This window comes from Orcinus orca, chromosome 7 (assembly GCF_937001465.1).
Source record: "Orcinus orca chromosome 7, mOrcOrc1.1, whole genome shotgun sequence".
Classification (NCBI taxonomy): Eukaryota; Metazoa; Chordata; class Mammalia; order Artiodactyla; family Delphinidae; genus Orcinus; species Orcinus orca.
Window position 1 is genome coordinate 46,809,145 of NC_064565.1, and position 72,089 is coordinate 46,881,233.

At 37.5% G+C, this 72,089-nt stretch overlaps 1 protein-coding gene and 1 pseudogene across 1 annotated transcript; one reads left to right on the top strand and one right to left on the bottom strand.

The window, feature by feature from the left end:
* The first annotated feature begins 6,956 nt into the window (after positions 1 to 6,956).
* LOC117195448 (uncharacterized) lies at positions 6,957 to 7,163 on the top strand (annotated as a pseudogene).
* A 10,893-nt stretch (positions 7,164 to 18,056) lies between these two features.
* On the bottom strand, positions 18,057 to 47,747 carry CYTIP (cytohesin 1 interacting protein). Its single transcript, XM_004276791.3, has 8 exons — positions 47,509 to 47,747; positions 40,545 to 40,597; positions 40,277 to 40,331; positions 35,115 to 35,217; positions 34,808 to 34,901; positions 31,968 to 32,037; positions 23,921 to 23,987; positions 18,057 to 21,484 (listed from the first exon to the last, which is right to left on the bottom strand). Exons 1-8 carry the CDS (start codon positions 47,680 to 47,682, stop codon positions 21,024 to 21,026), a joined length of 1,077 nt encoding a protein of 358 aa, XP_004276839.1. The 5' UTR covers positions 47,683 to 47,747; the 3' UTR covers positions 18,057 to 21,023.
* Positions 47,748 to 72,089: the final 24,342 nt, after the last annotated feature.

A 72,089-nucleotide genomic window follows, 5' to 3' on the forward strand; every position in this document is an offset into this window, starting at 1 on the left:
ACCTGGAAGATAAAATACTGGAAATAACTACTGTGGAGCAGAATAAAGAAAAAAGAATGAAAAGAATTGAGGACAGTCTCAGAGACCTCTGAGATAACATTAAACACACCATCATTCAAATTATAGGAGTCCCAGGAGAAGAAGAGAAAAAGAAAGGGACTGAGAAAATATTTGAGAAGATTATAGTTGAAAACTTCTGTAATATGGGAAAGGAAATAGCCAATGAAGTCCAGGAAGCGCAGAGGGTCCCATACAGGATAAATCCAAGGAGAAATATGCCAAGACACATATTACTCAAATTATCAAAAATTAAATACAAAAAATTATTAAAAGCAGCAAGGGAAAAACAACAAATAACATAAAAGGGAATCCCCAAAAGGTTAATGGCTGATCTTTCAGCAGACACTCTGCAAGCCAGAAGGGACTGGCAAGACATATTTAAAGTTATGAAAGGGAAAAACCTACAACCAATATTACTCTACCCAGCAAAGATCTCACTCAGATTCGAGGGAGAAATTAAAAATTGACAGACAAGCAAAAGCTAAGAGAATACAGCACCACCAAACCAGCTTTACAACAAATGCTAAAGGAACTTCTCTAGGAAGGAAACATAAGAGAAGGAAAAGACCTACAATAACAAACCCAAAACAATTTAAAAAATGGTAATAGGAACATACATATCAATAATTACCTTAAATGTAAATGGATTAAATGCTCCAACCAAAAGACATAGACTGGCTGAATGGATACAAAAACAAGACCCATATATATTCTGTTTACAAGAGACCCACTTCAGACCTAGGGACACATACAGACTGAAAGTGAGGGGATGAAAAAAGATATTCCATGCAAATGGAAATCAAAAGAAAGCTGGAGTAGCCATTCTCATATCAGACAAAATAGACTTTAAAATAAAGATTATTACAAGAGACGAAGAAGGACACTACATAATGATCAAGGAATCGATCCAAGAAGAAGATATAACAATTGTGAATATTTATGCACCCAACATAGGAGCACCACAATACATAAGGCAAATGCTAACAGCCATAAAAGGGGAAATCGACAATAACACATTCATAGTAGAGGACTTTAACACCCCACTTTCACCAATGGACAGATCATCCAAAATGAAAATAAATAAGGAAACACAAGCTTTAAATGATACATTAAACAAGATGGACTTAATTGATATTTGTAGGACATTCCATCCAAAAACAACAGAATACACATTTTTCTCAAGTGCTCATGGAACATTCTCCAGGATAGATCGTATCTTGGGTCACAAAACAAGCCTTGGTAAATTTAAGAAAATTGAAATTGTATCAAGTATGTTTTCCGACCACAATGCTATGAGAGTAGATATCAATTACAGGAAAAGATCTATAAAAAATACAAACACATGGAGGCTAAACAATACACTACTTAATAACGAAGTCATCACTGAAGAAATCAAAGAGGAAATTAAAAAATACCTAGAAACAAATGACAATAGAGACATGACGACCCAAAACATATGGGATGCAGCAAAAACAGTTCTAAGAGGGAAGTTTATAGCAATAAAATCCTACCTTAAGAAACAGGAAACATCTTGAATAAACAACCTAACCTTGCACCTAAAGCAATTAGAGAAATAAGAACAAAAAAAACCCAAAGTTAGCAGAAGGAAAGAAATCATAAAAATCAGATCAGAAATAAATGAAAAAGAAGTAAACAATAGCAAAGATCAATAAAACTAAAAGCTGGTTCCTTGAGAAGATAAATAAAATTGATAAACCATTAGCCAGACTCATCAAGAAAAAAAGGGAGAAGACTCAAATCAATAGAATTAGAAATGAAAAAGGAGAAGTAACAACTGACCCTGCAGAGATAAAAAGGATCATGAGAGATTACTACAAGCAACTCTATGCCAATAAAATGGACAACCTGGAAGAAAGGGACAAATTCTCAGAAAAGCACGACCTTCCGAGACTGAATCAGGAAGAAATAGAAAATATAAACAGACCAATCACAAGCACTGAAATTGAACTGTGATTAAAAATCTTCCAACAAACAAAAGTGCAGGACACGATGAGTTCACAGGTGAATTCTATCAAACATTTAGAGTAGAGCTAACACCTAACTTTCTCAAACTTTTCCAAAATGTAGCAGAGGGAGGAACACAAACACATTCTATGAGGCCACCATCACCCTGTTGCCAAAACCAGACAAAGATGTAACAAAAAAAGAAAACTATAGGCTAATATCACTGATGAACATAGATGAAAAAATTCTCAACAAAATACTAGCAAACAGAATCCAGCAACACATTAAAAGGGTCATACACCATGATCAAGTGCGGTTTATCCCAGGAATACAAAGATTCTTCAATATATGCAAATCAGGCAATTGGATAAACCATATTAACAAATTGAAGGATAAAAACCATATGATAATCTCAATAGATGCAGGAAAAGCTTTTGAAAAAATTCAACACCCATTTGTGACAAAAACTCTCCAGAAAGCAGGAATAGAGGGAACTTACTTCAACATAATAAAGGCCATATATGACAAACCCACAGCCATTCTCAATGCTGAAAAACTGAAAACACTTCCACTAAGATCAGGAACAAAACAATGTTGCCCACTCTCACCGCTATTTTTCAACATAGTCTTGGAAGTCCTAGCCACAGCATTCAGAGAAGAAAAAGAAATAAAAGGAATCCAAATCAGAAAAGAAGAAGTAAAGCTGTCACTTTGCAGATGACATGATACTATACATAGAGAATCCTAAAGATGCTACCAGAAAACTACTAGAGTTAATCAATGAATGTGGTAAAGTAGCAGGATACAAAATTAATGCACAGAAATATCTTGCATTCCTATACACTAATGATGAAAAATCTGAAAGAGAAATTAAGGAAACACTCCCATTTACTATTGCAACAAAAAGAATAAAATACCTAGGAATAAACCTACCTAAGGAGACAAAAGACCTGTATGCAGGAAACTATAAGACACTGATGAAAGAAATTAAGCATGATACCAACTGATGGAGAGATATACCATGTTCTTGGATTGGAAGAGTCAACATTGTGAAAATGACTATACTACCCAAAGCAATCTACAGATTGAATGCAATCCCTATCCAACTACCACTGGCATTTTTCACAGAACTAGAACAAAAAATTTCACAATTTGTATGGAAACACAAAAGACCCCGAATAGCCAAAGCCATCTTGAGAAAGAAAAATGGAGCTGGAGGAATCAGGCTCCCTGACTTCAGACTCTACTATAAAGCTACAGTAATCAAGACACTATGGTACTGGCCCAAGAACAGAAATATAGATCAATGGAACAGGATAGAAAGCCCAGAGATAAACCCACGCACATATGGTCACCTTATCTTTGATAAAGGAGGCAAGAATATACAGTGGAGAAAAGACAGCCTCTTCAATTAGTAGTGCTGGGAAAAGTAGACAGCTACATGTAAAAGAATGAAATTAGAACAATCCCTAACACCATATACAAAAATAAACTCAAAATGGATTAAAGACCTAAATGTAAGGTCAGACACTATAAAACTCTTAGAGGAAAACATAGGCAGAACACTCTATGACATAAATCACAGCAAGATCCTTTTTGACCCATCTCCTAGAGAAATGGAAATAAAAACAAAAATAAACAAATGGGACCTAATGAAATTTAAAAGCTTTTGCACAGGAAATGAAACCATAAACAAGATGAAAGACAACCCTCAGAATGGGAGAAAACATTTGCAAATGAAGCAACTGACAGAGGATTAATCTCCAAAATCTATAAGCAGCTCATGCAACTCAATATCAAAAAAACAAACCACCCAATCCAAAAATGAGCAGAAGACCTAAACAGACATTTATTCAAAGAAGAAATGCAGATTGCCAACAAACACCTGAAATGATGCTCAACATAACTTATCATTAGAGAAATGCAAATCAAAGCTACAATGAGGAATCACCTCACAGCAGTCAGAATGGCCATCATCAAAACATCTACAAACAATAAATGCTGGAGAGGTTGTGGAGAAAAGGGAACACTCTTGCACTGTTGGTGGGAATGTAAATTGATACAGCCACTATGGAGGATGTAAATTGTAATGTAAATTGATACAGCCATATGGAGAACCGTATGGAGGTTCCTTAGAAAACTAAAAATAGAACTACCATATGACCCAGCAATCCCACTACTGGGCATATACCCTGAGAAAACCGTAATTCAAGAAGAGTCATGTACCACAGTGTTCACTGCAACACTATTTACAATAGCCAGGACATGGAAGCAACCTAAGTGTCCATTGACAGATGAATGGATAAAGAAGATTTGGCACACGTATACAATGGAATATTACTCAGCCATAAAAAGAAACGGAGTTGAGTTATTTGTAGTGAGGTGGATGGACCTAGAGTCTGTTATACAGAGTGAAGTAAGTCAGAAAGAGAAAAACAAATACCATACACTAACACATATATATATGGAATCTTAAAAAAAAAAAAAAATGTTCTGAAGAACCTAGAGGGCAGGACAGGAATAAAGACACAGATGTAGAGAATGGACTTGAGAACACGGGGAGGGGGAAGGGTAAGCTGGGATGAAGTGAGAGAGTGGCGTGGAGATATATACACTACTAAATATGAAACAGATAGCTAGTGGGAAGCAGCCACATAGCACAGGGAGATCAGCTAGGTGTTTTGTGACCACCTAGAGGGGTGGGATAGGGAGGGTGGCAGGGAGACACAAGAGAGAGGATATATGGGGATATATGTGTATGTATAGCTGATTCACTTTGTTATAAAGCAGAAACTAACACACCATTGTAAAGCAATTACACTCCAATAAAGATGTTTAAATAACTAAATAAAGATCCAAACACATGGAAAGCACGGAAAATGATACACCTGGCAAATCAGAACAACAATTAAAAATCCTGAAATATATATATTAATATTAGAAATATGGAATTTAATACAAAGTGTTATAGGGACAAAGACATCTCTACAAAGTGCTGAAAGTAGCCAGTCATCAGAAAGATATAATAATTCTAAATTTTTATACATCTAATAAAATAGTTTCAGAATACATAAAGCAAAATATCATTTAAACATGAGAAACTGACTAATCTAACCCGAAGTGGAAGACTTTCAAACACCTTTCTCATTGTCCATGCACAGAAAGGTGAATTATATATAATTCTACAGCCAGAAATTAGAGAATACACATCTGCTCCAATAAACGTGGAGCAAGAAAAACTTGATCATGTAAAAAGCTAAAGAAAATCTCCGCTCATGTTAAACACAATGCATGATGCAAACCATATTATTTGCATTATAATTAATTAAGAAATAAATAATGAAAAGTTAAATAAAGCATCCCATACATTTGGAAATATAAAACACAATTCTATATATCTCATTTATAAAATAAGTAATAATGCAAACTTAAAATATTTAGCACCAAACAACAATAAAATATACATATATCAAATATTTGTCAAAACCTGTGGCATGCATCCAAGCTAGTCATCAGAAAGAAATCTATAGCCTTCAATTATTACTTTAGAAAATACAAATCCATCATGAGAAATTAGAAATAGAACAGTAGACTAAATTTGAAGAAAGTAGTAGGAAGGAGAAAATTTTAAAAGAGCAAATGTTAATAAAATCAAAACCAAAAATACAATAAATTCAACAAAGGTAAAAGTTTATTTCTAAAGACTAATAAAATAGACAGTGCTCTGCCAAGATTGAAGAAGGAAAATGAAAAGAGACAAAAAATATTAGGATTTTTAAAAGGTAACATAACCAGAAAGTTAGTGGAGATTAAAAAGAAAATAAAATGATACTATGAAAAATATTATGCTAAAGTCTCTGAAAAGTTACACAAAATGAACAGAGTTCTAGAAATACATAAACTATTAAAATTGTCTCAAGAAGAAACAGAATTATCCTAAAATTAGTACAAAAATCAAATCAAAATTTTAAAGTTTTTCTGCAAAGTAGATAGTAGACCTAGGTGATTTTACAGGTGAGTTCTACCAAGCCTTCAAGGACCAGACCATGCCAACCTTTCAGAAACTCTCTGGGAGAATAGAAAAAGAGCAGACATTCCTCACTTCAACCCTAAAGCTAGTATTACCTTGATAGACCAACAGGCTACAATGAGGAAAATGGTTCAGTTAAGAGTCAGGACCATAACCAGTACTAGAAAGTTTTGGGTAATCTTAAACCTCAAATAGGATAAGGAGGATGGGGTGGGAGTGGAGTGACTGGATATCTGTAACTAACATAGACAAGGAAGAAGAAAATCAGGAAATCATTAGCATAAGCAAGGGACTCATTAAGATAGTTAAAATGCTAATTACAAGAAAACATTTCAAGGTAACATAATTAAATTTTAAAGGACTTTAGATATTAAAAAACTTGATTGTAAATTTTACAGAAATAAGAGGACTCTAATGAAATTTAAAACATCAAGTTGCTGAGCATTATATATGGTATAATTCAGTTTATATAAGTATATTAAACGTTTTTGGCTTTTTAGATATTAAAAAGTACAATTTAATATATAAATTATATATATATACATATATTTTAAACCACAATTTAATATATCAATGCCCAGACAAATGCCTATAAGAAAACTCACCAAAGTTTTGACAAAAATACCTCTGAGGAAGTGAAGAGGAGTTAACTGAACATTTTCAATTTGATTTAATAACAGCACAAAAATTGTTTTGTCACTGCCAGGCAACTATGCTCATGAACATTCTCATTTGAGTACTGTCAATGACCCATGCTTGATTCCTGCTAAGCACGTTCCCTGTTCTGGCACCCCGCGAGGGGAGTCTGCTCTTGTAAACCTGACATTTTCAAATTCTTTTTTGTTTCCAAAATAAACCCAAAGGGCACACATATTTCTGTTGCCTTTCTAAAATGACTGCCATCGCTTCTTGGCCTTTAGGCTAAGATCAAGTGTAGTATCTGTTCTTATTTTAAAATGACTGCCAAATTTTTGTCTGTCCCATGCTTAGTGATGCATACACAACATTTTTAAGTTTTTTGTTTTTAAGGCAGAAACATCAATAAATGTCTTCTGGACCATTTTGAATGTGAAATTCTTCCCCTTAAAATAGCAACAATCAAAAACCTCCAATTGCACAAAAGTAAAGCATGTGGATTTACAATCTCGAATTGTAAAATTAGCATAGATACTGCAAACATGATCATGTATTAAAATCCAAAGATTTTGCTAAAAGCAGTGAACGTCAACTCAGTATTTGCCTGGCTATATATCACTTGTAAGTTCAATGTATCTTTCTACCCGGAGTTGGTTCATGTGCCAACTCCGATGACAGAAAAAGGGAAGGAACTCATTATTACTGGCCTGCAAATTCTGTGACAGATTTTAAGTCTCTTAAGTATTTAAATACAATCTTTCAAAAGAAAGAAAGAAAAGGAAGCGGAAGCGAGGGAGGGAGGAAGGAAGGAAGGAAGGGAAGGAAGGAAAGAAGGAGGGACGGAAGGAAACAAAACCTGAAAAACAATTCACTGGAGCTGAGTAGCAGCTGGCTTCCTGGCCATAACCTCCTGAGTGCCCACCTTTCCCTGTTGTCCTGACACTGAGGCTGAGTGTCTGTTACAAAATGATCCGTCTTTCCCTGGCCCACACCACTCATTTATGCATTCTCTCTAATCTCTGTAGTCATAGAGACAGAAAAGTTTGTTCATTCAATACAATTAAAATACAGGATATGTAGGAGAGACAAGGAAAGATAAGGTCAGAGGGTTAGATTAACAGCAAGGAATTCTGGTCTGGGAAAATGGCTGAGGTATACAGCAGTGATATTTGAAGTTGTAACAGAAGATGAGGACCCCAAGGAAAAGAGTATAGAGAGGAGAGAACCTAAGGAATGGCTCCGTTTAAGTGGCTGAAAGAGGAATCAGAAAAGGAATAATCAAGAAGGCAGGAGCAGAGTATTTCATAAAGGAAAGAGTGTGATCACAGATATCAAATGTTACAAAGAGGTTGAGGAAAATAAAGTTTAATTTTAAAAAAAACATAACACTGTTCTTTAGAAGGCTGTCAATGACACTTTTCCAAGATTAGCTGTTAACAGAAGGAAAAAGATACAGCAACAGATGCAAGAAGAAATCAGTCAAGATGCATATATACAGATGTATACATATGCATGTGTGTATATATATATATATATACACACATATCACATATATATACACATATATTTAAGGCATATAAAATTACGACAAATTTCTCTAAGCCTGGAAGTGGAGACTGCAAGTTACCCTGAAGAATGATTTTGTTAATAAGGGAAGAATCACTAGAATGGCTCTTTAATTAGCTAGTTGTAACACAAGTAGCAACCTACCATCCCAGGTGTAAAAATAAAACAGGACCTTTCATCAGCAAACAATGGCTGTCCTTGGTATGTGAAGTTGGACACCATTGGAGGAGAATCAAGAAGCCAGAAAAGAAATACTGGTTCCTCTCTCTAGACTCTAAAATTAGCTACTTAAGACCTCTGATAAACTGAGATTGTCTTTAATGAGGTCCACTAACAGGAAAAGCTCACAAAGAGATTTCACCACAAGGGAAGGATCAGTCTCAACTGGTGGGTTTTGCTCCATATCTGAACCTTGCTAGGCATGCAAACAGGGGTTGCTCCATTTTGAAAATTAGACCACAGCTCCTTCCAATTCAGCCATCCCATTACGAAAGGGGTCTTGAAGACAACAAATGGAGCACGTGAATGAAAGCTAAAAGAACTGCCATCTTGGGAGCTCACATTCTTTTGGCTGCATTAAATACCAGATGACCTAGACTGGCTTCTTTCCAATACCAAGCTCTTGAAGGCTCAGGAGAAGGAATGGTGTCAGTGCCTTGAACTCTACAGGGCAGGATTTCGGTAACAACATTTTGTGACAGCAGCAGAACAGTAACGGAACCTGGGCCCACTAGTGGCATTTCAAATTCTCCATTTCTCTTTTCAGGAAGTTTGGAAGCACCACCAATTAAGGACCCTCGATTCTCAGGGAATTTAGGAAAGAAGGCAGAACAGGAACCATGAATGAAAATCTCCTCCTGCAAAGCTGAGCAGATTGTGGGCTCATGAAATTAAATATTGAAGAGATGTGATCTTCTTTTTACTTCATGTTGGAAAAGCAGGTCCAACTGGTTAAATTCAGAATAAGGAAAAATAGAAAACATTTCTAGGCCTAATGGAAGAAATCCGCGGGTAAGTAAAAAAGATGTGAGGGAAGGGAAAAACATGAATTCGCTTCAGTCAGTACCTTATCTCTGAAACAGGGGCAAAGGGAAAGAGAGACAGAAGTCAATGGGGGAAGGGAATTAAGGAAACTCCTTTCAGAAGACTTCCACTGCAGTGGAGTAAGGGTTAGTGTCACTCACTGAAAATGAGGGGTAATAGAGGCTGGAAAGGGTAAAGATTTCACACAGCCCTGATGGGAAATCAAACAGGAAATTCCTAGGAGGTAGCTTTTTTCTAAAGACACTTTTAATATTTTTTAGATTTCTCATAATTTTTTCTTATACTTCTCTCTTTATCACTCAATCTAGCCCTTTAACACGACCAGAGCTGGCAGAGAAATTGTAAGCTTCTTGTGTTTCTCAAAGTGTGGTTCCTTGGCTATCTGTATGAGAATCTCTTGGGGAGCTCGTTTAAAAGGAAGATTACTGGACCCCGCCCAGACCTATTTGACAGACTCTTTGGGATCTGGTGCCTGGGAATTTGCATCCTAACAAGTTTCTCAGGTGATTCTTACACAGCAAGCCAGCACTGGTCTGAAGATGCTGTTTCAGAACCACTATCTTAGCTCATGTCTAGTCCAGCAAGTCCTACGCATAACTGTTTACCCACATCCTGTTTTTAATCAGTGGCTCCGTCTACAGTTTTAAAACTAAATAAAAGTGTCACACACTGTGGTGAGGAAATGACAACCGTGCCTTCAAGTGCAGCTAGCTAGGATCAGACTCATACCCATGATCATCTTCTATGGTTTTGTTATTATTTTATATTTAAAAATAGTTTAAAAATCCACTTAGTTATTGATGGTCAAGAATGGTAGAATAACTATATTGAAGCAATGTTATAATAGTAAACTGCATTGTTCAGTCAATTAGATTTGAAGATATATCGACCTAGTTACTTAATTCTGAGCATTTGAGGACAAGACAATTACAGAATTTCACTCACCAAACAGTGCAAACACATTTCCTCTCTGGTTTAGCTGGTTCATTGGTATTTGGAGATTCAGGTAGGAAACGAGTGTGGCAAGAATGGAAGACGCTCTCTTCATTGGCCGTTGGGAAGGAAAGTGGGTACCATTCCACCTGCTCTGCTCTTCAGTCTGAGCACACACTTTCATCAATAATGAATTTGTGACCTGACCAGAAGGCTCTCAAGTCATAATCACCAAATTGGCACAGCTGTGAAGAAAAGGAAAGCTTACTTCAAATCCAAGTGATTTGCTTAGATTAAAAACTTTGTAATTTCCTTTGTCATATGTCTGCTTTAATGTTATAACCAGGTGAAGTTCTTTGCACTCCTCCCCCCGAAGGGTTTGTGAAAAATAATGATCACATTTCTAACTACAGTCTGAGTTAAGTGGCCCTTGTATAAGTTCTTAAATTACGTTACATTTCTTTACCTTAGAATTTATCATGGGGAATTCCCTGGCGGTCCAGTGGTTAGGACTTCGTAGTTCCACTGCAGGGGCCAAGGGTTCGATCCCTGGTTGGGGAGCTAAGATCCCGCATGCCGCACGGTGCAGTCAAAAAAAAAAAAAAAGGGGGCTTCCGTGGTGGTGCAGTGGTTGAGTCCGCCTGCCGATGCAGGGGACGTGGGTTCATGCCCCGGTCAGGGAAGATCCCACATGCCACGGAGTGACTGGGCCTGTGAGCCATGGCCACTGAGCCTGCACGTCCGGAGCCTGTGCTCCCCAATGGGAGAGGCCACAAGAGTGAGAGGCCCGCGTACCGCAAAAAAAAAAAAAAAAAAAAAAAGAATTTAGCATGCTATAATATCAATATGTGTCTTCTGACAGAACTCTACCTTTTGAGATAAGGGATTTTTAGTTGTTTTGACTTTCTAAGAGTTCCCATTAATTAGAATTAGCTCAAAAATGATTTGTTGACTTGGATGATTGTAGAAACAAGTAAAGATTGAATATATGTATTCTTTTACATACATATCTTCAAATCCTTGTCCCTTTAATAAATATTTTCCTTACCTAGTAACTGCAGAAATATAAGAAAGAAGGAAAAGCGTGCGCACCACCAATGGTAAGTTAAATTCTCCCCTAGGAAAGTACAAATGTTCATGTATCATTTTTTTGCCTTTAATTTTACAGACTTAAGTCGTTTCCAAAGTTACTTAGGTCCGCTTCTTTTCCTTCCACTTTCTTAAGGAGGTTGTTGCATACATTATTAATACAGTTAGATTGTCTTGTCACATTCTGCATTCTATTCTGGGATCCCCCAAACTCCTAAATTGGCTTTTATTAATTTGCATACATTGAGTCATTCTTTGTGCTGAAAGTTCTGTGGAAATTGACAAACACGTAGTGTCATGTATCCACAGTTACTGGTACAATATCACACAGAGTAGTTTGCCACTCTTGTCTTAGTCAGCTCAGGCTGCCATAACAAAATTCCACAGACCGGATAGCTTATATGATAAAAATTTGTTTTCTCATTATTCTGGATGCTAGTTCCAGATCCAGTCCAAGATCAAGTTCTGGGAGGGTTCAGGTTTTGGTTAGAGCTGTCTCCTTGGGTTGCAGATGGTTTCTTTGTCCTCAGATAGCTTCCCTACCCCCCAAGGTTCTGCTGGGCAGTCAGCCTCCAGAACTATGAGAAAATAAATATCTGTTGTTTCAGCCACACAATCTGTGGTAGTTTATTTCAGTAGCTCACGTAGACTAAGAGAACATTATAAAACTCATGAGTACCAGCAAGCCCTCGCTGCCCTCAAGAGCAACAGCAGGGACTCAGCCTGAAAGTCCGAGGGTGGGAGTGCCAGCAGGTGCCCCCAGAACGGGGCCCTGGGCCAAGAGGAGCTCACCTGATGGTGCAGCCCTGAGGTCACATGGCAGCCATTGGCCAGGGCCGCTCTGTCCCCTCCCCCTCCCCATCCTACTTGAATTTAACCAGGAAAAAATGTGATAGCACATGGGTAGCCTAGGCAGTGGGTAAATACTTCAGAAGTCCTCTTGCAGCAAATGTCTGTACATGTTGTGGTCATTTTCTATCTTATATGTTCTCGAATGTTTGTATTTCAATAAACCTCTACCTCTTCACACACACACACACACACACACACACACACACACAAACTCATGAGTGCTCCATCGATTCAACCCTCTCCACGTACACACACCCCCACCACCACCCGCAAACCCCTGCGAACCACTGATCTCTTTACTATTGCTATAGTATTGTCTCTCCCAGAATGTCCTATAAGTAGAACCATACAGTATGTAGCCCTTTCAGACTAGCTTCTTTCATTTATCAACATGCATTGAAGGTTCATCAAGTCTCTTCTTGGCTTAAGAGCTCATTTTTATAATAGTTGAATAACATTCCGTTGTTTGTTTATCCATTAACCTATTAAAGGACATTTTAGTTCCTTCCAATTTTTTTGTGATTGAGAATAAAGTTGCTACAAATATTTGTGTGTGGTTTTTTGTGTAGACATAAGTTTTCAAATCAATCAGGTAAATACAGGCATACCTGGGAGATATTGAAGGTTCAGTTCCAGACTACCGCAGTAAAGTGAATATCTCAATAAATAGAGTTACATGATTTTTTGGTTTCCCAGTGCATATAAAAGTTATACTTACAATATACTGTAGTCTATTGTGTGCAATAACATCATCTAAAAAAAAAAACCCCACCAATTTACACACCTGAATTTAAAAATACTTTATTGCTAAATAATGCTAACCATCATCTGTGTCTTCAGTGAGCTGTAATGTTTTTGCTGGTGGAGCATCTCGCCTTGATGTTGATGGCTGATGACTGATCAGGGTGGTGACTGCTGAAGGTAGAGGTGGCTGTGGAAATTTTTAAAAATAAGACCAAAAAAAGTTTGCCACATCGATTGACTCTTCCTTTCACGAATGATTTCTCTATAGCATGTAATGCTGTTTGATAACATTTTACCCACAGTAGAACTTCTTTTAAAATTGGGGTCAATCCTCTCAAACCCTGTTGCTGCTTTAGCAAATAAGTTTATGAAATATTCTAAATCCTTTGTGATCATTTCAACAGTCTTCACAGCATCATGACCAGGAGTAGCTTCCATCTCAAGAAACTATTTTCTTTGCTCACCCAAAAGAAGCATCTCCTCATCAATTAAAATTTTGTCACGAGATTGCAGCAGTTCAGTCACATCTTCAGGCTCCACTTCTACTTCTGGTTTTCTTGCTATTTCCACCACATCTGCAGTTATCTCCTCCACAGAAGTTTTGAGCCCCTCAAAGTCACCCACAGGGGTTGGAATTAACTTCTTCCAAACTCCTGTTAAACTCCTGTTTGGCCTCTTCCCATGAATCACAAATGTTGTTAATGGCATCTAGAATGATGGCTCTTTTCCTGAGTTTACTTTGCCCAGGTCCATTAGAGGAATCACTATTTATGGCAGCTACAGCCTTACAAAATGAATTTCTTAAATGATAAGACTTAGAAGTCAAAATTACTCCTTGATCCATGACGTTGTGTTAGCAGGCATGAAAATAGCATGAATTTCATTGTACATCTCCACCAGGGCTCTTAGGTGACGAGGCACATTGTCAATAAGTAGTAATATTTTGAAAGGAATGTTTTTTTCTGGGCAGTAGGTCTTAACAGTGAGTTTAAAATATTAAGTAAACCATGTTGTAAACAGATGTGCTGTCATGCAAGCTTTGTTGTTCCATTGATAGAGAACAGGCAGAGTAGTTTAACATAAGTCTGAAGGGCTCTAGGATTTTCAGAATGGTGAATGAGCTTTGACGTCAACTTAAAGTCAGTAGCTGCATTAACCCCTAACAAGAGAGTCAGCCTGTCCTTTGAAGATTTGAAGCCAGGCATTGACGTCTCATCTCTAGCTATGAAAGTCCTAGATGGCATCTTCTTCCAATAAAAGACTGTTGGTCTACATGGAAAATCTGTTGGTTAGTGTAATCACCTTCATTAATCATCTTAGCTAGATTTTCTGAATAACTCGCTGCAGCTTCTGCATCAGCACTTGCTACTTCACCTTGCACTTTGATGTTACAGTGACGGCTTCTTTCCTTAAACCTCATGAACCAACCTCTGTTAGCTTCAAACTTTTCCTCTATAACGTTCTTACCTCAGTCAGCCTCTATAGAATTGAAGAGAGTTAGGGCTTTTCTCCGGATAAGGCTTTGCCTTAAGGGAATGCTGTGGCTGTTTGATCTTCTATCCAGACCCCTCAAACTTTCTCCATATCAGCAATAAGGCCATTTCACTTTCTTATCCGTGTGTTCCCTGCAGTAGCACTTTTCACTTCTTCAAGATTTTTTCGTTTGCATTCACAACTTGGCTAACTATTTGGCACAAGAGACCTAACTTTTGACCTATCTCAAATTTCAGCATGCCCTACTCACTAAGCTGTATCATTTCTAGCTTTTGATCTAAAGTGAAAGATGTGTGACTGTTCTTTTTGCTTGAACACTTAGAGGCCATTGTAGAGTTATTAACTGGCCTAATTTTAATATTGTGTCTCAGAGAGGGGGAGAGATGGGGGAACACTTGGTTGGCGGAGCAGTCGGAACACACATGACATTTATCAATTAAGTTTGCCATCTTATATGGGCACAGCTTGTGGTGCCTCAAAACGACTACAATAGGAACATCAAAGATCACTGATCACAGATCACCATAACAAATATAATGATAATGAAAAAGTTTGAAATATTGCAAGAATTATCAAACTGTGACACAGAGACCCAAAATGAGCAAATGCAGTTGGGAAAATGGTGCTGATATTGCTTGCTTAATGTGGGGTTGCCTTCAATTTGTAAAAAAAAAAAAAAAAAAAAAGATGCTTCAATTTGTTAAAAAAAAAAAAGCAATATCTGTGAAGCATAATAAAATAAAGCACAATTAAACAAGGTATGCCTGTACCTAGAGGTGCAATTGCTAGATCATATGGTAAGGCTATGTTTAGCTTTGTAAAAAACTGTCAAACTGTCTTCCAAAGGGCTGTACTAGTTTGCATTCCCATCACCAATGAAGGAGCATTCCTGTTAACTCCACATCCTTGCCAGCAATTTGTATTGTTAGTTATCTGGATCTTAGTCATCCTAATAGCCATCTAGCAGTATCTTGTTACTACTTGGGATTTAATTTGTAAACCCCAAGTGACAAATGATATTGAACTCTTTTAATGCACTTATTTGCCACCTACATATTATCTTCGGAGATGTGTTCACATCTTTTGAACATGCTTTAATTGGGTTGTTTGTATTCTTATTTTTGAATTTTAAAAGTTCTTTTTATATTTTGGATGCAAGTTCTTTTTCAAATATGTGTTTTGCAAATATTTTCTCCCAGTCTATGGTTTTTCTTTTGATTCTCTTAACAGTATCTTTCCCAAAGCAGAAGTTTTTAATTTTAATAAAGTTCAATGTATCAACTTTTTCTTTCACAAATCATCCTTTTGGTGTATCTAAAAATTTTATCATGAAACCCAAGGACATCTAGAGGTTTTCCTTTGTTATTGTCCAGAACTTTTATACTTTTATGTTCTACATCTAGGTCTATGATTCATTTTGAGTTAATTTCATGAAATGTGTAAAGTCTTGCATATGGATGTCCAATTGTTCAAGAACCATTTTTGAAAATACTGTCCTTTCTCCATTTAACTGCATTTACTTCTTTGTCAAAGATCAGTGACTATATTTGTGCAGGTCTATTTCTGGGCGCTCAAATCTGTTTCATTGATCTATATGTCTATTCTTTTGCCAAAACCATGCTGTCTTAATTATTGTAGATTTATAGGAAATCTAGAAATTGGGTATTGTGATTCCTCCAACCTTCTTCTCCTCCCCTTCCTTCTTATACTTCTTATTCTTCAGTATTACATTGGCTATTCTAGGTTTTCTACTTTTCCATGTAAATTTTAGAATTAGTTTCTCAATGATTGCAAAATATTGATTGGAATTTCAATGAATCTATAGATTAAGTTAGGAAGAATTAATATCTTAACACTACTGAGTCTTCCAATCCATGTATACAGAATATCTATTTAGATTTTCTTGGATTTCTTTCATCAGAGTTTTAGTTTCCCACATATAAATTCTGTACATATTTTGTCAGGTTTATACCTAAGTGGTTCTTTTTTTTTTTTTTTTGGTACTATTGTAAACAGTATTGATTGTTGAATTTCAAATCTCAGTTGTTCATTTCTGGTATATAGGAAATCAGTTGACTTTTGTATAGTTATTTGTGTCCTGTGACCTTGCTATACTCACTTATTAGTTCTAGAATGTTTGTTGTTGTTGATTTGAGGGGATTTTCCACATTGACAACCATACCATCTGAAAACAAAGTCAGTTTCATGTCTTCCTTCCTAATTTGTATGCTTTTTTATTTCCTTTCCTTGTCTTAGTGAACTAAGTAGGACTTTCAGTACAGTGGTAAATAGAAGTGGTGAGAGGACATCCTTAGTTTGTAACTAATCTTAGAGAAAAGGCATCCAGTTTCTCACATTATGATATTAGCTGTAGCTTTTTTGTAGATATTCTTTATCAAGTTGTGAGACTTATCCTTTATTCCTAAGATATACATTTTTTATATTCTTTCAAACTGTTTTATTTTCTCAAGTTCTAATAATTCTGCTATTTGTGGAATCACCTGACATTTGCTCATGGCCGATCATTTCCTTTTGTGCTTTGTAGTTTTGATTATGAAAGTTTTGTTTTGTTTTTCTGTGGAATTCCTGTCGTCTGCTCACAAAGATGCACCCACATAGAAGTGATGAAGTCTAGCATGTCAATCACTGAATTCACTTAAATACATTCAGATTCCCTGAGCAGAATTTGGAAGCAAGTTACTGGTTCACTCTTTAATATTCTTTTAAAATCTTCTATCATTTCATGCACTTGGGGGACAAAGTTGGGCGGTCAATAATAGACCTGGATACAGTTTCCTACTCAGCTTATCGGCTAGTTATACAATCTTGGCCAGTTTCTTTAATTTCAAAAGTCGTTAATATTAACATTTCTCTCTATAAAAATTAAAAATGGTGACATTCACAATTTCTTTTTGCTCAAAGAAGTTTAGAGAAGACTCAATATCTGAAGTTATCAATCTGTGAACTCCTTGAATAGTGTTGTGAATAGATTCTAAGGTAGCCCCTGATCCCCACCTCCTGATGTTCATGCCTTTGTGTAAGCCCTGCTTTGTGAGTGTGGGTGGTTCCTGTGAATTGTGTCTGACAAACAATATGCCACAATTGATAGGATGTCACTCCTGTGATTATGTTCTATTATATGGCAAAGGTGCCGAGATGCCAGTCTGGTTACGTTGCATTATTTAGGACTCTGTCTTGCTTGCACTATCTCTTTCTCTCTGTTGCTGGGTTTTAATAAGCAAGCTGCAATGAAACCTACGGCCACAAGGAATGCTTCTGACAACAACCTGAGGGATTGTGGTAGGAAATCCTTCCCCAATAAAGCCTGCAGATGAGAACTCAGTCCTGGGTGACACCGTGATTGCTGCTTTGTGAGACACTGAGGAGACCCAGGTAAGCTTTGCCCATACTCCTGACCCACACTTTGAGATAATAAATATGTTTTAAGCCTCTATGTTTGCAGTAATTTGTCAAACAACAACAGAAAGCTAATACAAGTGCAAAGCTTCAATTAAGTAGGTAATGCCTCTTAAGAACCACAAAGAGGTAGGTGTTAAGAGGTCACCCAGATTTTTTTTAATCTTCTTTAGAAACAACCATTTCATTTAAAGTAAGTAAGTAAAGTGAGAGAGAGAGCAGAAAGTTCTGACACTGAAGAATAGCATTCTTTATTTCAAAAAGGTATCAAATTTTTATTTTATTGCCCATAGTTCTGTAAGGAAATGGATATAAAGCACCAATAATTTTGTGATCTGAAGGATAGTATAGTTGTTAAGTATTATTTACTGTGCTTAGATTGTATACATCCATAGATATTTATACTTTATGATTAGTCACACAAACTGTGTCCAAGTTTGATATTCAGTTCAAAGTGGGATTTTTAATACTGTTTGTATCATGCAACTAAGATATAAAAGAATTGAAAAGTAGAAAGTAATAAATAAAAGTTCATTTCAAAAAATATGGTTCCAACCTGTTTGACATGGTGGTGTTCCTTTTAGTCACATGACAGAGTAATTCCCAGTAGGCTTGCTTCAAATTTGGCTTATCAATCAATGCCATACTAGAAAAATACATTTTCATAACAAATTATCAATTAATAAGTTCACCAACATTACATATTTGACAACTTTGGGGTTAAAAAAAACTCTTCATTCTTTTCCCAGTAAATTATAGCAAAGTGAGTCCTGTGGTCATTGTGCACCAGAAAATTAGAGAAATGAAATCTTCTAAAGCCCCACTGAGGTCAGATTCAGTCTGAAAAGCTGTGCTATGAGAAATTTACCCACATTTCCACTAAACAAGAGTTTTCATACAACTTGTGAACACACAAAACATGACATACCCTTACTTCCTGTACTTTGGTTAAAAAGTGCTTAACTTTTTTTCCTGAACATATCTAATTCTTGACTCTAATTCTGCTCATCACAGACTACAGCAAAACATGCCATGTGCTTCTTCCCTGTACCATTTTGGGTTTGATATTTACTGTAAGAAAGTATTAAACTATATTTAACACTTAAAACCACTGAAAAGCAAATGACATATTGTCTGCTTTTCCAGATGAACTGTGGTAGTTCTTGAACCATTGTTCACATTGTAGAAGACTTTAAAGTCATCTTTCCTCAAATAAATGTGATATTTCTTTCCCCTTGACTTGGCGAAATAGGATTAACAGATAATACTGCATTCACGTAAACAGATCTTTAACGTGATAATTCTAGCCTACGATGAGAAATAAGCAGTATCAATCAAATCACAATTGATTTGCAAGCCCTTGTTGAAAATAAATGTATTGCTAACCATGCAGTTATTAATGTGCTTATATCTGAAAACTTGCTTGTGGAAGCGAGAAGGAAGAGTCACCCTAAATATATGTTTGTTTTCCTATTTACCAAATAGGAATTTTTTTTTCCTATTTACAATATCCTTATTCATGCAATATCTACAATTGCGCATTTTAAATTTTCCTGGGATTGGGGCAGGAGGTAGTCCTGTGGTGATAACTACACAGACCCAGCAAAAGGGTAAGCAATATCTAGAGAGACTAAGCGGGTAGGCTAGAGCTGGGAAGAACTGGCTTCCAATATCAGCACTGCCACCGACCATGGGAACTTCTCCCAATACCTGCTTCCTTATCTGTATGCCTAACATCTCCCTACAGGGTTATTTCGAGGATGACATGGCAAGCATCTACAACCTATTATGCATTCAGTAAATGACAGACAAGATTGCTGTTGTTCCTGTGAAAGCTCTGCTTTTCACATGAGTGATTCTCAAGCAGAGCCCACTGGATACTTCTGAATTCAGAGACTTAATAGGAAGCAGATCTCAATTAGAAATCTTTTTCTATTTTATTATTTATTTCTTACCCTACAAGCTTCCTTACCTTCACCTCTTTTTTTTTTTCCTCAAAATGACTCACTCTTTACTCAGTTTATTTAAGTGTTTAAGTGTATCAGTTGCGCTCAAAGTCAACTATCATACACATACACACACACACACACACACACACACACACACACACACACACACGGAGTTTAAAATCAGTAAGGACTATTTATTGCATTGTCCAGATTATCTACCCTAGAATATAGGTAATGAGCAGCTTTATCACCAGAACAGAGAAATCATGGACTTTAATGGGTATTGAATAAAAATATGATTGAAAGGCTAGAAGTAATGTGATACTAACATAACAAATAGACAAAAGAGCGCTGAGGCAATAACTATTTGGAATATATAATATAAAGTGAGGAGTAATGTGGAAAAAAATCTACAGGAGGAAAATACTTTTCCTAATTTTTCAAATTTTAGACATTTGTTCAAAAAAATCACAAGGCTGTAGGATCTTGAGAGAGCTAGACTTGTCATCAATGTTTAGGCAGAACAAAAGTTGAATTAGGTAAGAATGACATCCTCATCCATTTTGTTTAGGCTACCAATAAAAAAGGACTTACTATAGGCTTCCTTAGCACCCATCTTAGATAACATCTTTCCATGGAGCTCATAAAGTTTAAACCCCCATATTAAATCGTATACTTTCCGATTTATTGTCATTGTGGATGTAAAAAAGGGCTGATGATCATCTTTGTTTATAATCTTTCATAGATTTGAACAGAAACATTCAAAATTGCCTATTAATAAGCCTCCCCAAAGGCTACCGAGCTTAAGCAAATATAAAGTTTTGTAACCTACCAATTAACCTACAGAAGGTATTCCAAATAATTATATTCTGTCACTTTCTTATTCACACTTGACTCCAAAAAGTTCTCAACATTTTACATGAATAATCTAGAAAATAAATTTTACTCTTGCCTTCACAGGCAGCATTAAAATGAGCAGGCACTTGTGTTAATTTGTTAATATTTTCTAATTTATTACTTAATTTTCCTACTGCCTGCTTGGAACTTGAGTTGTTCTGGTTCCAAAAATGATTGAAGGAGAAAACATAATGATACAAAAACTTAAATAAAGTTCACTCTTGCCATGAAATGGGATGTCAGTTTTGCAATCCATCTGCACTTTCCCGCTAAGCTGGGTGGAGTTGGTCTAAATGAATCTGAAGACATTTATGAAATAAGCTAATATGAAAGGGCACTACAACCCATTAAAAGCGACTCTCTTCCTCTTCCACAGCGCGATGAAGGCCAGGGATGAATTTTAAGAGCTGTTTCCGGACACTTCCCCTTCTGCTTTTCCTGGGCAGAGTCCCAAACATGCTTGAGAAGTTGCCTTCCCACAAGGGAGACATGGACCCACTACTAGCAGAACTAATGCTCTGGTTCCTCCTTGAAGAACACCTCTTCAGAAAATCATCCCCATCCTTGAGGACAAAACACTCATCATCTGTGCTTGTCTGCCGGCTGAAGGCTTCCCTGCTCGAGTCTTCAGACACACATGTCTGGTACCCATCCTCACTGTCTATCGTCATGGAGCTCAGGCAGCTCTTACAGCTGCTCTCACTGGATAAGCGACTCCGGTCCAGGAGAGCTGAACCCGGCAGGGGTCCAAACAAAGCTGATTCATCTATGTCCATATTTTCCAAACTTGGGCAGTTAGCTGCATCACCTAGAAAGCAGAAAACAAAGACTACTGGGAAATGGATCTGAGCATCACTCCTTACAAGTACATACACCAAATTTCTCTTGGAAGGGCACAAGAAAGAATAAGGGTAAATAATACTTTTCACTAAATTTTCACTTGCATGAATAAGTAACTGTTCATGAGACCATTCAATAAACCTTATAGTATGATTTTTCAAACTATTTGTTCATGAACTAGTTTCCAGGTAAAAGGGTTCTGTGGTGACAAAAATGGTAATGCTAGATTAAATAAATTGAAACAAGAGTCTTCATATGAGAACAGTTCAACTCATCTAACAGTATGCCAGTGTGACTTATGAATTTCCAAAAGAATCATTTCTTATATTGTAGTGACCACGCCACCTTTTATTAAAATTATCATAGAAATGGGCTCCAAAGAATATACTTGGGGAAATGCCTCTTATGGATTTTCTCTATTTTAGTTCTTCTGATTTTTAGTTACTATCTTTTTTTAATAATTGTAAAATTATTATAACATCACTTGAAGTGTATGGGAAACACAGTTATAAAACCTGCCCCTGTAGGCTGATTATTAGAGAATTCAAAGATGTTTAAAACAGAAAGGATATCTTCCAGCCTCGATATGCCCAGTTGATTCTTAGAACACTTTAATACTTAAATGCTTTGAAATGGTAGTGTACCCAGAAAACATCCCTGTCCTAAAATAAGTAATAATTCATTTGAAGAAATTGAATGTTATCTGCTTAGCTGAATTTCTTCATCAACCTTTTATAACCTACATCTGGGCTCTCCAAACTCAAATTTTAATCTCACACCAACAGCCTGTTCATATCCCACTTGTTTCTGTACTATTTGAGTTGGTTAGTATGCTGCTAAAAGAAAGGAGATTATTTGTAATACTAGCATGAGAAAAACATCATTAGAAGACGACTTTGCTTCAGGAAAAGTAATAGAACCTTACACACTCAGAAATTGTTTTATTTTGTGCTGATAATCTCTAATTCTGCTCTCCTTTGTCCTTGGTTGACACTATAAAAAGAGACTGCTTATTTTTCCATTTGATCTGCAAGGTTGAGTAGGGCCAGCCCTGTGGTGACTAGTTATAATGCTTTCCTTTTTGTTAACAAAACCAATTTTATTTCATCTCCCAACAAGTTGATGAATTTCTTTTGATTGGCGAGCAGTTGGCTTGTAGAAACTCATGCGCTGGATATTTACTGTAGGTCTAGAAAAAGTAAGCTAAAGAACTCCTTTAATCTCTCAAAAAATATGTACAACAATGACCTATGAAAAGTCAAACTCCTTGATTCTGAACTAAGGATCGTGTCTATACAAGGCCACTTCCATAAAGCCATAGAACTGCCTACACTTACCAGACCAAACCCCATCTCCGCTCCAGGATGCTCCGGAAGTAGAGTCAAAGATATCCCAAACACCCTCAAGTCTACAGAAATCCAGGAAGTGGCCAGAAATGTGTGCCTCTGTCTGGTTAGCAAACTTCAGATCCCCCCCAACAAGGCCTGCTATAGGTTTTTAAGAATATTAATTTAGAAACACAGAAAAGAGAAGTAACTCATACACGTTTGTTTTTGAAAAAAACAGAACTTTGACACAAGCCCCTAAGCCATAAATTAGTGCCTAATTAAGAATTAAATGTATCCTTCTTCTGTAAACAGATTATCACTTTTAACAAACAGATATTCTAAGGTTATAGAGATGTTAGCTCTGTGTTATCTGAAGAAGATACAACCTATATTTCCCACCCACACAGTTAGTGGTTTCAGCGAATTATTTGTATCTACAAGTTCATTCCTCAGGTTATACCAGTCACATGGCAAATGCCATGTCAACAAATTTTAAACTCAACCCTTCTTTTCAGAATGTACACAACAGCAAGAGCCATGCATTTACTGTTATAACGATCCTTCATATTTCTGTTTTGGATTTGAGGGCCATGAGGAAGGATTTCTCTGCATTACTGTAACTTACACAATTTGAGCAAATAATAGGAGCTCCACCCAAGAAGCATGTTACCATTCCCAGCTTCAAGAGTTTCTGAGAACTACCCAGCCCCTGAACCGCAGATGTTCTCAGGAATTTAATTCATCTGCTGAAGTAGTAGGAAAATCAGGCAATCATTCATATTACTCTTCTAAAATCCCCAGGTGCCTCTTGAGAGCGAGTGCACACATGCACCTGTGTCCATGTTTTCATGTGCATGTGTTCTGTGTATGGAGGAGGGGGTGTGATGATGACTTACCCCTCCTCCAAATACAGTGGTCACTCCAAAAGCCATGCCAAAGAAACACAGGCTACTATTCTCAATCCATGCTAGGCAATTTTTTTTCTTGTAATGATGATAATCTTAAAACAATTTAGAGGCAGAAATACTGAAAGAATGAAATGTAAGTGTGGTTTCTGAACAGGAAATCACATTTACCATGAAGCAGGCGCTGTTCCTGTAACTGCAGAGATCTGAACTCCACCCATTTTCTCTTCAAGGTTTGCTGAGAAAGAAGAAAAGTGCTAATTATTTGGAAACCCCAGTGAAGATAGCAATTTACTTCCAGGTGTTGAGATTTGTCATTATTTTTTTTTCATTTCTTTCTATCACTAACAATCCCTCCCATTCATTTGAAAGATTCTTTTTCTGTATAAAAGCAGAATATTGGGAACACTAATTTCTCAAGAAATAATCTAGTATCACCAACAAGTTGAAACAATGATGTCATTTCAATAGAAACAGCAGATAATAGAAACAATGATATTTATATTTTTTTAATTTAAAAATATTAGAGAAACAGATTGCTTAGGTTTGTGTCCATTTACTAGCTGTTTCGGCAAGGCTTTTACACTCTAGGCTTCTTCCATCAGCAATATGAGAACAAGAACAGAACCTAAACCTGGGAATTGTCATGAGGATTAAATGCATTAGTAAATGTAAAATGATTGGAACAGTGGGTACAGCTTAGTAAGTGTTCAAAAAATACCATGATCATTTTGAATGCATACATAAGACGTGGTATACGTATACAACGAAATATTACTCAGCCATAAAAAAACAACGAAATAATGTCATTTGCGGCAACATGGATGGACCTAGAGATTATCATACTAAGTGAAGTACGTCAGACAGGAAAGATAAATACCATATGATGTCACTTATATGTGGAATCTGAAATATGATACAAATAAACTTATTTACAAAACAGAAACAGACTCACAGACATAGAAAACAAACTTATGGTTATCAAAGTGGGAACAGGAGGACGGATAAATTATGAGTATGGGATTAAGAGATACACACACTATACATAAGATAGTAAATAACAAGGGTTTATTGTACAGCATAGGGAACTACATTCAGTGTCTTGTAATAACAAGTAACGGAAAAAAATCTGAAAAAAAATAGATGTATAACTGAATCACTTTGCTGTACACCTGAAACTAATACAATATTATAAATCAACTATACTTCAATTTAAAAAAAAAACACCATCATTCTATAAGCCTGGGGCACTAAAATAGTCTTTTCTGCTGGATATCTACTTATTTTCTATACCCAAAAGGGGAAGCTGACCAGTTCTAAAAGGCTTTCTTGGAGGGCTAAACTTAGAACACTGTAAGCACCCTGACTTCTTAACTGCTTCCTTCCTTGGCTACCCCGCACATGAGAGCAGTGGCCCAGGGAAAGATGAATGGCTGCTGTAATGGTCACGACTGCACGTGAGGCCTGGCCTAGCCCACAGGCTGGAATCAAAAGTCAACCAAGCAGAAGGCATCTGACAAGGCAAAAAGGCTCCTTCCCCCTCCCCGTCTTTTCTCTTTACTCCACCCCTTCCTTTGCCATTTCAGGTCCCCACAGCAAGTCCAGCAGGTAAGAACAGCTCAGATTTGCCTGGGGACACTTATCCTGAAGGACAGCCAGCCTAGTTGGAAACAAGTGGTCCTTTGTACAAATCAATCTGGAAGGGGCAGGTGAAGGCTAAAAAGGAAGAGGGGGATAAAAGCACATTTGGAAGGGGAAGACTGAAGGAAAAGAAAATATTACAAGAATGTCATTAAGTGTTTAAGGGGGAAAGTGGCTGGTTCCTCAGTTCAGGAATTGAACAATCACTGGGCAGGATTTTCCAAGCCTTGATAAGAGTAACATTTAGCAGCAATCATTATGATTGTCAATATAATATGCAATCAATGAGTCAAAGCCATAAAATACCTGGCTCAGTTAATTTCTTGTTCTTTCTGTACTATAATATAGTCTACCTGGCTATGAGACTGCTGGGCTACCTGAATTACAGCTCTTGTAAACCTGTGGTCATGTGAAGGTCAGAGTTAGGAAACCAGGAAGTACAGAACTAGCAGGGATCTGGCATATATACCAAGCCCTTTTTTCTTTCTTAAAGAGGTTTATCTCTTGCAAGAGAATAGAGTCTAGTTGGGGAGCATAAGGATAGACTGATGCTCAAAACTAATTATAGGGAGAAGAGGAAGTTGTATTTCTGCACTTACTATGCAGAAATACAAAGTTAGAGCTTGCCAAACAGTTTCTGTGAAAGTCAAGGTTTTTAAATGTCAAATCTGTTGATTTGTCCCAGTCATCTAAGTATGTCGTCACTTAAACCAAGAAAATACCAATGCAAAGAGCAGATGTGTCAAAGTGACTAAGAGTTTTTAGTCTATATTGAAGCTTCCTTATTTTCCTCAGAGTCAGCCTATTATTAATATCACAGTAGTGTATTTGGACAAATCTAACCTCTCACTGTTAGAAGAAAATTAAAGTACATGTGAGATTTAACCCTACTGGATCACGTCACCTCGCTGTGCCTAGCTCAGTACACCTGGTACATAGCAGATGCTCAGTAAATATTGGCTAAATGAATAAATGAAAGGATGGCTTCCTGGAATAACACTCAGCTATCACAGACTGGATATTTTGGTTGAACATATCTCCAACGTTTTCATTCTACATGAGACATATAGCTAAACATTTTCACGGCACTTTACTACTTTTATAGTGCTTTCATGGATAATATGCTGTTTAATTTTTCTAACTGTCCTAAAAAGTTCCAGATTAGAAAATAAAGGTTTAATGTAGCAAGATATTTCCCAAGGGCTACAAACGCAGTAAATATCAGAGCTGGATTAAAAAGTAGGTCCCTCAGCCCACTAGATGTACTGTTTTCATGTTAAACATTTGAATCACAGGCCATGAGAAAGGGAATCCCTGAAAACACAGCTCAGAAGGCACCATTGTTTCTAAAGAAGAGGTTATGGCCCCACAAAGAGTCTTTGAGGGACACAATGCACACGTAGGATGTACAAACTAAATGTCATTGTGTGAAGGGGAAGCCAACCTGACTCTGGTTAATAGGTCAGACCCAGACATTTCTGGCTCAAGAGATGAGCTGGAAATCTCATAATTTCAAGATTAGAAAAGGAACAGAAATGAAAGAAAGTGAGCAGAAATGAACCCAAAAGTCTTCTGGATCTGGAGAAAAAGAAAGAGGTCACAAGGAAATTGGACCCTATGGCGATAGTTTAAATGCAATTATGTGAGGCAGAGACAAAGACAAGTTTCCTGCTTGAGAGAAGAACCTTGGCTGAAGCTCCACCATTGTGAAAAGGAGCTGAGCAAAGCTGTTGAGGGCGACTAAAGCTCATGGAGAGCATGTACCCAGAGAAGCAGGAGCACATAAACGTGGCCTCATGACCTGAACTGAACAGCACACCGGCCCTCCAGGGAAGGCATCCAAGCTGCCAGACCTGGCTTTAGACCGGAAGCCTTGAAGTGCAGAGCAGAGGCCACTGCCCAACTCTCACACTGAGTGGAAGGGAGAGGCCCAGGGAAATGGGCAGTCCAGACTCCGGAGCTCCACAGAAGTTTAATGAAAAGAAAGACAACAAAACTTTTAATCAGTACATGGACTCTCGACAACAAAATAAAAATAGAAAACTGTTCAAAGACTTTAAAATAAGAATATTTACAATCCTCTGAGAGAGAAATGTGATGTTCCTAAGAATAAGAAATTTGAAACAAAGGAAGAACAGATAAACACGAAAAAGAACTATTTGAAAATAAAAAATTAACTTTTAAAACTCAAGAGAAAAAACACATTCTATACAGAACACAGACAACATTACTGAAGATATTACTAAAGAATTCAAAAATAACATAACAGTGAAAAGAACTGAAAAAAGGAATATAGATATAGATATATACACACAGGTATGTATAACTCAGTCACTTCGTTGTACACCTGAAATGAACACAATATTGTAAACTGACTATACTTCAATAAAAAATAACAACAAAAAAGATAAAGTGATACAAAATCTGAAGTGGTTAGGAAGCATGGAAAGTAAATCAAAAGACTCTGAAGTATGTCTAACAGAAATTTCAGAAGATAATCCAGGGAATGATGAGGAAGGTGTATTCAAAAAGGCCAAGCTGATAATTATCCCAAACTGAAGAAAGTCAGAAGCCTTTAGACTGGAAGGACACTGCAAGTTCCAAGCAGTATAAATTTAGAAATGAATCCAGACCTAATCACATTGTGGTGAAACTGTAAATCAGGAAAGACAAAAGAACACCTTAAAAGCAACCAGCAAAAGATGAAAAATTGCCCAAAATTGAAATACTGGGTTTTGAAAAGAGCTTAAAAATGGGAAATCCTCTAGAGAGAATTACCAAGAAAAAAAAAAATAGAAAGAAGGCATAAAAAGTAGTACAAATGAAAATGGGGACACAAGCACAGCTGCGATAGAAAAGAAAAAGATGAGAACAGAATGTTTATTATCAACTTCAGGCAATAAATTTGAAAATTTTAAAATTTTATTAACAAAAACATCATTCAATAAACCTGGCTCAAACAAACAAACAAAAATAGAAAGCCTGAGCAGTCTTATGGCTAATAAAGAAACTGAAACAGAGTTTAGAAGTATTCACATCAAAAAGAAACACAAGCCCAGATGATTCAGATAGCGTTACAAGAATTCTACCAGACGACAAAAAGGGGAAGAGACTCCTCACCTCATGCTAAGAGTCCAGTAAATTTGATACCAAAACTAAAAAAGATAGTCTGAGAAAAGAAAATTACAAGCAATTCTACCTGTAAGATGAAGTTACCCTCAACAATGCTAAAGAAAATGTTATCAAATCAAATCTACAAGTATATTAAAAAGATGATAAGTTATGACCAGGTTGGATTTATTATAGAAATGCAAGGGTGGTTTTACATTAGAAAATTTTTAAATGTTATTCACCAAATTGACAGATTTTTAAAAATAAATAAATGAGACCTCCTCAACACTTATAGAAAAATAGTATTTGATACAATTTAATACACGAGTACTGTAAAAACTATCAGAAAACTTGGTGTAGAAGGGAACCTCCTTAACCTGAAAAGTATAACCCTAGAGACAGGAAAGAATCAAAAGAATTCCCTTTAAGGTCAAAAGCAAAGCAAGGATGCCTACTATTTTAGCTTCTATCCATCACTGTATTATAGGCCTTAACCAGTGTAGCAAAATAAGAAAAGGAGCTAAATATCATTCTCAGCAGATAGTTATTATCTTCATGAGAAACTCAGAATAATCTGTAGTTTATTAGAAATTATATAGTTTAGCAGGGTGTTTGACTATACAGCACAGAAAAATTGATTTCACACATCTACACATTAATCTCAATCAAAACATTATTTTTAATAAAGAAACTATAATAAGAACAAAAATCATTTTACAAAGGAATAAATCTAATAAAAGCTGCATAGGATCTATCTGCATAAAATTATAGGAATTTATGGAAAGAAAATAATTAAAAATTATTTACTGAGATAGTCTGTAAGATAACTCAATACCATATGGATGTCAAGTCTCCTCCAATTGATCTATCTATATAAAGCCGTATTATCTATCAAAGCTCCAACATACATTCATAGAACTTAACAATCTGATTCTAAAATGTATACAGACAATCAAAGGGCCAAGAATCACCTGGAAAGCTTGCCCAATCAGACATCAATATTTATTACAAAGGTACAATAGCTGAGTTTGAAATAAACAAATTGATCAATGGATCAGAATTGGAAGCCTGTAAGATCCATTCATATCTGGAACTAGCTTAAAAATAGAGGTTTTACTGCAGGTCCGTTGGGGAAAAAGAAGGACTGTATAAAATAAATGGTACTGGGAGAACTGAGTACTCAAATAGAAAAAAATAAAACAAAATTGGAATCCTATCTCATACTACATACAAAAATTAATTCTGAATGAATTAAAGACTTGGATATTAAAAAGCTTTAAAACTTTTAGAAGAAAATATAGAAAATGCAGAGTACCTTACAAAGGATAAACAATTAGGAGCTCCCTCATAAACAAAATATCAAAGGAACAAAGCGTTCAAAGTGCTAAGGAGACAAAACACCAACTTAGAATAATTCAATTACCTATAAAACTCTCTATAGTAGCAGTGAAATAGATATTTTTCAATAAAGACCCACCTACCCTCACTAAAGGAGTATAATACTACAGCAAGAAGGAAAGTAAACCCAGAGGTAAAGAACAGAATACAAGAAACAAGGGCAAGGCTGACAGTTCACAGGTTGGTATACTTGTTTACCAGCTGTTAAGAAAAAAAGCCTGTCTTTTTCATTTTAAAAATGGATAGAATTTTCTCAAGTAAGCAATAATAAGGAAGATGGAGCCTTAAATGGACATTTAAACATGTTAAGGTCCTCATGATGTTCTGGGAGAGGATGGAGATGTTGAAAATTTTCTAGGTTAAAAAAAATAATAAAGTATGTATATTAAGAGTTCAAGAGAAAATGTTCAAAGAACAGAAAATGCTTAGAAGCATGCAAATATGTGTTGTGCAACAGAGTTCTTTATTCCATGAAACATAAACCTATTTTTCACTTATGTTTTAAATAACATCACTAGTTTACATTCTACATTTCTTTCCTTTTTTTTTTTTTACAAAAGCCTGAAAAAGCCAGTTTTACTTTTTTGAAAATGATGTTCACTAAGACTCTCTCTCTTTTGCAGAAACAAATTAACTTTCGACAGTTTAAAAAATCTAAATATAATATGAAGAACTATTTACTCCTTACAAAAATTTAATGATAAAATGTTAGAGGCACCTCTTTTAACATGAAGAAGATGACTCACTATTTATAACATCCTGAGGGTCCTAGCCAATATTGTAAGAGAAGAAAGAATAAACTAGTTGAATAACTGGGAGTAAAGGGGCAAAACTTTCATTATTTGCAGATGATACTATGTTTATATAAAAAAATCCAAGGGAATCTACAAACATATTACTAGAATAAAGGGAGTTCAGCAAGACTCCTGGATTTAAAACTTTACACAAAAATCAATAGCAATAAGCAGTTGAAAATGTAAAAGACCACATTAATTATAGCAAAAAATTAGAAGGTATATAGGAATAAATATAATCAAAGATATATAGAAATGTATGAAGAAATTACAAAATGTTTTTGAAGTACATAAAAGACCTGAATGGAAAGAGAGATCCTGTGTTTGAAGTAAGGAAAGCAAAAACCATAATAATGTCGATTGATATCATTTATTCTGTAAATACGATTCAATTACTATCACAGTCTGAAGAGGACTTTTTTCCGATGAATTTTATAAATTGATTCAAAAGATCACAGGGGTAAGCAAAATGACAAGAATATAAAACCAATGTTGACAAAGAAGAAAACAGGTCTTGTTGATGAATTAAATGTGGTAGAAGGGAGGAATAAAAGATAAAGTAGGAATATACCAACTCTACCCTCCTGAGCTCAATAACTGAGCGCATCCTGAGAGGCACATGAGCGAGGGCCTAGACTTCACGGTCTGCCAGAACCTCACCAGTCTAGGAAACTGAGATTTTTAAGACCCTCAAACAGCCTAGAGAATTTTCACTGAACATCCTGCATTGTACACTATCTCCTGTAAACTTTAATTTCCTCTTCAAAGTTGACATTGTATTTGCCAGTGAAAGTAGATACAAGGACAGCCACAGGAGTAGAGGGAGATGATGTTTGTAGTAAGAATGAGGCAAAACGAAAGGACGCAGAGGAGGACAACAGAAAAACAAAAATCCCAGGCCCTCCTGCACACATATATAGCACTTGGGAAAACGACAAAAAGACAGCTTCTACTTCTTTGGTTTTTTCCAAACAAAATGTAAATTGAAAGAGATCACAGGTGCATTAATGAAAAGTTCTTCAGGTGATGTGCCTTCCTGTTGCCTTTCTGAGCCTCATAGACATGCAGAAGAAGGAAGGAAGAAAGTGATTTGCCCTGGTTCGTGGAATTTAATATTCCTGCAAAGGTAATTGTATGGCTCTTGATAATTCAGCAGTTTAGTCTCATCACGACATTTCATCTTCAAGGGCTATCTCAATTCTTCAAATAGATCTTTATTCTACCACTCACATTCAAGGATGAAAAATGTGTCTCACTGTATTAAATTAAATTACCTTTAAAACTTGCAGCTTTGCCTCAAGCTCTGTTCTTTTGAGAATCATTGTTCCATTAAGAGTCTCTATCCTGTTTGAAGAAAAAAAGGAGGGGGAGGGGAATAGCATGAGTGATTCTTTCAAACAAGTACCATCCTTATGGAGTACTACACTTTGAGCACAGGCTATCCTTAAAAAGTAACGTAAATGTTACCATTCTCACGGCACTTCAAGTATCTGGATGTAAGCCAAACCTTCTGACAACATTCTAAGAAAGAATATGGAAAATAAATACTCTCTTTGAGAGGGTGACTGAAAGAAAAGACTCTGGTTTATTTGTAAACTGTAGCTCATTTTATAGAAGCCCCTATATGGCAATGACGGTTGTTCTCTGCTAGAACCTATTCTTGTGTGGTCTGGGTGAGTCACCTCCTTCATTTGGTGAATATTTATTGGGCATCTACTATGTGCCAGACTCTAGACATCGTGCCAGAAGTGAGGGATACAGCAATGAAAACAGGCACTAGGGACTTTCAAACAATAGAGTCAAGAAGCTATTTCTTGAAACAAGGGAAAATCCTTTCTTCCCTAAGATTCTAGGAAATTTTACCTCTGTAAATTGCCTTAATTTTGGAACTAGAACAAATAGAACCAGAACTACTATGAGATAATAACTTTCATATGACTCTCATCTCAAAACCTTTTAAGCGTACAAACTTCAATCTTAGAATTATCCATCTAATGGTGTTCTTTCTCCCTATACCAAATGCCCTTCTAAAAATAAAAAGACTTGCTCTATCCTGAGTGATTTGATTTGTTTTGTGGGCTCAAGTTAGAGGCCATCAATCTGCATAAGATAAATATGATATGTGAGTTATACAACTAAGCATTTTTAAAATATTGGTTCAAATTCATTTTGATAAATAAGCTGTAACTCTATAAAGACGCAAGAAAATTTTCAAGACATGGTAAAATAATAGTATTAAATGCAGAGACCAGTTTCCCTCTATTTCCAACAGCATTATGCCCAAGATAATGAGATGATAGCAAGAGAACACGTTGTCTGCTTTCTTATTAGCGGGTCTTGACTCTGGGCGACAGTGACAATCCCTATGAATCTATTTGGCACTTTAATGTTGACCTGACCTGCCCAAGCAATAGATGTCTGTGGGCAGAACTGCCGCCATAGATTGGCCGCTCTCTTCAGTATTTGTACAAACGGTCTCTCATCTTCCTTATCTCTGGATTTCCAATTGTCTCCACCCAATACTCTTTAATTATCCACCTGAGGTCTGCCCACTTTACCCATCTGGAATATAGGTTTCTGTTTCTAATCACCAGCATGTTCCCCTGGACTCTATATGACTCCTACCTTATAGACTCAAGTTTCTCTGGAGCTCAAGTGGCCCCAACCTTTACCCTGAACTCATAGGATTCACAGAGTTGGACTCAGTCCTCTACCACCACCAGTCATCTTTCAAAACTACTCTCACACAAACCCCAAAGAAATAGCCTTTGAAGTTTTAGACTAGAATCACTAAAGAGTGTCCAGCAGATTTTTTATTGGCAGCTTACAAGGAGCAGCTGTGGTGTAGCTGGAGAAAAGAGCCTGGCCTCCAGAGCAGATGGTCAAATCCCAGCCCTGGCATGTACTAGATGGTTGGTCTTAACTAAACCTCATTTCAGCCTGAGTCACTTCGTTTATAAATAGGAATATAACTAACTTCCGTGCAGAATAAATGAGATGATCAGAATAAATTCTAAAACGATTAAGCCTGGCTGGTGAGGCCCATACTCTGCTCCCTGGAGAACTCTCTGTCTTCATTTCTTACTATATTCTTCCTAATTCACCAACCACCAATTCCACTGGCTTCCTCTCTATCCCTTGAATATGCCAAGCCCACTTTGAGAACTCAGAGACCTCTCCCTTTATCTGAAATGTTCTCACCAGGAGTTCATCTAACCATCCCTTCTCTTCATTTCGCTCTCAGCTCAAAGCTCACCTTCTCAGAAAGGACCACTTTAAACACTTAAGCTAAAATAGCAGCCCTCTCACTCAATGTTCTATCCCATTTCTTGTTTTACTTTCTTTATAGCAGTTATCAATAATTGAAATATCAAAATTACTTATTGTTGCAGGCTCTTCTTACCTATCTCCTTCCACAATAAAGCAATAGAAGAGTCTTTATCTCTCCTGAGCCTATCACAGAGCTGGAAACATAGTATTTGCTCAATAAATATCGTTTTAGTGAATGGGTGAATTCCATCTTTTAACTAATTACTAAGGTCTTATTAGTTACTAAGGGTGGAAATGTCAGTTGAATCTCTAACTGGGGAAACAAATGTCCCATTAGTAAGTTGGGAATAGTAGCAGATGTGAGTGTGTGTGTTGCACGGCATGAGGGCCGAGCAGACTGTTCTTTCAAACAGAACACTAGGAGAGAAAAACAATTGGCTGGTGGTAGAAGAGGAAAAAACTCAGCCCTTCTGACCTTTCATTTGTTCTAACCACAGGATTATATCAGCCATGGAAACTGGACCCATTCCTCTCTGTCCAAAGAGAATGTGTGCCAGTTTAATTAAATTTGAATTAAAAATAAAATTTAAAAAATGCTATCCCACCCACTCAGATGTTTGGGCTATTGATGTCCTCTGACTTCAGATGTTGACAGCATGTTCAAGTTTGAGGAAACCTTGAGAAACAAAAGGAACTGATAAAAACGTCTGTACCCAATCCCCAAGCTATGGTGCACTGCCTCCCTTCTTGTGATCATGAACAAAAAGCCTATTCATTCACTCAACAGGCATTATGAGAGACCATAACATTTTTGAAGCCCCACGGGAAGCAGCCAGATAGTTACATTAGCAGGTTTCCTGATGATCTGATCAGGTCAACAACTTGTTTGTGGGTGAAACCTTCTGTGCTCACACCATTGATATTTGCAACGACATCACCTGGGAGATGCCAAGAAAAATGAGTGTTAAAACGGTTGGTTAAATAATCTTTCCTGACCCACGAATGAAATAAAACAAGCAAGACCCAAACCTTGGCAACATAAAGGAGTTAAGGAAATTCAAAGCAACAATCATGTCCTGACCTTCACTATCAAAAAAGTTATTTTTCTTGCTATTTAAATAATTCCTAACATGAGCATAGTTCTAACTTACCAGCTTGCAGGCCAGCGCAGTGTGCTGGGCTATCCTCCTGGATTTTGCAGATCAGGGTGCACATCTCTGAGGAGCAGGTGTTCTGGTTTTGGAGCCTGTAAGTCTGTAAAATTAAAGGGATACATAATTCCCATTACCAAATATAAAATAGATTACCATTACCAAAAAACTCAAAATCTATTTGTTAAAAAAATATTAAGTGCTATCAGTTACCTTAAGCAGCATAATAGATAAGTGCAAAGAACAATTTGGGAAGCTTTTCTGAATATAAACTAAATCTAAGTACCAATCTTACACTTCTCCCACACAATCTGTAGCTGACTCCATTCATAAAAAATACATCTGGCTTAAGAAAGAAAGTAGGATAAGACTGGCTTAAGACTTTAAGACTTTCAAGCCTAAGAGACCGCCTGATGCTATCATTATCGCATATTTAACAAGAAAAATTTGGTTTCTCTTTTCCCAATGGGCTAAAACAATAATGGCCAAGAGCAGAGAGAAAAATCTTTATGTGGTTCTCCCGAGCTAAAGTACTTATTACAGGAGCGTATGAAACAGTACATATCCAGCAAGGGAGATACGCCAACAATAATTATTTTAAATCAGAGTTCTGCAAATAATGACAATCTGCCCTGCATTCATTCAAAAGCACTATGATTGACTCAATTACCTTCATTCCTGAGCGCTCGGTGGTACATCTGCCCTAAATACTCATTCATTAGCCACTCGACTAAATTAGAAAAAGTTATGCTTAGCCTCTGGCCTCAATTTGGCAAAAGCAGCTTGTTTTTGTTTTTGTTTTTGTTTTCGATTTGTACCAAGAACACAGCACAAATGTTTGGTGAATAGAGTGGCCCAAGGACCTATATTTTTCTTTTTCACATATTTAAGTTATGAGGTCTTGCTGCATGTAGAATCAAAATCAGCATTCTGAGTTGAGTAAGTCTTCTAAACATCTGTTTCCTAAAATTAAACCACATTCCAGCACTGCTTCCCTGTGGAAAAATGAATGTCCGATGTTCATTCCTTTTGGTATTACAGACCTCCAGGCTCCAGAACCAGCAGAACCAGAAGTCAGTCAAACTTCTAGAAACTTGACTTTGTTAACCTAAGAGATTTCTGTGTACTCTGCAAGGCATTTAGAATCCCCATATCTTAAAGATAGAGGGGACTTTCAGAGATCGTGTAATCTACTTTCCATCTATGCCAGAGATCTCTTTAACAGCTTTTCTGCCAGGGAGTCTTCTTGCCACAGCCCAGGCCCTTCCAGAGATGGAAGGGTGGTCTGGTTCATGGAGGACATGAACCAAAGCTATAACAGACCCTCCTTTGGGAAACCACTGTTGTAATGATTCTCATTAGCAGTGAGAGTCTACCCTCCATGTCCAGGGAGGAAGGTGAGTACAGTGAAGGGGAAACTTGTTAATTGATGTAGCCTGCACCTGTGTGTATGTTTGCAACAGGTATAAAATTTGTGGCTTAGAGAAGGAAAGTCAGAGGTCCCCAAGTTTTGGAAAGAAATTATTAGTTGGATATTTCTCTCTTTTATCCAGTCTTCTAGCTCAATCATTTCCTAGAGACACAAAAGTACATTGCCTTTCTCATGCCTGATAGCCTTCATTCTAACAGTTGTCGTTTGCTGATCTTCTACTGGAACCAGGCACATTACTAAGTACTTTATGTGTTAGTTCATTTGAAGTGCCTAAGAACCCACTAAGGTAGCACTGAAAGAATATGAACTCAGGTGTACATGAATCTAAGGTTTATCTTCCTGCCAAATTACTACATTACTCTCTGTAGCAGCAAAAAACTAGCACCCATGGAAACCAGAGGAGGTGGACTTGTTCTCTCCCAGCATGCCCTGCACCTGGTAGACAAGGGCCCAAATACGTGTTAATGATGGGGGCACAATAAGGGTACGTGAGGGTCTATCTGGTCTTCAAAACGTCCCCAGAGCATGTCCTCTATTTGATGACTACTACAAATCTTATGAGTACTAGAGAATAGGTTATGGTGTAGAGCTGGTAATGGAAAGCATACACCATAAGGGAATTTGCAGAGGAGTGGATCCTTGCATCACTAAGATAGCACAGACATGCTGCAGTCCAGAGGTGAAGCCATTAGCTCACATGAATCCACAAAGTTTCAAGGCACTATAGCCTGCTGTCTACTAATGATAGTTTTGATTCTTGCTTCATGTAGAGTGTTTATGGTATAAGGGAGAAACATGGGGGAAGCAGTGACATGTCTATAGAAATATGAGAAGAGATCCTCTCTGGTTACATTAAGTAAGAGTAAGTGAGTAGACTTTGCTCCTGTTTTCAGTAGCAATCACTGCACATCCTTGGGGATAATCTCATTTGAAAAGAAGTGGTCACAAAAAGCATAGTGTCTCTACAACAGAATAAGGAGTGTTTCATGTGAATGAGGAACAAGAGAGAGTACTATGCTTCTAAAACCTGATGGAAGAATTAGAGATTTCACCAAATTCAAAAGTAGAGGAGTTAAGAAAGGAGAAGGTCTCTTCTTTTCTCCTAGAGCCTTCTCCCTATTCATTGCAGCTAGAGTTCCATTTTGTTTCTTTATTCATAAAACACATCTTACATAGCAGCTTCCTGTTCCTAATCTAAAAACACACTGACTTTACAACTGTGGGGCTTATATTTAGTCACCAAAGTTTTCTGAAGGCAGCACCAAAGTTAAGATATAAAAACTGATGTGCAGTATAAGGATATGGTTATGCAAAATGCCTCTAAAAGAAATGCAAAAGTGTAATGGAAAAAGAACACAGTAATACTTAAACTACTTCTCTTGCACTTAATTAGACTAGACTTCATTTGACCTAACTCATCACCTTAGCAAATATGGCCATGAAAAGCAGACAGAAAATAAGAAATGAAATTCTTAGGCTATTAAATAGAAATCCATAAAGAAGTCAAAATTTTCCTAAAGCACGAGACAATACGCACATAGAGCCAAAATGTTCTTAAGTGTTTCAAATAATAGTTTAAAAATGTTGCCATAGCAAAAGCAATCTTGAGAAAGAAAAATGGAGCTGGAGGAATCAGGCTACCTGACTTCAGACTATACTACAAAGCTACAGTAATCAAGACAATATGGTACTGGCACAAAAACAGAAAGATAGATCAATGGAACAGGATAGAAAGCCCAGAACAGGATAAACTCACACACATATGGTCACCTTATCTTTGATAAAGGAGGCAAGAATATACAATGGAGAAAAGACAGCCCCTTCAATAAGTGGTGCTAGGAAAACTGGACAGCTACATGTCAAAGAATGAAATTAGAACACTTCCTAACACCATAAGCAAAAATAAACTCAAAATGGATTAAAGACCTAAATGTAAGGCCAGACACTATAAAACTCTTAGAGGAAAACATAGGCAGAACACTCCATGACATAAATCACAGGAAGATCCTTTTTGACCCACCTCCTAGAGAAATGGAAATAAAAACAAAAATAAACAAATGGGACCTAATGAAACTTAGCTTTTACACAGCAAAGGAAACCATAAACAAGATGAAAAGACAACCCTCAGAATGGGAGAAAATATTTGCAAATGAAGCAACTGACAAAGGATTTATCTCCAAAATATACAATCAGCTCATGTAGCTCAATATCAAAAAAACAAACAACCCAATCTGAAAATGGGCAGAAGCCCTAAATAGACATTTCTCCAAAGAAGGTATACAGATTGCCAACAAACACATGAAAGGATGCTCAACATCACTAATCATTAGAGAAATGCAAATCAAAACTATAATGAGGGGCTTCCCTGGTGGCGCAGTGGTTGAGAGTCTGCCTGCCGATGCAGGGGACACGGGTTCATGCCCTGGTCCGGGAAGATCCCACATGCCGCGGAGTGGCTGGGCCCGAGAGCCATGGCCGCTGAGCCTGCACGTCTGGAGCCTGTGCTCCGCAACGGGAGAGGCCACAACAGTGAGAGGCCCGTGTACCGGAAAAAAAAACAAAAAAAACCTCTGCAAAATGCTGTTTAAATGCTGGAGAGGGTGTGGAGAAAAGGGAACCCCCTTTCACCGTTGGTGGGAATGTAAATTGATACAGCCACTTTGGAGAACAGTATGGAGGTTCCTTAGAAAACTAAAAATAGAACTACCATATGACCCAGTAATCCCACTATTGGGCATATACCCTGAGAAAACCATAATTCCAAAAGAGTCATGTACCACAATGTTCACTGCAGCACTATTTACAATAGCCAGGACATGGAAGCAACCTAAGTGTCCATCGACAGATGAATGCATAAAGAAGATGTGGCACATATATACAATGGAATATTACTCAGCCATAAAAAAAAAACCGAAATTGAGTTATTTGTAGTGAGGTGGATGGACCTAGAGTCTGTCCTACAGAGTGAAGTAAGTCAGAAAGAGAAAAACAAATACCATATGCTAACACATATATATGGAATCTAAAAAAAAATGGTTCTGAAGAACCTAGGGGCAGGACAGGAATAAAGACGCAGACATAGAGAATGGACTCGAGGACACGGGGAGGGGGAAGGGTAAGCTGGGACGAAGTGAGAGAGTGATTTTGACATATATACACTACCAAATGTAAAACAGATAGCTAGTGGGAAGCAGCGCATAGCACAGGGAGATCAGCTTGGTGCTTTGTGACCACCTAGAGGGGTGGGATAGGGAGGGTGGGAGGGAGACGCAACAGGGAGGGGATATGGGGTTATATGTATACATACAGCTGATTCACTTTGTTATACAGCAGAAACTAACACAACATTGTAAAGCAATTATACTCCAATAAAGATGTTAAAAAAACACATCACTAATGCAAATATATAAAATGCACATTATAAAGAGTACATCACTCTCTTATTTATGAGCTGGCTGATATCAAGAATTTCTGATCAGTCTCAAACCTACCAGAAGACTAAAGCGCTACAAACAAGAAGTAGACTATGTCTCAGGGTGGGTTTTTTATCCGCTGAATGTTTTCTTTCCTTGATGGTACCCAACACACTGAAAGACTACCAAAAACATTGAAAACAAGTCACAGCCTCCATCATTCCCTAAGCCCAGCTTCATTCTTTCTCTGCAAATATCATGACATAACCAGTGCCACTTTCTTCACTAAAAGTCTGGAAAATCTGAAAACTGCCCACCTGAATTTCAAACCCAAATTTTCCTTTATTTTGTTTTTCCACAGTAACAAGCTTTCTGTAAAACAAAAAACAAAAAATTAGGCATGAAGATCAAAGTATAACATTTGGCACATACCTATCATTAAAAATAACTGTCAATAAAAAATAGCTGATGTTTACGTAAACTGTAGTATATAAGACTCTATGTGTGTGTGTGATATCAACAGCCTGGAAAGCTGTGTTCCTAAATATCTTGCTGAGAAACCAAAAAATAAATTAATTTCTTTACCTTTGAGACCAGAAAAAGGTATGATCTAAAGAACTTGATCTCGTCAGAGCAAGCTGAAAAACACAAGCACACAGTTATTGAAAGGTCCTTAAGACCCATCTGCAAAACGTTCTATATCACAAAGGACTTTGTTCTTTATCACCTTCTTTGGCCCAGCTCCTGGGAAATTGTTATGGAAAGGCCGTAATTTCCATTCTCTAGCAATAGCAAAGGAGAGCTGGGAAAGGGACCGTTCAGGCAGTCCGCTTGAAAGATTAAATGAGGCTTCCATAATAATACCCCATGGCAAAAGAGTTAATGTAATGTGGCAAAGCTCCAAAGCTTCCAAAAAGAACTTCATATCTAATCTGTATTTAAAATAGCCTCTGAGAGGTTAACCACAGCAATTTATAATCACACTGAAATCCAAAGAAAAATAACACCCATGGAATGGCATATAAAACCCAAATAGTTGATAGTTTGGGGAGATGCTGATGAAATGACTGTGTTTATTGTAATAGTTCAATATGTTACTGTTTTTAGCAGGATAAAATCATCTCTAAAGAACTAACTAATACTCAGAAGCACAATTCGGGTGAAATCAGAGACTCAAAACCTCAATTCTTTTTATGATTTATTTTTGCAATAGTTTTAAAAGAGTACAGTGAGATTTCCAGCCAAGAAAGGAAAGGAACCTCAGAATGATGTAAATGGTATAAATAACATCACCTTTACTCCTCTGCATGTTTTGGGAAAAGATCATATAAACATAAGCTTCCAGGATACAGTCTACCGTTATAAACAAAGTAAAAATTAACAAAAAGTGGCATCTTGTTTTTAAGGTAATTATACTGAGTTTTTGTGTTCCTTGTTTTGTTTATTTGCTTAGGAATTAACAAATGTTAATTAGCTCTTTCTCAAGTGTTGGTCCAGGGCTCCAAAACATAAGCTCATTCTACTAGTTAACCCATGGTGTTTATTTAACTGGCAACCTATTATGCTTCTCATATGTCAAGGACTACAGAAAATATCAGGAGATCAATGCAGGAGTCCAAACAAATAAGAGTAAAATAGAGGATGAAAGCCAGGAGAAAAACACGTAGAAGAAATGAATGCACAAATTAAATCTTCATTAAGGCATTTGTTAGTGGAGAAGCTTACATCACTATAAGGAATTTGAATTACCAAATACAAAACGTCAGCATTCTCACAAATTTTCTGGAATGGCTCAGTGTTCAGAATTTGGCCACTGGTCAGTAATGTTAGCATAATGAAGACCTACGAAGACCTCTTCCTAACAATTTGATGTAAATTAATTATATTTTCCTCTCTTGTCAGTTTTGGACTTCAAATCATTTATATCATCGTGAAGACTGCAATAGGAAGGCTCAGAACCAAAAAAAGAAAAAAGTTCTCTATATTTGCTAAAAAGTATCTATTTTCAATTTATAAGGACTAACTGTGGAAGACCTATAACAGTTTGTATGGTTTGTTTCAGCCTGATTTTGTCCTGATAAGTACCATTAACAAGGGTGGGGACCATTCAGTTATGCAGTAGGCTGCCTTCTTGAGGAAGGTAGCAGTAAATTCGATATGCCCAAGCATTCTCAACCTCTCTGTTATACTGTACACACATTTTCTTATCTACTTTCATTATTCCCATTTGCTTGGCTTTGATCCTTATTTCAGATTGTAAAGTACTTAGGTAGGTCATACCTAATCGTGCTATCTGTAAATCATAACTAGGGTTTATATTTAAAATCATTACTCTTGCTGTCAATATTCATCAGATAATGCACATATTCATTCATGTGGAGGCACAGATGTGTATTTATGTGAAGGGCAGATTGGATTAAATACCTCACTTCTGTTCATAATTCCCCGTGTCCTTTGGGCCTCTTGGGGAATGTATTTGTTTTACTTTCTACCCCAGTGCCCATCACAGGGCCTGGAGTCGAGTGGAACCGTAAAAACAGCTAAACAGACAAACAGAAGTAAACTACTAGACTACAAGACGAGCAGGTAAGAGGTGGTGGGAGATCCAAAGTAAGAGAGCCTTCAACTCTGTCCTTCATTAAATTAAATATCCATAGGAAAAGCTCAAGGGTAGACATTTAAAAATACAAAGTAAAATTTAAAACGAAAGAAAACGATAAAAAAAACAAACACCGGAATCGCAAAACAGCAAGAACCATAGAAAAAGGACTAATAGAAAACAAAGTCAGTCAGTAATGCCTTAATACACAACTGCTAAATGAATGAATGGTGGCAAAAATTAATGAGTCCTTACAATTTTGAGCCTTCCTTCACCAATTTTAAATACCCTTTTGCTAAGCAAATAATCATAGCATTGATGGGAACTTCAAGATTTCATCTCTTCCACCATTTAACCTGTCTTCTAAATCAAAAATTATTCTAGATAGATTCAAATATAAAATTGTTTAAGTCCACATGACAAATCCCAGACTTCTATAGAGAAGGAAATTTCCCCACCTCTCTCGGCCTAACCTTTCTATCTAGCTAATCAACTAGATTAAGATGGAAATATCTGCCTAGCACAAGGTGAGATGCAGAGCAGATACTCAATTCTTGTGGACTGACTGATCCAGGTCATCAGTGACACAAAGGAAAAACTCAGACTAAATCAAATTATGAATTAGTTTCCACTCTGGATCAGCAATGAGCCTGTCATAGGCACCTAACGGTTAAATAAAAAAACAATTTAAATAAATTAAGCACCATCAAATTCTCTGACACGTTCCACATCTTGCCACAATGCTTACTTGGTTTTGATCTGGGCTGTCAGACTCAGGCAATGTGGAAAGGAACGTTCTCAGGGTTCAACCAACTATCTGCCTAAGTGACAAGAAGTACGTCTGAGGTCTTAGCAAAGGTCTTACACTTTAGAAAAAGTTTTCCCTGCAGCCCTGGAGTGAGCAGCCCTCTTCTAGAATCTGACCAGTGGAGTCTCTGCTCCCTTGACTGCCCTCCCAGCCTAAGCTTTTTCTTAGGGCTGTGGGGATGACAGCAAAACTCATGAATGAGGAACTGGTGTGCAATGAACAGCATATGCTGGCAACAGCTGTCTTTTATTACACATTATCTAATATGAGAAATCTAGGTTTCGCAGTTTGGCAGGGCTGCAAACTACACATTCAATTACATCTGCTGAGTAGACAGCTCTTTAACCCCTTGCTAGCTTCTAAAATAAAGATGCCTGGGGTAGGGTTGAGGATCCGTCTCTTTTGTTTTTAGTCAGAGGACTTAAAAGATTAGACATCAATGTTAAAAATGTAATTTTTGCTGCTATGCAATGATTCACAATGCCCCTCTTTAGTGCGAAACCAAGACCAAATACTTCAGCTGTCAGTTTGCAAAAACTAGGAATAATCTGCCCCAGAGCCAGCCAGACAGCCCTGCAGAAGGAGCTTGTAGTTCCATACTGTAGCCACTTCTGCGGCTAAGTAACAGCCTGTTACTTCCTGGCCCCTCTGTGTACTCATTTCCTGAAACTGTTGTGGGTCGGGGAGGGGAGGATACCTGTTCACAGATGAGGTATTTTTGGTTTTGTTGTTTGTTTCAAAAGTCCCAAAATTATGTGCTCTGCTCCCTTTCCAGTCCCCTGCCTCTTCCCAATTCTTCCATGAACACAGGTTTGTTTGTTTTTTTTTCTTCCTTTTTAAGTCAGGAGCTTTAGGATAGCAGGGCTCCACAGAAATATTCTAAGATTAGCAAAATAATAGAGCTGAACTCAAGTTTTTAAATTTAAGGGCCCGTTAGGAACCCAAATAGAAGGTTGTGGCTTCTCAGGAAAGTCCCATTGTGGGCCCATGAACCTCTTTCTCAAGAAAGAATGTTTGGATATTGTCTCTAAGCATACCACAGTATGGATTAGAGAATACTTTTCACATTCTTTTGTAGTGAAATTGACAGTTTTCTACTGAACGTATACATGAAATGATCAAAATATCTTGCAGTCAGGAACGCTTGGGAGTTTGGGTGATGGATGGGTGTGTAGCCAGAAACGATGCAAAAGCTCGTGAAGGGCAGAACCCATCCCAGAAATACACGCATTACCGGGCTTAGCACAATATTCTGTACCTGAACTTCTAAGTGAAATAACCCTTCCAGAAGTTGTCTATTTAGTAATAATTCGACAACCAAAAGAAAACCAGGCAAAGAGAGTCTGTCTGTGGTCCCACTAATGCACATGCAGGCTTCTCCTCTGTTTGTCAGGTTTTCACTATAGCATTCAGTGAAAACTACTTTCCAACGACAGCCTACTGCCCTTGGGAGAGTGGGTGTAAGGTCCAGTGGTACTCCTTTAGCATTGCCACATTCATCAAGATGACGTTACTTCATCCTGTCTCTCTCCTACAGCGTTTTCTATTGCAGAGATTGTTTTTTTTCCTAAAACCATGTTCAGAAGTAGAAGCCACACTGGGAGTGTGTCACCTCCTACAAATAAAGGTATTGAGATCATATAAACACACAGAAATCTGTTTTTAAATAACGTTGAGTATAAACACCCTGGCTAACCAGATAGAGCTTTGCAGAAAGCAAAGCCAATGATAACAAGAAGTACGAATTGTTGACATCAGTCCTGAAAGGGTTGAAAATAACAGTGGGCAGAGAAACACCTGCTTGTGGGATTGCCTCAAAGGGATCTTGTTGCCTGCAGCTCGGTCAGTGCCAAATAGGTGACTATTCTCTAAAAAACCAGTTAAGGGAAATGAACATCCATTCGGAAAATTCTGAACTGTTGGGATACACTTGCATCAAGACTCACTGATGATAATTGTATAGAATCAGAAGTATCGTATGCAAGATGTTTTGTTTTGCCTTTTTTTTTTCTTAAGTAAATCTCACAACAGTAAGAAAAAGCTGTTTGAATAGGAAAAGTCTTACCATGGGAAAGAATATGAGAAAAGGGAAAAGAGAAGAACTAAAAAAGATGAGAACATATGAATAAAATAACTGGTGTGGAAATGTGTGTGTATGTGTAGATATTATACAGATTATACACACACACACACACACACACACACACACACACTCAGGTACATCTCATATGCCTACATCCCTCTCATTATCTTCTGCCAATAGCCTTCTACTGATTCCTCTTTTTAGTTCATGCTACCTTCACTCAGGCTTAAAACCAGATGTGTCTCCTCCTTCTTCACTGCCTTCACAGCCAAGCCTCTGAGCCTCTTCTCCATTCCTTCGAATCTTCTTTCTCCAACTACAAAAGTTGCTCCCTCACTGCTAGTCTCTCTCTACCCACTTACCGACAAGCATGTTGTCCGACTAAGGTTCCTAAAACCTTCTACTCAATCATGCTCATTTGTTTCCCTGTGCTGGTCAAATTACTACTTCCTCAGGGAAACTGTCCAAGTGTTGTGTAAAGCAGCCCAGCTCTGAGGTCTCCCCTCCCCTCCCACACAGACTCTCATCAGGTCCACCTAACACAATAATGTGTTGTTTCTTAAACTGCCCTAAGAGCCCCAAGATCTGTGCTGTGGCATTTAAATTATTCCTTTGCTCTGGAATACCCTTCAATATCTGGAATATCTATCCTTCAAGGTTGTATTCACAGACATGTACTTGGATTGGAGCAGGTATATTATTTTACGTTGTATAATGCCTATTGGTTCTGCCTACTCAATTGTAAACCCTGTAAGACCAGGAAAAAGTGTCCTTCTCATCTTTGTACGCCCTACACTGCTGTACACATGAAAAGTGAATAGAGATTTTGGTACTCCCCACAGTTGCTTTAGTTTCAGACAGTAAATTGATAAGAATATTCATTATTATGTTAAACAATGTCATAAAGGCACTTTTGGATTGAAAAGGATCAATCATCCAAACCATGACAAATTATTCCCTTATCTTCATTGTGAAAAATACCAAGGAATCAGCTATGTACATCACTGAAAAAAGATCACGACTCTCCCACTATGCTGTAACTCTAATCCTGAAATTAGAAGGCTTAAGAGGAACATATGATGTGCATATAAGATTTAAGGGCAAAAATTCATGCTTTAAAGCAATTCTTAATATTTTCTGTATTTAGATATGTACGTGGGGCATTATAGCAAGTTATTTAACCAAAATCTGAAGAGGTGTTTTGGTTTAAATTTTTTTTACTAGCTGGAAATTGAAAAATGAAAAAAAACCGTACAATAAATCCAGTTGTACATGGATTTTTTCCAAATGAGTTTTCCTCTCTAGGGAAATACTTTTCAATAAAAATTAAAATAATAGCATAATTATTGAGCACATACTACATGTCAGTCACTCTGTTAAGCACTGGACATTTCCTCACTTAAGCCGCAGAAGAGCCTCACTGGATGGTTCTATTATTATCTTCATTTTAGAAAAAACAAAACTGAATCTTAGAGAAGAAGGTGACTCTACTCAAGACTCTACAGCTAGTAAGTGGTTGATCTTCCACTCATTTATCCCATTAAGAGTCTTAATTCCCAATAGTGTGAGGTATGTGCCAGTGCCCCAGAACTGAAGATAATTTAGTCAATAAAATTTGCCCTAAAAAAAGTATTCTCATTGGATTATGAACTGAAATGACTATCAACGACTGGGAGAGAGGCTGGGAGGGAAGGAATCAATGGGAGACACTGGAAAAAGAAAAAAGGAACAATAACTCTCAAGCTGGTTGTGTCTACATACACCTTCTTCAAGTTGATGCGCTCAATGATTTTTATTTTACCTGAACACCTCTTCCAGTGAGAAAAACAATCTTCTTTTAACCTTTGCCTTAAAAATGTTGTCTTATAGTCTTAAATCTTCAAGATTTAAGGATTAGTGCAGGAGCTCTCTGGGTTCCTCACCTCCTTCCTCACCCATACTCTGAGCCACTAATTCCAAAGCAGCTAAAATAACATTTTTAATATGCAGTCAGACAAACATATCACTCTGCTCTCAAGAGAACATGAACACTCTAAAAGGTACAAAATAGCAACCATACCTGCTTTCTTCCCCGAGGCAAAGTAGCCACAGTATCTGCCAGCATTTGAAGCCTTCTATTATCATCCATGGGAAAGCTGCCTGTGAGTGTGGGGTAAGAGCTATACGCTGGACCAGCGCAGTACTCCACGAAACTGCCATTGCTGCTCTGTTGCATGAGCCTTTGTAAAGACATTGTGAATAAAGATTACTCCAGCTAGCACATGGTTGAGTGGCCTTGCAGGCTGGGGGAAGCTAAGAGCGTAACCCTCTGACAAGTAATCAAAAGTAGCAAAGCAGAGAGAGCCCATGTGACTTCTGTGGTTTGAGGTACTTGTTACACAAACCCTATCTTGCAGTTCACTCCCATTTCTCAGTGCTCTTTTCTTTAAGCCCCTGAGAAAACCTAAAGCTAGTTTATACCATTAAAATAAGTCAACTTATTTTTTTTTCTCCTTCACACAGCCAGAACTCTTATGCTTTCATGTTCTATGGCAAGTTGTGTTCAAAACACCATCTGCCTTTTTTTTTTCAAAGCAAAAAGAAAAACTTCCCCAAATTCTGCCATTTGTTTGCCATCCACTAGGCTACTTAATATGGTCAGTGCAATGTAAAAGTCAGGATGTGCAGACATTGAGTTCTTGTGAATATAAGCAAGACTTACAGGATCCAGTCATAAGGTCCTCTCACGAAGTCCTTGGAATGTACTTTCCCCAAAGTACATCTTAGCTCATTAATGGTCATCAAAAAGACATTATATCTGCCACGTGGTCTGTGACCATTCAGCATTCTTCTGATTGCCCTTCCACTACTTTGTCCTCACTAAAATTATCCATTATCTTTACAAAGAACAATGGGAGGGGAAGACCAGCCCATTTAGAGCACAAAGTTGTCCATATCTTAGACTGGAATTTGTCACAGCATCAGCAAGTGGTCCCAGGGGAGGAATGAGGAGGCCATGAAAGTAATAGGCAGACCAAGGTGGCACAAGGATGTTGCCAGTTGGTCCCTGCTTATGCATATGGGCCAAGGGTACCATCATGAATTACTCAAGATCACAGATGCTTTTATTGGCTGGGGGGTGGGGGGATTGGGGACATGCAGTTTTAAGAGGCTTGATTTTAGAGAAGAAGCAGTGTATATAAGTAGAAGGAAGATTCAAAACAAAAATAAAAATGAGAAGTTTTGCATAGTATGAAAAGTCAATTGTCATTTTCAAAATCATTTGGAAGGTCAAGAGTAGAATTGTAGAGACAGAAAGTCTTTGAACTGAAATGGAAGTCAATGTGAATTCAGCTCGAGCAGACCCTGCCAAATGTAAACTGTAAAATCTTCTGAGTTAACAGTGCTTCAAGAGATGGAGCCACCTCAAAAATTTTTAAAACCCTATCACAGCATGACTCATTACCATTGGAACTGGATAATGACATGAGCAAAATGATGTCTCCAAAGACATAAAAAGATCTAAATCAGGGATTACAAACACATATGCCGTCTGGGTTCAGGTAGGTAAAATAATATAACATATATGTGTAAAACAAAAGGGAGTGGTAGAGACTTTGGCAACTAAAAATATGGTCAATTATAAAGACATTTATGTAATGTGTGTGTGTGTGTGTGTGTGTGTGTGTGTGTGTGAGAGAGAGAGAGAGACAGAGAGACAGAGAGACAGAGAGAGACAGAGAGAGACAGAGAGACAGAGAGACAGAGAGAGAGAGATTGATTTTAAAAACATCTCCAGGCTGCTATAAGGTACATGACTTAAATCAACACTGTTACTTGAGGACAGCAGTCTTCCTGTCCTCTGGGAATTTTATAAAATTAGGGAAATATTTTAATATTTCAAAATACCAAATGGAAATTACATATTTGCTTGATATAAGGCCACTAGGCCAACCAACAACCAAGTTTTACAGATGGATGCTAAAATTGTATCAATTTAGTTGTGTGATACTAATCTTAAGCTAATATAAATTATAGAAATCTATTATTAAATTAAGAAATTGGAAAATAAATTATCTTTTTACTTAATTTATGAAATGTGTTTAACAAGTAGAATATTTCAAATCATGAGATCCATGGCTGTAAAATTGGAGTCAAAGGCAAGTTTGACATTCAGCCAGTACATACTGGTATGGTCACACTTGTTAATTACATATTTATGACTTGGTCTATTTTGATTGGTCAGTTCCCTGTTCTGATTGTCAGGACCTGTGTCATACTAGTTATTAAATATTTTTAATAACATCCCTGATCAAAAGTATCCTTTGTGACAAAATGTGGGGAAAAGCTAATCTTTCCATACAAATGTGACTTCAACCCTCAAACCTTGATTTACAAAGGTGTTCTACTATTTACAACTTCTCTTTTCTATAGAATCTACCTTAAGACAAATATAATAGCCTGAAGCTGTCTTCCCCTTCATCATCCCCTTTATTTTATAATAAAATGAAACCAGATCAAGCTATCTACCTGCTCAAAAGATTTCACGAGTCCCTCATTGTCCATAAAATAAAATTAAAAGTAAAATTAAATTAAAGAATTTCAAGTTCTTACCTAACTTCACCTCTGAAATGTCATATCACTTTTTTTAGAGACATCAATGGTTCAATGGATGGGGGATCTTACACATCTGAAGCAAGGTCCTGGAGCAATACCCCACTGTGTGCTGCAGACGGAGGGCAGGACATGGTATCTGCCTTCACTCTCATATCACTTTTTTCAGATCATTCTTTTAAGACTTAATATTTTATTGTTAGACTACAGTTAATTGTACACAAGTCTGTTTCTACACTGTCTAATTTCCTCTAATTACCTTGAGCACAAGGCCCATCTCTTATCTTTAAATTTACACTCATATCCTATATCTATAGGTGTTCAGTAAATGTTTGTTAAGGAAAAGAAAAGGGTAGAGCAGTAGATATTTAACAAAATGAATTCAACAATATTGTTCTAAAACATCAAAGAGGAAAAACTAAACTGGCAGAAAATTTTTGTGCTATTAACCCATATTCCAAAGTGCTATAGTCTTCTATAAGAGTGATCTGAAAGATGTGGACAGAACCTTTTACAGTAGTCAAAGTAGTCAAAAAATCATGAGATTACACCCAGGTTACTTTATCAGTGCTATACCAAATTTTCAAGATAAATACAAATCTTATATTAATAGTCCCAGAGCATAAAACAAGATGCATTCTCTAAAGCTAATTAATCTGATCCTAAACTATATATAGAGGGAAAAAAGGAAGGAAGGAAGGAGTGAAGGAAGGAAAGGAAGGAAGGAAGGAAGGAAGGAAAGGAGGGAGGAAATTAAGCTAATTAAGCTAATCTCACTTATTAATTCTGATACAATTAAAATATCAAATTGAGTCCAATAGTGTATTAAAAATAATACCTCTAAACGAAGTAGGATGTACCCCAGGAATACAAGGATACTTCAACTTCAGGATATAAAATACTAACAGACATCACTAAATCTCTGGATGAAAGAAGAAATTCAATGCAATAGACACCGACAGTATAGTGATTCATCTTTGCTTTGAAAAATCCTAAATAAATGAGGAATAGAAAGAAAACTTTCTTAGCATAATGAAAGGTATCTACCAGAAACACCCACAAAATATCATCTTCAATGTTGAAATGTGTTTCCATTACAGTGAGAAGGAAAGCAGAGATGACAATAGCCCTTCACCACTGATCACTGTTGTAGTTCATATCACAGACAGGAGGTATAGAATTTGTAAAGAAAGAGACTAAACTATAAGGTTTGTTGGTGCTATGGTTGCATAACTAGAATATCCAAGACAATCCACTGAAGAACAGACTTAATAAGATAGTTTTCCTAGATGTAAGATTCTAAGGGTAACATATAAAAAGAAAGAAATTTCTCATACAGCAGCAGTGGATGATATGAACTGGTAATATCAGAGGAAAGAAATACTATCAAAATAGCCAAAAATTCATAAAACAGGAATGAACTTAGCAAGCATTTTTAAGATTTTATGAAGAACATTATAAAGTCCAGAGTAAGGGAAAAAATACCACGTTCCCATATGAGAAGAGTCCTTCTTGTAAAGATGTCTATTATCCCCAAATTTTCTAAAATATTCAATGTACTGAATTCAAAATCCACACAGGTTTTGTTTGTTTGCTTGTTTATAAAATTTGACATACATTCTTACACTCATCTGAAAGAGAAAGTGCACAAGACGAGCTAAGAAAAATTTGAAAATAATAATGGTAGGGGATAGAGGTAAGGATGAGCATTGAGAAAATCACCCTACTTGGGTATCAGAAAATATTACAAGACTTAGGACTGTATGGTCAAATAGAATAGGTCAATGAAAAGAATAATGACAAATCAAATATTGTCAATGAATAGAGAATCTCAAAACATATCCATGAATATTCAGAAATTTACTATATCATTAACTTATTTTAATTCATTAGGAAAAGAATAACCCCTTCAATAAATGGGTTGGTACCCGTGTGGAAACAATTAAGTTATAGTCTTTTATTACATTATAATAATAAATTCCAGATGGCTTAAGGAGTTAAGTATAAAAATAATTTTAAATATTTAAAATAATAGCAAAAATATAAAGTATTTTAGTAAGATTAGATTGGGAATGGTTTTCCTAACAATACAGAGAAGTCCAGAGAGCATTAGTAACATAAATAACTTCCATTCAAAGAAAAAAAACTTCTGTTCAATGGAAGCTATAATATACATAGGTTAAAGCTAAATGACAACAAGAAATTATTTGTGATACATAATTGATTAAAGGCCATAATACATAAGGAATACTTTATTCTTTGAAGAAAAGTAGTTTTAGATGATTAAAGGCTCTGAACAGATAATTTACAGAGAAAGCTCAAATCATCAATATACTTATTAAAGGATGTTCAAACTTACTAGTAATCAGGAAAGTAAAACTTGAAACAACAGGTAGATACTAACTGTTGCCTACCAAAAAATGAACAAAAAATAAAAATTGGCGATATCCAGTATTGGTGAAGTTACAAGTAAATGGGCTTTTAGCACTTTGTAGGAATATAAATCAATAAAACTTTATTAGTGGGGTAATTTGACAGTATTGAAATTTTAAAATGCACTCCAGGAATTCTACTTTTAAGAATTTATCCGACAGAAGTACTCTTACATGTGCAGAAAACAAGTATGTTTCTTGTGACATTGTTTGAAATTGTGAAAAATTGAAGTTTTAAATGTATATCAGTTGAGAAGTAGCTATATAACTTGTGATAATTTAATTCAATGGAATGCTCGGCACCCACTAGAAAGTATAAAATAAACAATTACGTGCATAAATATTTTTAAGACAGATAAAGTAGGGGAAAAGATAGAACAATGTGCCCGATATGTTTCCATTTATTCTTTTTTCTTAAAGAAAGAGCATGTATCTATATGTACAGAGACACATACAGACATAAAAAAGACTACATAATATGGATGGTTCCCCGCATAAGATGGTCTGACTTAGGATTTTTCAAAGTTACCTTGGTGTGAAAGTGGCATTCAGTAGAAACCATACTTTGAACTATGAATTTTGATCTTTTATCAGGCTAGCAACATGGGGGATGATACGCATGCTGTTGGGCAGGGCAGCAAGCCGTCGCTCCCAGTCAACCACCTGATCACGAGGGTAAACACGACAGACTTTACAACCATTCTGTTTTTCAGTACAGTATTCAATATATTACATGAGATATTCAGCATTTTATTATAAAATAGACTTAGTGTTAAGTGATTTTGTCCAACTATGTAGCCTAATGTAACTGTTCTGAGCTCATTTAAGGTAGGCTGGGCTCAGCTATGATGTCCGGTAGGCTAGATGTATCAAATGCATTTTCAACTTACAATATTTTCAGTCTATCTGGATGTAAACCCATTGTAAGTCGAGGAAGATCTGTATATACTAATCTGTTAACAGTGGTTACCTCTGGAGAACGAGTTGAGGGAGAAAGTGGGAAGGTTTGTGAAGGAAGACTTCCAAATTTTGTTCTATTATATATATGGTTTGAACCTTTTTTAATAAGTAGGCATTCTTATATTAGTTGGTCAACTTTTAAAATATTAACAACTCACAGAGAATTTTTAAAAGCCAATCACATTTTGCTGAGAATACCTTATGATTTTCTAGGTCCTCATACTGTTTATGCTTACTGATAAGAATTATTGGTCTATCTACTGAATGTTTGCCATTTGTTTATAGGCTAAAATTTTATTTTGCTTCATGGGATTTTTTAGGTAATTCTTTCATATTTCTTTATCATGTTCTTCCAACCAAGCAAAATTCCTCCTCAAAAAGGACTGCTGAAGTCTCCACGAAATAGTACAGTAAAGGAGAGTAGGGCAATCACGCCGCTAATTCTCATGGAAGCAAAGGGCATTAGTTTGTCCTGCTGAAATCTGCGGTTCTCAAACGGCAGTCATCAACTGCCTAAGAGTTCTCATTAGTCATTATTACCTCCACCTTCCCCCACCGCATACACACTGTTGCATTTCAAAATCGAAATCTTTTATCAAAATTCAGGGTAAACAGGTGACAGTGTTCCTTCCTCTTCCTTCAACTAACACCCTGTGTCACACTCAGGGTTCAGCTTTTACATAACTTGCTCAATGGGGTTGGGCAGAGCCACCCCACAGAACTGAGAAGGGCTTTAGTGCTTTAGAAAGTAGCTTCTTAGAAAGCAAGAAACCTGTTTGGGACTGGAATTTTGTGTAATACTTGGAACAACAAAATACTTACTTGAGATGTAGGTAAATTCCCCCTGGCCTTTGAATAAAATCCAAACTTTTTAGCCTGTCATTTAAGGTCATGTTTGTTCTAGTAGATCCTATGGCGTCATTATCAGACCACATCCTGGTCACACTGGCCTTCCTTCTAACCCTCCAACAGAAGCAGTTTCTCCTCAGGGCTTTTGTACTGACTCTTCCTTCTGCCTGGATCACTGCTCTCCCCACCAGTCTTCATTTGTCTTGTTTTCTCTCTCTCTTTCTGTCTCTCTCTTCAAATCTCAGCTCAAATGCTATCTACTAGAGAGGCCCCAAATATTCCTAACTGAATGGATAAAGGTGTTAAACAGGCTGCATCCGAACGGAACAGCTCCAAAGAGAGCTTTCACCTTGGAGTTCTCTAAGCAGACACCCCTCCAATCTGCTCACCCCCCAGAGCTGCCTGGATTGGCCACCTGGTGGAGACTTGCCTTTGACAATAGCAAGAGAATCAGCAGAGAAGGGCCAGCAGGAAGCAGCTTAATGGACTGATCCTCACCTTCCCCGTCTTTGTTTTCAGAGTCTAGAAAGGTGGCAGGGGCAGGTAGCGGGAAATGTGTGTGCACCAGAAGGAAGTACAGAAGAGCAATAAGGTAACGTCTTAGAACATCAGAATCCCCTATTTTCTTTCTATCCCTGTCTGATTACAATTTCAGAAAATGATATGCAATCTCAACTTCTTTGATATTCAAATGTAACACAGGGAAGAATAGTATAGTAGTCATTTCTATGTATAACCTAACACAGAGACTAACAGTGGGCATCAGTAAATATTTTTTAACTTTACTGAGTTAAAATAATAAAGCCAAACAAGTAAGCACAAGGTAGTAAGGACAGGAGATAAACCACTAACAGTACATCTTTCTTTGGTAATCACAGTGCTTGTTAGAATAGAATCAACTATATATAGAACTGAAACTATATATGTATTCTTGAAGTCATCAGAAGATACCAGCTGAACTTACAGAATGTTAGACTGGAAGGAACCTCAGAGCCATGTCATCTAACTCCCTTAATTTTCAGATTAAAAAAAATAACGCCTAGAAAATGTAAGTCTTGCCAAAGAGACACAGTAATTTAATGGCAGAACTATGGCTGGACTACTTGGTCTCCTTCAACTCAATTCTACAAAAATTTATTGAGACTATAGTCATAGTAACAGCTAGGCAATGTGCTAAAGAGTTTAATCCCATAAAACAATGAGAATAGTATTATATTTCTCATGCTTTTCCAGATGAGGATACTGAGGCTAAAACACCTGCCCAACATTACACAGCTGATACCTAGGCTAGCTGGGATTAGAATCCACATCATCCATTTCCAACGACAAGGTCAACCACTATGCAAAGCTGCCTTCCCCAAATTGTGCTAACACTGTGCGGATAAGCCAGGTATGACTCCTGCCCTCACGGAGATCAGAATCTGGTAGGAAAGATAGAGAAAAAAATGTCTCAGTGTGATAGCAATTAAAACAGTGATTCAAACAACCACTATGAACTTACCAAAGAACAAAACAGTACTCCCTCTACTATAGTTCAACTCATACCCCTAAGAATTTTACAATCTAGATAAAATGTTATTATCTGTATAGAATGAACCATAATAAAAAGGAAAAGTGCCAATTATTGCTTACTATCTTTTTTTTTTTTTTTTTTTTTTTTTGCGGTACACGGGCCTCACGCTGTCGTGGTCTCTCCCGTTGCGGAGCACAGGCTCCGGACACACAGGCTCAGCAGCCATGGCTCACGGGCCCAGCCGCTCCGCGGCATGTGGGATCTTCCCAGACCAGGGCACGAACCCGTGTCCCCTGCATCAACAGGCGGACTCTCAACCACTGTGCCACCAGGGAAGCCCTGTTGCTTACTATCTTATAGGTTAAATTCTATCTCCCCAAATGATGTTGAAGTCCTAACCCTTGGTATCTGTGAGTGTGACTCATTTTAGAAATAGGGTCTTTGCAGATGTCATCAGGTTAAGATGGAGTCTTAGGGTGGCCCTAATCTGATATGACTGGTGTCCTTATAAGAAGAGAAAAATGCCATGTTAAAAACAGACACACAGGAAGAACACAACGTGATGTCAGAGGCAGAGTCTGGATCGTAGGCTTTACATTTGTAAACTAAGGAACACCAACTATCAACGGCTAGCACCAGAAACCGGGAAGAGGCAAGGAAGTATTCTACCCAGAGTCTTAGATGGAACATGGCCCTATGACAGCTTGATTTCAGACTTCTAGCCTCTGCAACTGTGAGGGAAAAAATTCTGTTGTTTTAAGGCACTAAATTTGTGATAATTTGTCATGGTAACTAGGAAATTCATACGCTAGGAAACACATACACTCTCTATTCTTGCTTACATTTAGAGATATTATGACAATATTAGAAGTGCAATGCGCTGTCAATCTCAAGAACAGATAGGTGATTGTTCAGCACCTCATTGGCCAGGATATTAACCCAAAACACAGTGGAAGTTCTTTGAAATAACCAGTATTGAAATTTAATATACAAATATATGACAAAGAATTGTGCTGAATTCAGAAATAGTGACACCTTCTCTTTAGCCAAGCACTGTGGACATTCTATTTCACTAATAAGCTGCAGAGTGGGGGTCAGAAAGGTTGTGAAATGAATGATTTAACCTAAGATAGTTGGACAGCTGGCCTAGTTCCCAAAAGAGAAGTCTGAGAAATTTTCCATGAAATCCTGACACTGTTTTAAGAGGCAGCAGCTAGGACAGCTTCCCTCCTCAGCAGTGGAAAAGTACAGAAGTCTCCTGACCAAGCACCTGACTGTGTGGTCCTGCCTGTGTCAGCCAGAAACTGGTCCATTTTTCTTGTTGGGCAAGGATACTATCTTCTACTTAGGAATACTTATTTCCAGTGTTGAGCAAACCCATCAATTACAGTATGTAGACCCATTTACACCTCTGAATGTAAAGAGGGGATTGTTGATGTAAAACCAGTAAAAGGAAAAGAGGTCTGAGGAAAAAGCAGTAGCAATGATTTAAGCTCCAGAAGATCTTGCTTCCTTCTCTAGCTCCACCATCTATCAGCCCTGGGGCTTGCTTAGGCAAAGTTAGTACCAATGTAGGGTACGTTTCCCCATATACCCAATGCAGGGAGAAATGCCGCATCAATCTGTGGATCAAAATAAATGACATAGGAAATGAAAAAGATCTTTGAGAATGTAAAGTCCTATAACAATTTAAGGGTTTTAAATGTTCCCTGGAGGCTGCTAGAATGTGACACACAACCTACCCTCCTCTGGCACCGTATTTCTAAAGACCATTACACACACCGATTCTATTACACATACCAAAAGGCGGGTGGCAGAGTGTTCCAAATCCAGAGAATGCCAGAACATTAGCTACAGAGTCAACTTCAGACTCCATCACATGGTTTGCAGCACCTTCCCTAACCCATGTCCAGCATTCTTTCACAGCTGTATATTCCTGTGTGTGCCCTTACAAGCACACTGCTTATGAAAGGAATAAGGCCAACTGGTTCAGCTTGAGCTCTTAGACCCCTGGGCAAGTTAATTAACTGACCTGGTCTCACTGTCCTCACCTATAAAATGGGACCAATCATTCTACATATCACCAAATAAAGTGTAACAGGACCCAGCACATAGTAACTGCTCAATAAATGTTTCCTGTAATCATTGTTATTATTATTATTCACACTTTTCCCTGCAACTACCCTGGACTGCTGTGCTCCCTGAATATGCATGGTTCTTTCCAACTTAACCTTTGTTCATAACACATGGTTCACCTGGATTCACTTACTTCACCTCTATCTGTAGAAATCCTACCCATTCTCCCAGGCCAAGTTTAAATGCTACATCCTTCATGAAGCTTTGCCTGATATCCCCAAGCAGATATGAGCATCACCTCCCCAGAGCATCCAAAGTACATCTAAAGGACCTCTCTTATGATAAATCACACTTTGCCCTGTGAAAATTATGTGCACCTGCCTTTCTTCTGTAATAACTTGTAAGCCCCCAGTCCTACCCCAAGACAGAGATTCTTTCTCATTCATCTTTGTATCCCTCCTGCCCTTAGAAGAGTGACTTTCTCATAAGAGCTGCTCGGTACGCATTTGATGAATACATCCATAATCTCCCCAAAGCTCTGGCAGCTGATTTATTCTCCTAGTGATTCTTTTCTTTGGGCAATGTAGGTATTTGATGAATAGTATTTACTGTGTGCTTAATACTTAATGTAATTTATATTTACTGGGTAGTTTGGCTTAATTATAATGAGAATGAAATAATTTGGCAGTTTGAATGAAAATCCATTACAGTAACAATATATATTTTAAACTTTATTTCTATTATGATAAGTTGCCATCAATGACAGTATTCACCATTGATTTACTAACAACCTTTCAAGGAAAACTTTCACATTAAATGTGTCCATAGATGGTAAGAAGCATCTTAATTTCAGAAATGTAAAGGGTAAAGTAGAGGTGCAACAACATGAAGAAGTGCAGTCAGGGCTCTTTTCTCCCAATACATATCCCCCTCCATACCCCAAGATGTACACACATTAAACTAGACTCACCCAGTCAGTCCTGTAGAGCAGAACACAGCCTAGCATCTCATTTATCTCAGACTTTTCTTTTTCTATTGATTGGACCTCACGTTTTGTCACTTCTACCTCTAGAATGTCTAACATCTGTCTCCTCCTTTCCATGACCACCTGCTGCTTCCAAGCTGAGGCCCTGGGTTCACTCCTCAACACATACAATAGCAGGCAACGGGTCTCCCAATAGAGTCTCCCAAACCTAACTATTACTATCTAATCATGTCCTACCCCATGCCTACTGAATTAAGTTTAGACTTCTTAGCCTTGCATTAAAAGTTACCCACCGTCTAATTCTTACCTAATGTTCCAGTCTTAAGTTTTAATCTAAATAAATTGACTTAGAGGTGCCAAGATATAATAGCCTTCCTCCTGAGAACATACCTAGCATTGTCATACCTCTGCATCTTTTTTTAAACTATTCCCTCTTCCTAAAACTCCCTTCTATTCATTGAAATCCCCTCTGCTATTAAGAGCTGAGTTCAAATTCCACCTCCCCTGTGAAGTATTCCCTTTGGACAGCAGCCAAAATATCTCATTACCACTACTGAACTCCCATAAAATTTAGTATCTGCCCCATTCACATAACCCTTGGTACATCACCATATAACCCAGTTATTTATTTGCATGGCCATTCTCCTATTAGGACAGGAACCCCAATTTATATCTATTTGTGACCCTCGTAGATTTGAACATCTTGGTTTAGTAAAAATTGGATTAACATATGTCAAATAAGTAAGATTTTTGAAACAGGTAATTTCGTTGATTAGGTGTCACATGGCGGTTTCTGAGATGACACGGAGGGAGTCAGACCGAATAAAAATGACTGAAATTAAGAATTTTATTTCAAGCTATTTCGCACGCTCACTCGGGACACTCAGAAGCGTGGTAGAGGAACACACCAGACATGTTTAGAATGCACTAAAAGGTGAAATAGCCATTGTCCCAACCAATTTTTGTTTTTTAGACCAAGCAGAACAAGTGCAAAGTGGAAATTATAAAACGTTAGTTTCAGAGTCAGAGAGGGGGCAAACCAGGGTGTAAGTAATCTACAAAATATCTGTATTTTGCATTAGCGGTGTCAGGAAAAATGTATCATCACCATTTTACAGGAAAGAGAGAAGCAAGGAAAAATAATGCCATTTTGCAGGAAGAGAAAAGGAAGCACTTTATGTCTTTCTCGCTAGTGGTATGAATTCAGCAGATAAGCTCTGTAACACAGAGAATTTCAGCACCACCCTTCTCCATAAGACTGGAGAGGAATAAAAATGAAGTCTGTGTAAGAGATGCATCTGGAGAGAGACAGTAATTACTGGCCAGGACTGTTTAAAATTCTCAGTAGGACCTCAAAGAAACACACTGAACATGGCTGAGCAACGGAAGAAAAGCATAGCAACTGCTTGGAGGGAGGAACAAAGAGAGGAAAATATAACCCTGGCTTCCAGCTACAAGCTAAAAACTGAATGAAGGAAAAGCCAGATTGTATCGATCTGTCACTCCTATCCATGATGTGATATTCAACTCCACCATAGGTGTATAAGATGTACTTCCCCTCCCTGGTAAGAATATTGTTAACATTTCCTAGTCTTTCTCATGCTGCTGCATTTCCTCTCCCTAAATAATACCTATCATAAGGGCCAAGTGTGTTTGTGTCACATATTTTGTCTTACACACCTGGCAAAAATTCTCTACATATTACATACCGATACAGAACCAAATAGGGAATGTTTCCTTCCCTCTTGACTCCAGAAAACAGACCCAAGATTTCACTCCCAGAACCAAGGGTTGTAAGGTGTTTTTTTGCCAGGCTACTGACTCCCATCTTTCCCTGGCTTTGAGAGTCAATTTACTAACTAGATTTTAAAGTAGATTTTTCAAAATAGATGTTTTTGAAATATTCTTTCTAAAATGCAGGGATAGGGACTTCCTTCATGCTTCAGTGGTTAAGAATCCGCCTGCCGATGCAGGGGACACGGGTTCGAGTCCTGGTCCAGGAAGATCCCACATGCCGTGGAGCAACTAAGCCCGTGTGCCACAACTACTGAGCCTGCGTTCTAGAGCTCGCAAGACACAACTACTGAGCCCACGCACCACAACTACTGAAGCCCACGTGCCTAGAGCCCGTGCTCCACAACAAGAGAAGCCACCACAATGAGAAGCCCGTGCACTGCAACGAAGAGTAGCCCCCCCTCGCCGCAACTAGAGAAAGCCCGCGAGCAGCAATGAAGACCCAATGCAGCCAAAAATAAAAATAAAATAGATAAATAAATTTTTTTAAATTAAAAAAGAATTAGCCAGGAACCTTTAAAAAGATAAAATAAAATGCAGGGATAACATGAGCAATGGTGTTCACTACGATTAACTGATTTGTTTTCCAATTACTGCTAACCGATGACTTTATTTTTCAAAGGGTAGAAATTCCCTAAAATAGTAAAGAGTTCACAAGTGCATAGCAATATTGATTTGTCACTCTCCACTGGACCCGTTGCTTGCTGTTTGCTATCCTTTGCTTAATGGTTTGGCTTTTGAAACATGGCTCACTCTTTCAAGCAACTGGAAAACAAAAACCCCCTAAATTAGTGAACTCCCCAGGAAAAAGAGTATACTTATCCGCAATGCTGGGTAGGGGGGTTGGGTAAGGACACACTAGGAAGTAAAACAGCCTTTGTCATTTTCAAGTGAACCGCCTTGCCCTAGTGTGACTTCCCCTTTCCTCCACTTTTGGAATGCGATTTCCCTAGAGGCAGGAATCATGTCACGGAAACTTTAGACTGCATGGGACTTTGAAGATTGTCTAGTCCTTGCTCAACAAACCTTGAACCCCTCTTTGTCATTCTCCAAGGGAGGAGTAGTTAGTTATTTACTCGATTCCATGGGCTTGTGAAGGTTTTAGGTGTGGAGAGGAATGCAGTTCCGCTATTTTGCCTTTAAGTACTGAAAGTCTGTTAGTTTTATTTAATTTTGTGATTGCCTTTCTTTTTATTTCCTTTTTTAGCCCCACTTTTTTTTTTTTTTTTTGCCAAAACTCTAACACAGTTTGCAAAGACACACACAAAACTGGCATGCAAACCAGGTTTGAAAAAAAGTAGGGCAGGCTGGAAGGAAACAAGTAGACTCCCCAGAAGAAATTGTACTTGGCATTAATTTTTCTATTTACATTTTTTTTTTCTTTTTTACAGCTGGTATTTGAACTGCTAAGAATAAGCAAGACACAATGGGCTTTACAAAGGGAAGGAAAGAAGATAAACATTGAACCCAAACGCCAACATCACAGATTAAATAAAATTTCCCCCAATTCTATGAATGTTTCATCCCTAGCTTTAAAAATGCAGTATTTTTTTCTTACCAAGGTTAACACCATACACTCTGTACATTTCTTCTTGTTCCACATTTCTGATAGATGATAAGCCATGATAAAGTTTGAGCTGGAGAGACCTTAAAAATTAACCAATGCTCTCACTGACTAATATGGACAATTCGATACAAAGAGGTAAACCGACTTGGGTCATTGGCAGCAGCTGTAGAACAAGGCAAAGGTCTCCTACCTCACAGAGCAATGCTCTTCCTGCCAAACCATACTACCTTTTACTGGAAGATCATCATGAGAACCCACTTTGCCGTTTTCTCACCTTTCTTCATAAATCCAAATTTTCAATCATGTTTATGGTCTTTCAACTAATCTGTAAAATTTCAACATGGCACAAGTAATTTTTCAATAAAAAATAATCAGTTCATTTTGTTGTAATGGTATCAAAAGTTCCAGCTCTCTAAACTTACTATGTTTCTATTCCTCCTAGTAAAAATAATTCCTTGCTGCTATTTTCTGACTTTAGACCAAATTCTCATACATATTTCTGTTTTTGCTCTTTTCCTACTCTTTTTCATGTGCTACAGATCAGATTGCTAAGATTTCTGAAGCCTGACACAAGAATCGTTTAGTACTCAATCCTGCTGCCTACTGCCTGTCATCCATCCATCAATTCAAAAATGAATATGTAGGAATGTATTTCACAGTCTTGGCAGGACAAATTTTTTAAAGACTCTTACTGATTTACAACATTATACTAAATTGCTAGAAATATACTCTGACAAAAAATAACTCTCAATACTAAAACATAATTATAGGAAAGCAAAAAAAAAAAAAAAAAAAAAAAACCTGGAAAAAAGTCTGAGATAAAACAACTCTAAATGAAACTGCTCTTCTTATTACTTATTCTTCTAAATTAAATAAATCTAAGACTTTTTTTTGTCCTTGATTATTTAAGGTAGAAAGGAAAGGAGGTAGAATACAGATTCAATCATGGTAACTGGAATTTCATTAGAAAATAAAATTAATATGTTAAAGCAAAAAAATCCGTCATACTAAAATATGCACCCTGAATTAGCATGACCTTTTTTCATGGGAAGGAAAAATATCATGGATATAAGGAATCTCACTCTCTAATAAATATTCTATCCACTGAGCCCTTTCTGTCTCAGGTGGAAAGCTAAGGAGATGCAAAGTTAATTTAATATACACATAATAAAGTTTTTAAAACACACGTGGACACTGTCACAGACTTTTTGTTCAATACCAGTCTACGTAAGAATGAGAATCTGGGGTAGTCATTGCAAAAGCATCCTAAGTGTGCTGCCTAGAAAAAGTATGCCTGTTTTCCTCTGGAAGAATAAAATGGGAAGAAAGAAGAAGAAAGAAGAGCATAGGGGAAGGAGGAGGAAATAAAAAGGAGAAGAAGAAAGAAAATCAGCAGGGGAAGTAGAAGGTTGAAGACTCTTCCTGAGTTATGGTGAAGACTCTCTCAGCAGGAGAAAGATGATCCTATTTGACTCCCAAACTCTTTTTTAACTTCAAAATTCATGTCTTTTTGTCCAACTGTCCCTTCACATCACCTTTCTATCCACAATGAAGTTCACCTACAATCTCAAAATCAACAAGTATGATTGGAGTATGAAACATCCTTGGCATAATCCCGTTCCTCTGCTTCATTTATAGACAAAGAAACTTAGGTAGAAACAGGGTATTCAGTTTGCCCAAGAACACATAGAAACTTATTCTAAATAAGTTAGAAGAAATAAATTAATTCCAAAACAGAACTACTCTGGGCAGGAGGTGGTGGGATGGTCCTTTGGATCAGTTTACCAAAAACTTATAACTGAATATTTAGAAAAGATATATTGTCTCTCCTCAAGTGTTCAATCCCATGTATATAAAGACACTAAGTTGAAGGACTCAGAATGACCTTTTACTAAAAGTTGTCACAGGAGTATATCTTCCTGGTCCTTGAGGTTCTTAACCAGAAGAGTTGGAGCTGAACTAGTTGGTGAAAAAGCAAACTTCTTTCACTGAGTTTATTTCATGTAGAAGAAACTTCAATATGGAAAATAACTTTAGAATAAAGAAAGCCCCAAATTTGGTCTTTCATAGGTTGTGGATATCTGGGAGGTGATTCAGAGAAGAAATCAGGAAGAAGCTAAGACCCTAATGACAGGGTTTGGATAAAGCATGATAGATAAATAACTTGATATCAGTCTTCTGATTATCTAAAAGAGGACATGACTGACGTCCTCAGATATCCCGATAAGAACAACCTGGTTATTACTCTTCAGATGATTACTTGAGGTGGTACTTTCCAGAAGAGAAAACCATTTGACATCAGCATGTATTGTCAAGGGAATTTGTGAAGTATCTCTTTCCTAAGTTCTACAAAGTTAAGCAAGACATCTGGGGAAGAGGGTTGGATGAAACTCAGTGACTACATATAAGAACTGAGCATGTGGGACTTCCCTCGTGGTCCAGTGGTTATGATTCGGTGCTTTCACTGCCGTGGCCCGGGTTCAGTCCCTGGTCGGGACACTAAGATCCTGCATGCTGTGTGGCATGGCTGTAAAAAAAAAAGAACTGAGCATGTAAGGAGTGAGTATCATCAAGCACCCATCTAGCCCTAAGAAATCAAGCAAGTGACCAAGAATGTGGAGAAAAGAAAATATATCCTATTCTCTAAAACAAAAAACCATAAAACGACAACAACAAAAAGCAAACAAAAACAGGAGGTAAAAAGGAAATTGCCTTAGTCTGTCTCCTAGCATTTGCAGAAGAGAACACGCTGTTTGCATCTACAAGGACTGAAAGATACTATCAAAAATTATCAGTTTATGGGGTCACATTTCCTGCCAGACTAACCTAATTGTCTTTAACTCACTTTTCATCTGAGTGGGCGTGGTGAGAACGGCTGATGTTGCTTAACAGCACTTGGTATTAAATATAGAAAACTCACAAAAAGATTCTTATCTATAGAAGAATGGAAAACTTTGTTACACACGATGAAAGAGTCAGAGAGAAAGGAAGTTGGGAAACGTCCCCCATCCTGCCACACATTTCATCTATGAACAAAGCTCTGACTGGCCTCAAAGGAAGCTCTGTGCCCAAAAGAAATAGTTGAATATGTAGGGGACTGAAAATCAGATCCATTATGAATAACATTACCAAAATATATATGTATGTATTACCTGAAGGTATGATGGAAAAATGACACACTTCAAAACTGAAAACAGGATAACTAAATACTGTTGAGGTGCAAAGAGAATCAATTCTGAACATTATAACATTTAATATAACAGAAAAAAGATTTGAAACAAAAAATCACAAGAAAGAGCATTTCTTTAAAAATAGCAGTTTTTAAGACTTTAATATGCAATTTTCTGTGACCCTAATTCTCAAACTAGCCTACACATCAGTTGGCTCTTGTTAGTATAGTTGAAGATGGAAAGACACGTCGGAGGTTCTCTCTTCTCATAAACCTACCACACGACAGAGTTCACCTCTAAAAACAGATAAAGAAAACAAAGGCATAAGGCATATATAGCAAAGTATTTAAAGACTTCCCATGTCAGCATATTGGGTTACTTATAATTGGAGTTACTGTCTACGAGAGTTGTTAGAGTTGATAAGCTTTAACACATACGAATAACCACTGTACATCCAATTTTTGAGGAAACAATCCTATTGTCCTTGGGCAATTATATCTCTGTGATATCCTTTAATAAATCACACTTAAAATTTTTGGCTTAGCAAATATAATCGTGGTAATTAGGCACCAAAACCAATCATACAATTTCTTTACATACCCCTTGCTTTACACTCTTTACATACAGAAAAACTGGAGTTAATGGTCTGAATTAGATGTAACTTTTACCCAGAGAGAATCTGTGAAAATTCGATTCAAAACAACAAATTTTAGCAAAGGTCTACTACCTACCTGGCTCTAAGCTAAGGGAAAGCGATGCTGAAGTTATTAAAACCTCATCTCAGCCCTGCATGAGCCTACAGTCTGGTAAGAAATCAACACGCCCACTTCCATAGCTTACAAGACAGAAAACGATACAAAGCACTTCAAGAAGACAGAAGAGAAAGAGTAATTTCTTCTTGAGGTGGCGTAGGAGTTGCCATTGAAGGACAAAGAGAAATTTAAAGAATCAGTGTAATTCCAATAGTAAGATGTGGTGGCCAGAAAGAGTCAACATTTCCCATGTGAAATGAGCTTATTAAGGAGAGCCATTAAGAGAGAACACAGAGAGAGAACTGATCAGAGATTGGTAATGAGACTGGTGTTTCAGGGCTGTGGGATGCTTAGGAAGGGATAACTAACATGCACTTTATTAGGGCTGGATGGGTAAGGCCCCTTGTCTATTATATCAAATAATTTGAACTTGATTCAACAATCAAAGGGGAAGAAATAGAGTTATAGATGTAGAAAACAAACTTATGGTTACCAGGGGATGGGGCGGGGGGAGGGACAGATTGGGAAATTGGGATTGACATATACACACTGCTATATATAAAATAGATAACTAATAAGGACCTACTGTAGAGCACAGGGAACTCTACTCAATACTCTGTAATGGCCTATATGGGAAAATAATCTAAAAAAGGTAGATATATGTATATGCATAAATGATTCACTTTGCTGTACAGCTGAAACTAACACTACGTTATAAACCAACTATACTCAAATAAAAATTAAAAAAAAAATCAAAGGGGAATCACTTTTTTTTTTTTGGCCTCTCCACGTGGCTTGTGGGATCTTAGTTCTCTGACCAGGGATTGAACCCTGGGCCACAGCAATGAAAGCTCCGAGTCCTAACCACTGGACCGCCAGGGAACGCCGAAGGGAATCACTCATTGTTTGAGGAGAGGCGTAAGTGAACTAAATAGGAATTTTAGGAAAATTGACTTGGCATTGGATTATAAGAGAATTGAAGGGAGAAAGCTAAAGACCAGTTCAGTTAATGCCATAATCTTAGAAACAGGCAATAAAGGCTTGAACTAGATCAGTGCCAGTGGGGGAAAACGGGAAAGAGTAGAAGCCAGAAGCACTGGAGAGGAATAAGCAATAGGATTTTGTGCCTGCTGGATATGAGGAGCAATAGAGGGAGATGATGACTGAACCACCCTGGGGAACAGGAAGGATGATGGACCGTGATGACAAGGAGCCTAATGATTTTGCTTCATCTTTTGATCCTAATTTCACTGCCACCACTCCAGTCAAGACCCAGCAAACTGTGCTCAACCTCTGAGGTCCAACAATTAAAATCACACTGGGAAATCTAATTCTCTCTTTAGCCCACACTACAGAAGCCATTTTCAATGGCAAGTCAGCAAGTGTCAAGATTCCGTAGCTTTCCAAAAACAGTAATTCTGAAAGCCACACTAAATGCACACCTTGAACTCGACAAGATAATTGTGTCTGACCGTCCCTTTACACCGATGTCCAATCAGAGAATCTGACTTGAGTATCAAGAGGCTGTCGTGAAATTCATGTTTCAGTTGCTTTCTCTTCCTATATCAAGCAACCCCCAATGGTTACTAAGAGGTTATACTCTACCAAAGAATTTTATCAGAGGGGAAGAACTTGGTCTGTGATAGGTAGGCAGCTGGAGGTTGGCCTTTAATGACCTATTCAAAAGCAACGGTTTAAAGTAGTTTAAATATTAAAAATAATAATAAAGCATAAGCCAACACCTGACCTCTCCTGTTAGCACTAAATTAAAGGGAGGATGGAGTCAAGCAATACTCAGGATATCCACTTGGGTGGAGATGTCAGTAGGCAACATGACAGAAAGCTTCTACAGGTAGCCCAGACGTATTTAGCCAAAGACGTTGACCTTGTCTGTCTGACAGTTTTCCAAATACACTTAATTGTGAGTACAACAAGCTTTTTTTCCATTGTATCTCTGGTTCTAAGCCCTTCATCTGAGCCCTGCATCTTCACTGAACCTTAATGACTGCTTGCTCCAACTCTATCGAAGCCAAAATGGGAAGAAAAGAAGAGCCCTTGGAGCTTGCATGCCCCAGTTAAGACTCCTCTGAGGGAAGACCACAAGTATGTGCATTACAGTTGTACATGTGCATGTGGTGGGGGTCAGAGATTATTCCTAGGGGCCAGGTTGGTCTGAGCTAGGTGTCAGTTCAAGTGACAACAAGAGAGAACTAATATGTCACTTTCCAGTGAGCAGGGGAGGTTGAGAGCTGAGTGAGGAAACCAAGTGTGAGACGATGAAGGGTAGTTCAGAGGAGATGACGGAGAAACAAAGAAGACAAAATAACACGTAACAGGAATGGGTTCTGAGACAAATTCTGTGAACAAGGGCATCCATCCTATCTCCACCTCTCTCTTTTGCACAGCTTACTTTGCTTGGCTTGGTCAAGAAACGTGTTCTTCAAAACCAGACCTCATCTGGTGTTACAGACTAGTTTCAGTACCAGAAGGCCAACATAGATACTGTCAGTGCTCTGATAGGCACCTATAATATTTATCCCCCCAAGGCTAAATAAGACACAGCCTTCACACTTGGCTCTCATCTTTCCTACCCAGAGTTTCACCTTCATACTAATTTAACCACTGCCAAACATGCAAAACTTTTGAGCAGTGCAGGTGAGCTTCACTAGAAAGGGGCAGGGCTTTATGCGCTGACTGTGGTTCCTAGAGGATGCACAGTTTCAGTGCACCTGCTCACATGAAACTGAGCCTAGCACTGGCCCCTCTTTCCCCTTCACAATCAAAAGGGCACTTCTCAGAAACCTCCTGGACAAAGAAGACAGCTCAAAGGCATCTACTAGTTACCTCAAGGGAATCATTTCATAAGCACCTTTTCTACTAACCCCTAGCAATTGTCCCTTGTGAGATTTTATACCCTTTTGAGATAATGGACAGCATAGTCACAAGCATGAGCCACCACCTCCCCTCCCTTGTTAGCCCAGAGCAGTGCAAAGAGCTGCCTCCTCCCAATCTGGAGTCAACAATTCTATCTCCTAGATGTTAATTGAGCATCTACTGTATACAAATATAGGAAATAAACGTCTGTACAATAGGGTGATGGATCTAAAATAAAAAGATACTTGTAACAAGTTGTATTTTCCAAAGATGGCCTCATCCATATAGCTTATCCCACACAATCTACTTACAATGTGATTTTTGAGAGGCAGGGTATACATTCTTTCCCCTTGAATCTGGGTAAGCCCATGGCTACTGCAACAATGATGTTATGTGGCATCCAAGGGTAAGTTATAAAAGAAAATACAGCTTCTTCATAGTTCTCTTGGGATGCTTGGAACCCAACCACCACACTCGGGGAAGCCAAGCGGCTACATGGAAAAACCATGTGTAGGTGTCCCAGCCGCCACCTCATCTGAGGTCTCACTGACAGCCAGCATCAAACACCACACATGTGAACAATTGAGACTTCAGGTAATTCTAGCCTCCAGCCTCAGCCACCCCAGCTGATGCTGAGTGCAGCAAAGGTGAGATTTTCCCAGTGAGCCCTGCCCAAATGGCAGATCTGTGAGCAAAATAAATGTTGTCTTTAGTTTAAGCCACTAAATCTTGGGATTATTTGTTACTTAACAATAGATAACCAGGACAGCACACACAGCATGACCTCAGAGAGCTTACAGTCAATTCAGGGAAGTAAATATGTTCACAGATAACTATAATATGTCAAGGTATGACACAAGTACCTTAAGAGATCCAAAAACTAAAATGAATATGTATGCATATGTGTGTATATCTTGATTTATGCATAGACAATTTTGAAATACATAAAAAATTAATAATATTTACCTCTATGGAGTAGTCCTTAGGTGTAAGGGATGTAAGTCCTTAGGTGTAAGTCCTTTTGTTTCCCTATCTCTTTGTATGTTTTAGTCCTTACTTTTGTAGCTTCAAAAACAGTTTAATTTGTAAAATAAAGATGAAATAAAGAGGAAAAGAGCTAAACAAGTGCTGCTGGTACCCCATGACGACTGTACTAGGGACCCCATGAGGACAGGAGGCAACCAAGCTGCTGGGAATCACTGCATTTTCTCTCTGTGTCCCAGTTTTCACATCTATATAAAAACAGAACCAACCTCATATGGTTTTTGTGAAAATTAAAGTGCTGTAGAAGTACCTGACACAGTAGCAAGCACTCAATAAATATTAATAAAAATAAGATACCCTGAGTGGCTGAGCACTGGCACGGCATGTGGACACAGGGTCCCAAGTGGCAAAATCTTTAGGCAAAAGCTTTAGGAAGAAAGACATTCTCTCTCCTCCTTAAAGGATAAAAAGGGACCAGCATTCTTAGGTGCAATTACAAAAGAGAATATAAGATGATTTTGATAACAATGTTAGAACTTCTGCAAATGCCACATTGACTTACATTTTCCAACATGTTAAAAGACCACTAAATTAAAACTTTCCATCCCACTTCCCCATTCTGCTTCCCCTTCATGGTTTTCATTGGGTGTGACAAGCTGTCTGTATATTACAGATGACTGCCTTCCATAGGAGGCCAAGGAGACCAGGTGTTTACAACAATTTTGCATCTAACGTTTAGCTTCTCCCTGGATTTTTGAGAAACCAGTTATTATCTCAACTATGTCAAAGGAACACCAATCTTTCCATTTGTTCTCATATATAGTTTTCCCATTCAAATTACCAATACATAGTATGGAGTAGGTCACCCAAAAGACGGAGTGTTGTAAGTCATCTTCTTCCTCCCCAAAATGTCCCATGTTCTAAAAAGTTTGTGAAAATATGATCTAGTTCTGAAGGGCTGGAGTTGTCTAAAGGAAATGGAGAAGGTGAAGTTTTCCATGAGATTACATGGTGTGAGAGCATAACCATAGTATTTCATAATCGACAATGAGTTGTCTTAAGTTTTGTAGATTTCAGGGTAGTGGCATCATCTCTCTGCTTGCTAAGTCACATGAGTAATGAGCAGTTCCTCTCTGACTCAAGGACTTCTGTTGCTTCCTGTTTGGTTTAACTTATCTAAGTATCTTAGAAACAGATAAAATATTATTTCAGCTCCTTAAAGATGGCTGGACTTAATGTTTTTTCTTATGAACTAGGTGCTTTACCTCATTCAAATTTCTGGCATTTCAGAAAAATTCTTTTATCTCAATTTTCCTTTCGTTAACTTAAAGATGATTCCAGCTTCTCAACTGCAAGAAAATCCTCTATACTCACAATGAAGTAACCCTCTCCCCAAAAAAGTAAAACTTTCCAAAGAAAAGAGAAACCACGCTAAATGTCAACTGGTTGAGCCAACTGGTTGCATTTTACTAAAATTTAACCATTTAAATCCCTTTTGATATAAACAGGGATGAGATTAAATAAACCACGAGATTGGCTAAATAACAAACAAAATCTGGCTGATTCCATCACTGTGTAGTGCATATGAACAAATGTGTGTATGTGAATTGTAATGAATATGGAGTGTAGACCGGAGTGTAGTTTTGAATGCTCAAAACTCTTGCTGATACATTGGGTAGAATTGTATAGGGGCATGAAGCATCCCTCATTAGCTCTATGTGAAGTTCCTGAAGGGGGAAAATTTACCTATAAAGATTTTGTGACGACACTTAGCTGGGACTTCTGAAAGCTGGTCCAAGCGAAGAACAAAAACAAATGTAAACAAGATTTATGTGATACGACAGTCAGCCACAGCCCTTCTCCAGGCAATTTCCCCTTCCATGTCATGTCTCTGTCTACGGCAACGTTCTGAGAAAAGAAGTAGAAGTGATTCTCTTTGATATCTTCTAAGTACCCTTTTATCACAAGCCTTTAGCACTAGTGGTTCTTCAACAAGAAGGCTACTCAGTATATGATGAATAAGGTCTGAGTATCTAATGTATAACATTGAGACTATAGTTGATAACACTGTATTGTACAATTGAAATTTGC

Excerpts from the sequence above, each read along its gene's own strand:
- CYTIP (XM_004276791.3), bottom strand. The coding sequence starts at position 47,682 with ATGTCTTTACAAAGGCTCATGCAACAGAGCAGCAATGGCAGTTTCGTG. Across the intron at positions 23,988-31,967 it reads CAAAGCTGCAAGTTTTAAAG|CAAACCTTGAAGAGAAAATG; the intron begins GTAATTTAATTT and ends CTTCTTTCTCAG. Across the intron at positions 21,485-23,920 it reads GGAACAGCGCCTGCTTCATG|GTGATGCAGCTAACTGCCCA; the intron begins GTAAATGTGATT and ends TCTGCTTTCTAG.